Source organism: Spinacia oleracea, chromosome 1, assembly GCF_020520425.1.
Source record: "Spinacia oleracea cultivar Varoflay chromosome 1, BTI_SOV_V1, whole genome shotgun sequence".
NCBI lineage: Eukaryota > Viridiplantae > Streptophyta > Magnoliopsida > Caryophyllales > Amaranthaceae > Spinacia > Spinacia oleracea.
Window position 1 is genome coordinate 36,422,385 of NC_079487.1, and position 72,089 is coordinate 36,494,473.

The window sequence follows — 72,089 nt, forward strand, 5'->3', positions numbered from 1 at the left end:
TAGGAGAAGCACAGTACATATTGGGCATCAAGATTTACAGAGATAGATCTAAAAAGATGATTGGACTTAGTCAAAGCACTTATATCAATAAGGTGCTTGATATGTTCAAGATGGCGGACTCCAAGCGAGGCTACCTACCCATGTCTCATGGAATAACTCTAAGCAAGACTCAGTGCCCAAAAACACTTGATGAGCGTAGACGAATGAATGGGATTCCATATGCATCATTGATTGGTTAAATAATGTATGATATGATATGTACACGCCCGGATGTTGCGTACGCACTCAGTGCTACGAGCAGATACCAGTCAGACCCAGGAGAGGCGCATTGGACTGCTGCCAAGAATATTCTGAAGTACCTGAAAAGGCACAAAGATGACTTCCTGGTCTATGGTGGAGATGATGAATTAATTGTTAAAGGCTATACGGACGCAAGTTTCCAAACCGACAAAGATGATTTCAGATCACAGTCTGGGTTTGTCTTCTGCCTCAACGGGGGTGCAGTAAGCTGGAAAAGTGCTAAGCAAAGCACCATTGCGGATTCTACAACTGAACCGGAGTACATTGCTGCACATGAAGCAGCAAAGGAAGCTATATGGCTAAGGAAGTTCATATGTGAACTTGGTGTAGTCCCCTCCATTAAAGGACCAATAGCCCTGTATTGTGCTAATAACGGAGCTATCGCACAGGCAAAGGAGCCTAGACACCACCAGAGAGTCAAGCATGTACTTCGTAGATTTCACCTTCTACGAGAGTTCGTTGAAAGAAAAGAAGTCGAGATAAACAAGATTGGAACTGATGACAACATATCAGATCCATTAACTAAACCTCTGCCGCAGGCGAAGCACAACTCGCACACTGCAGCTATGGGAATCAAGCATATTGGAGAATGGCTTTGATGTCCCTGTTTAATGTTTTAAAGTTTTAGAGTTTAAATCTTTGTAAAACATTATTGGTTAATCATTCATAACAAATGAAAAGAATTCATTTTTCCATTTAATTTGTGGTTTATTAAATGATGAGTCCCTTCAATTTGACGATATATTCAAGATAGACTGTCAGGACCAGTCCTGTGACTAAGAAATGTCTATCAAGTGAACTTGAATGTCAAAAGTTGAAAATGGTCCCTAGTCGGAGTTTTCTATAAAATTGGACGCATAGAAAACGTTAGACGATTAGAATGCAAGATGACTAGTAGTTCTGTTTCTTGAACTATGTGGACATGGCAATGTCATAATCATTTGCATAGATGCTTACTTTGGGAAGACTAGTATCGGACAAGACCTATGAAACTTTACTGTAAGAGATGAAAATCTGTCATAAGTAAATTTCATTAAAATTATTAGACATTAAATCCTCAATACCTGAGTGATTTGAGATTACTTGTTTGAGAACTGGTTGCTTTGACGTTGACCAACCGTCGCACCGTAAAAGGAGGCTATAAAGGCAACGCTCAGGTAATCACCTATCAAACGAAGTCTAATCTCAAGATCGCAAGATTGGGATTGTCCTCCCATAAATCAGGATGAGATGCTTAAAAGTTGTACAAGGCCACTCGGAGAGCTAGAAACTGTGAAATGCATGGCCGTGCTCGGATGAATCATAGGCTATGATTATCTGTTTATTTGATCAGTTGAACTCTGAAACCGAGGAACACCTCTGGACATAATAAGGATGACAACTCTTACCTTATGTTCAAGAGCAAGCATCGAGCGACAAAGGAATTAGGAAATGCACACTTGTCCCTAAGGACAAGTGGAAGACTGAAGGAAATAATGCCCTTGGTCCAAGTATGCATTCTATGTTAAGTCTGATAAATGCGGTTCAGTATTAATTAACAAGTTAATAATTCAGTGAGATCAAGTGAGCTGAATGCCTAGCTAGAGGCCGCTTCAGTTCAAGTGGAATTAATGATATTAATCCACAACTTACTCTTGACTGAACCCGTAGGGTCACACAAATAGTACGTAAACGGATCAATGGCATTAAATACTCCATCTATGGATATTCGGAATCGACGGATCTTGGTTTCAGTGGGAGCTGAGATCGTCAAAGGCAAGAAATGAATGCTCCGGAAACGATGATATTGCCGGAAACGGAAATATGGATCGTATCGGAATTATAAATATTATCCAAGTCGTAGATGTTGCCGGAAACGGAAACATGGTACGTATCGTTAAATATTATCGGAAATGGAAATATTGCCGGAATCGGAAATATTTCCGGAAACGGAAATATTGTCAGAATCGGAAATATTGCCGGAATCGGAAAATAATTCCGGAAACGGAAATATTAAATATTTGTTCGAAACGGAAATTAATTCCGGAATCGGAAATATTAAATATTGTTCGTATCGGAAATGAATTCCGGAATCGGGAAATTAATCGGAAGCGTATCGTACGAATTAGCATCGGACGAGGCCTGCCAGACGAAGGCCCAGCACGAAGCCGGGCCATCGCCCAGCAAGCCAGCGCGCCACAACGCACCAGCCAAGGCTGCGCCAGGCCCACCGCAAGGCAGGCCCAGCGCGCGCCAACGCTGCGGCAGCGTGTGGGCCTCGCAGCAATGGGCTGCGAGCTCGCGGGCTGCGCGCGCGCGCATGGCGCCCCTCGTGGGCTGCTGTGCGTGCGTGTGTGTTGGTGTGCTATACGAATCCTAAAGCTATCAGGTTTCGACTAATGATTAAATTCCTAAAACCTAAAAGGATGAATTAATTAAATAAGAATTCTATTAGGATTCTAATTTAATTAATTCGTATCCTAATAGGATTACGATTCCCTTTCCATGCCTCTATAAATAAAGGCCTAGGGTCATTATTTTGGACAGAGATTTAAATTATTCAAAGTGATTTTTGAGAGCAAAAATTCAGTCATACAATTGCCTATATGTGCCGAAAATTCTAAGTACCTTAAGGGCGATCCTAGTTGGTCAAGCTTAAGGCGGATCCGGACGTGCTGTGGACTATCTACGGAGGGACGACACTTGGAGTCCTAAAGACTTGTTCTTGTTCGGTTCGGGCGCAGCTAGGGAAGGCACGCAACAAAGTGTATGCATCTAAACTATGCTAAATGATTATGTGTAAATAATATGCTTTCCTGGCTTTATGGTTTTTCCGCATGATTTATGAATTGTCATATGTATCATAACCTAACACTCTTTACTGAAACTTGGCCCGGGTATGCTCTCATTGACACCACCCCTCAGGAGCCCGAGGTCGACAACCTCACCCGATCCGGAAGAATATACCAACCGGATATTCGCCCACATCCTATGGACGACATCCCAGTTAGGCAAACTCCTGAGAATGGACGGCACGCCACCGTCGCAGAAGTCATTGAAAATCCTCTCTTGAAACAACTAAAAAGAACCAAGGCCGAGATTACCATCTGGGATCTCATGTGTACTTCAAAGGAACATCGCGAAAAGCTTATTCGCTCACTCGACCTCATCTCAGTACCTACAGATATCACACCTGACTCACTGGTTAGCCATGTCACGAGAGATGCCGGAGAAAAGGCCATAGTTTTCACTGACAAAGACTTGCGCAAAGAGGGGGGTGCTCACAACAAAGCCCTTTATCTAGTGGTTGGATGCAAAGGACAAAACATCCCCCTAGCGCTCGTAGATAACGGTTCGGCGGTCAATGTTTGCCCATTGCGAACCGCCCATTGCTTGGGGCTAGGAAATGATGACTTCCAAACCTCCACGCAAGGGGTACGAGCTTATGATAACTCCCGAAGGCCTGTGTTGGGAAAAATCAACCTCACCATACAAACCGGGCATGTGGCACGCACCACGGAGTTTCAAATAATTGACATCAAGCCCACTTTTAACCTCCTCTTGGGGCGACCTTGGCTCCATGACTTAGGAGGTGTGGCTTCTACCTTGCACCAAATGGTTAAACTTAACCATAACGGGGTAATACTAGAAATCCGCGCCCCTCCTCTCGACGTCAGTTGTACTATGGTTGGAACGGTCGAAACTGCAGACGACCTTTACGGGTTTCAAATGGAAGAAACAATCCAGTTCATCGAAGATTATGATCCAGCATTCCTAGACCCGCATGCATCCCGAGTCATCCCTAGAATGCTGTTAGCTCAAGGTTATTTCCCTGGAACCCCATTGGGCATAAGGAAGAAGGAATGCACATTCCATCCTTTACCCAACAAATCTACTCCCTTTGGCTTAGGCTATGAACCAACGGAGGAAGATATTGCTGACCTCCTGTCTGGGCTACGCCTTAACAAGACCAAACAAACCACCCTCCTTCCCCCATATCAAAGAACCCTTAACAGGATGTTCGTTCGGGAAGGAGAAGGACACCCATGCTGTGATTTCCCTGAACCCTTCGTTCAGGATGGCTTGCTAAAACCAGGATTTGAAATCTTCCATGACTGCCACACCTTGGATGAGGCACCCCACCTCACCAAGACTAAAACAGCTGAAATATTGGACGACCAGGCTCTATGGACATTGTTTAACGAATCAAGGCCTATGGAGGACGAGACTGTGACGACTACCCTAGCTTTACAAGATGAAGGTTTCGATCCAACCCGGTTAATCGCTCCTGCATCAACACTAGAAGAGATCGAGAACGGATGGGTGACGACATATCAGTGGGTCAATGCAAAAGGAATAGAATTCAAGATGAGTACCGGTGAAGGACCAAAGTTTTACGAGAATAAACCCAAGGCTTGAGCCACATAGAGCATCGTAGTAAAAAGCGCCTAGTAGGTCTTTAGATTGGTAGACCCCTTAGAATATAGGTCAAGTTTGTTTCAGTGTGTTTTCCTTACTTTCCAAATTAATAAAGGCGTAATATTTCTCCTAAAATTTTATTCTAACACTAAGTAAACACCAAATGTACTTGCAAAATACAAAAATAAAGAGGCGGTCCACTCTAGGCCCAACAAACGAGGCCCATTCGGTCTTGAAATAATGCCATGGGAACCAGTTCCCGAAAACCCACAAAATAAACCGCACCATCCCATTCATATCCCCAAAACCTAAAAAGTCAACCAGTGTCATCATAAAAGTCAATCCATGCAACCTAAAGAAATCAAAGGAAATCAAAATCCAAAACAATGCAAATGTTACCAAAAAAAACAGATTTATAAAACATAATTCCATCATACCCTTCACTAACAACGCGCACCTCAATCCACCCAAAAAGCCTACACAAAGATCTTCATATCTTCCACACCCTAACTCCATTTTCAAAGCCGTTTCGAGTCACGGATAGAAAAAATTAATCCGGACAAAAATGCATCTCACGCTAACAGTAAAAAAAAAGCCTCCAAATTAGCCTCAAAATTGATTTTAAATACGAGAAAAATCAAAGCACTAAAAAAAAGAGAAAAAAGAAATAAATGCAAGAACACGTGAAGCAAAGCGTCAAAAACGACCGCCAGAAATCATTTTCAGCGCCCAGGGCTGGGCGCCGAAATCTTTGACGCCCCAGCCTGGGCGTTGAAACTCTCTGCCTGCCAAAATTTTTTAGAAGTGCTCGTCATTTTATCCGCACGTAACGGAAAAATAACGAACACTTGGGGGGTACAGCACGTATCCAAATAGGCTCACCAAAAAATATAGCCATACAAAAAGTAGTCGAATTTCATTTTTTACGCGACTTACGGCAAACAAAAAAGGGCAGACGAAAATAATAATAATACTTCACTCATTTGACCGATTAAGTAATATGCTACCACCTCAGGGCATATCTATTAAAATCTGGCATCCTAGAACTTATTCTAGCCAGAACTACGCGCGACCTGATTCTGACAAGATACGTAGGCAATCCTTACCAAGGATTCGGTCCAATCAAAAAAAACAAACAAACATACATTGTGCAAAAAGTGTTAGACATATAAAAATATAAAAAGGAGGAGAAACAAAAAATAAAATGAAAAAATAAAATACGCCTTTATTGAAAAATAATAAGAAGGAAAACAAAGTGCTAAGAAATGAAAAAACAAACACAACTGAAATAAATAAAGGGCACCTATACCCTAGCAAGAACTACACTACTCTAGTTCTTCCGGATCATCAAATAAAGTCTTGTAGAGGGCAATGTTCGCAGGATCCACCCCCACAGTCTTCTGCGCTGCCCCAATATCAATCTCCATAAGAACCGGCTCCTGGACACTAACTTCCAAAGATGCCAAGGCTTCAGAAACATTCTCAGTTATAGCCTGCTCAGCCTCAAGGGCACATACAATGGTGGGAGAAGGATTATTATCATCAACTAGACTAGTCGCTGTTTCTACAGGCGGCTGAGCCTTCCTAACCCATACATTGTTCCGGCGACGATCTCCGCGAGAGCTTGCATTTCTTTTAACAACAGCAGGCCCCTTCATGTTAGGCATCTTTTTAGGCCTGAAACTGGAACGTGGAGGAACTTCCTTTCGCTTTCGATCAGGACGAGCTTTCACAGTCTTAATACCATGGGTACGAGGTTTGGCAGAATCAGGACCCTCATACTTAACACGAATACGAGGTATCAAAAGCTCAGCCGGCTCCCCATTTCGAGCCTCGGTCCTCACGGCTTTATCATCGGAGCTCATCCACAACTTGTAGTTTTCAGAAAGACCCACAAAGCCATTTGTAGCTACGGCCCAACTCGGGAGACCATCATAATACTTAGCCCACGCTAGAACCCGTGCTTGTGAAAAGGTCGCTACCTTAGGTGGTACCGTATCAGAAAAGGGGATAGTCTGCCTTAAACCATATTGACGCATGACTCGGTAAGGGAAAATATAAATGGGCCGAGATAGCCCCAATAAAGAAACATAAACCGATACATCAGAACCCCCCATCATAGTAGTCAAACCCCACCATGGTACCACCCACTTAATAGAACAGATGCCATAAGTAAAAAAGGAGGCCCATTCGGCCTCGTCCTGGCCTTGGTGCAAGTATTTTCGGTTACCCAAGGCTATAGGGCGATAATGTTTAGGATCGGCAGGAGCTTCCAAGAGCCTAAGCCGTTCCACGAGCCAAATCTGCAAAAAACGGGTACGATCAAAAATAATAATAAAAGAAAACGGTTCCTGGGGCGCAGTTTCAACGCCCAAGACCAGGCGCCGAAAATTCCAGCGCCCAGCCCTGGGCGCTGAAACTCAGCCCCAAGGCAGGACGAATAAAAATATATATGAAAAAAAAAACGTATACGTGCGCAAAAAAAAAATCGATTACCTGCAGTAATAGGGGGCTTCCCTTAAAATATTCAGATTTGGCGTCCTTCTTCAGCTCATCCGCACTCAGCAAAGTCTCGGCAACAACCAACGGCATAATAGAATAGCAACTTTCCATCTGGCTAATCAAGGGGATCAACCTTATGTCACCGAACTCACCATTGTTATTCGACAGCAAATAATTATTCAACAAGCAAAAAACAAGGGCTCGAATATTCAATTTCTGTTCGGTCATATTCTTACTAGGCCTAAAGTGGTGTTTTACAAGTTTTGCCAAATTAACCTCATCACCTACAACAACTTCAGCAAGCATGTTAGCATCTAGTCCTAGGAAAGCCCCTATGGTTGTTTTACTCTCTTCAATAGTCCCAGGAGTGGCAGGGGTAGCATTAGTAGGATAGCCAAGGATCGCAGCAAATTCATCTGGCAAAGGACATATTTCGTTGCCCCGAAAGACAAAAACATGATGATCGGAATCCCAAAAGCTTAGGGCTGCGTGCAGAATGTTAGGTTATGATACATATGACATTACATAGATCATGCGGAAACAACCATTAACCCAGGACAACATATTATTTACACATAATCATATAGCATAATTTAGATGCATACTCTTTGTTGCGTGCCCTCCCTAGCTGCGCCCGAACCGAACAAGAACAAGTCTTTAGGACTCCAAGTGTCGTCCCTCCGTAGATAGTCCACAGCACGTCCGGATCCGCCTTAAGATTGACCAACTAGAATCGCCCTTAAGGTACTAGAAAATTTCGGCACTTTATGAGCAAGATGTGTGTTTTAATTTTCTCTCAAAAAACTCACTTTTGAATACTTTGAAACTTGTGTATAAATTATGACCCCTAGGCCTTTATTTATAGAGTTATGGAAAAGGAATCGTAATCCTAGTAGGATACGAATTAATTGAAATTAGAATCCTACATGAATTCTATTTAATTAATTTATCCAATTAGGAATAGAAATTTAATCATACACTGACTCTTGCAGATTCAGGAATCACGCATGAGCACAAACTCACACACACACGGCAGCCACAAGGGCTGCCCATGCGCGTGCGAGCAGCAGCCCACGCAGCACGGCCCACGCATCCGTGGCCCTTGGCGCGCGCTGGGCCTGCCTTGCGGTAGGCCTGGGCGCTGCCTTGGCTGGGCTTGTGGCGCGCATGCTTGCTGGGCGATGGCCCCGGCTTCGTGCTGGGCCTTTGTCCGGCAAGCCTCGTCCGATGCTAATTCGTACGGTACGCTTCCGATTAAATTTCCATTTCCGGAATCTATTTCCGATTACGAACAATATTTAATATTTCCGATTCCGGAATTAATTTCCGTTTCGAACAAATATTTAATATTTCCGTTTCCGGAATTATTTTCCGATTCCGGTAATATTTCCGATTCTGACAATATTTCCGTTTCCGGCAATATTTCCGATTCTGGTAATATTTCCATTTCCAATAATATTTTCCGATACGTACCATGTTTCCGTTTCCGGCAACATCTACGACTTGGATAATATTCATATTTCCGATACGATCCATATTTCCGTTTCCGGCAATATCATCGTTTCCGGAGTATTCATTTCTTGCCTGTGACGATCTTAGCTCCTACTGAAACCAAGATCCGTCGGTTCCGAATATTCATAGATGGAGTATTTAATGCCATTAAATACTTGATCCGTTTACGTACTATTTGTGTGACCCTACGGGTTCAGTCAAGAGTAAGCTGTGGATTAATATCATTAATTCCACTTGAACTGAAGCGGCCTCTAGCTAGGCATTCAGCTCACTTGATCTCACTGAATTATTAACTTGTTAATTAATACTGAACCGCATTTATTAGACTTAATCATAGAATGCATACTTGGACCAAGGGCATTATTTCCTTCAGTCTCCCACTTGTCCTTAGGGACAAGTGTGCATTTCCTAATTCCTTTGTCGCTCGATGCTTGCTCTTGAACATAAGGTAAGAGTTGTCATCCTTATTATGTCCAGAGGTGTTCCTCGGTTTCAGAGTTCAACTGATCAAATAAACAGATAATCATAGCCTATGATTCATCCGAGCACGGCCATGCATTTCACAGTTTCTAGCTCTCCGAGTGGCCTTGTACAACTTTTAAGCATCTCTTCCCGATTTATGGGAGGACAATCCCAATCTTGCGATCTTGAGATTAGACTTCGTTTGATAGGTGATTACCTGAGCGTTGCCTTTATAGCCTCCTTTTACGGTGCGACGGTTGGTCAACGTCAAAGCAACCAGTTCTCAAACAAGTAATCTCAAATCACTCAGGTATTGAGGATTTAATGTCTAATAATTTTAATGAAATTTACTTATGACAGATTTTCATCTCTTACAGTAAAGTTTCATAGGTCTTGTCCGATACTAGTCTTCCCAAAGTAAGCATCTATGCAAATGATTATGACATTGCCATGTCCACATAGTTCAAGAAACAGAACTACTAGTCATCTTGCATTCTAATCGTCTAACGTTTTCTATGCGTCCAATTTTATAGAAAACTCCGACTAGGGACCATTTTCAACTTTTGACATTCAAGTTCACTTGATAGACATTTCTTAGTCACAGGACTGGTCCTGACAGTCTATCTTGAATATATCGTCAAATTGAAGGGACTCATCATTTAATAAACCACAAATTAAATGGAAAAATGAATTCTTTTCATTTGTTGTGAATGATTAACCAATAATGTTTTACAAAGATTTAAACTCTAAAACTTTAAAACATTAAACAGGGACATCAAAGCCATTCTCCAATATGCTTGATTCCCATAGCTGCAGTGTGCGAGTTGTGCTTCGCTTGCGGCAGAGGTTTAGTTAATGGATCTGATATGTTGTCATCAGTTCCAATTTTGCTTATCTCGACTTCTTTTCTTTCAACGAACTCTCGTAGAAGGTGAAATCTACGAAGTACATGCTTGACTTTCTGGTGGTGTCTAGGCTCTTTTGCCTGTGCAATAGCTCCGTTATTATCACAATACAGGGCTATTGGTCCTTTAATGGAGGGGACTACACCAAGTTCTCCTATGAACTTCCTTAGCCATATAGCTTCCTTTGCTGCTTCATGTGCAGCAATGTACTCCGCTTCAGTTGTAGAATCCGCAATGGTGCTTTGCTTAGCACTTTTCCAGCTTACTGCTCCTCCGTTGAGGCAGAAGACAAACCCAGACTGTGATCTGAAATCATCTTTGTCGGTTTGGAAACTTGCGTCCGTATAGCCTTTAACAATTAATTCATCATCTCCACCATAGACTAGGAAGTCATCTTTGTGCCTTTTCAGGTACTTCAGAATGTTCTTGGCAGCAGTCCAATGCGCCTCTCCTGGGTCTGACTGGTATCTGCTCGTAGCACTGAGTGCGTACGCAACATCCGGGCGTGTACATATCATAGCATACATTATTGAACCAATCAATGATGCATATGGAATCCCATTCATTCGTCTACGCTCATCAAGTGTTTTTGGGCACTGAGTCTTGCTTAGAGTCATTCCATGAGACATGGGTAGGTAGCCTCGCTTGGAGTCCGCCATCTTGAACCTATCAAGCACCTTATTGATATAAGTGCTTTGACTAAGTCCAATCATCTTTTTAGATCTATCTCTGTAAATCTTGATGCCCAATATGTACTGTGCTTCTCCTAGATCCTTCATCGAAAAACATTTCCCAAGCCAAATCTTGACAGAGTTCAACATAGGAATGTCATTTCCGATAAGCAATATGTCGTCGACATATAATACTAGGAAAGCAATTTTGCTCCCACTGACCTTCTTGTATACACAAGATTCGTCCGCGTTCTTGATGAAACCAAAGTCACTGACTGCTTCATCAAAACGTATATTCCAGCTCCTGGATGCCTGCTTCAATCCGTAGATTGACTTCTTTAGCTTGCATACCTTTTTAGCATTCTTTGGATCCTCAAAACCTTCAGGCTGTGTCATAAACACAGTTTCTGTTAAAATGCCGTTTAAGAAAGCAGTTTTGACATCCATCTGCCATATTTCGTAATCGTAATATGCAGCGATTGCTAACATTATTCGAATAGACTTTAGCATTGCAACTGGTGAAAAGGTTTCATCGTAATCCACACCGTGGACTTGCCTGTAACCTTTTGCAACCAATCTAGCTTTGAAAACTTCAAGTTTCCCATCCTTGTCCTTTTTCAGTTTGAAAACCCATTTGCTTCCAATGGCTTGGTAGCCATCTGGCAAATCGACCAAATCCCATACTTGGTTTTCAGACATGGAGTCTAATTCAGATTGCATGGCTTCTTGCCACTGCTTGGAGCTAGGGCTCGTCATAGCTTGCTTGTAAGTCGCAGGTTCATCACTTTCAAGTAATAGAACGTCATAGCTCTCGTTCGTCAAAATACCTAAGTACCTTTCCGGTTGAGATCTATATCTTTGCGATCTACGCGGGGTAACATTTCTAGATTGACCATGATTCTCACCAGATTCTTCTAAAGATCTCTGAGTTTCATCCTGAATGTCATCTTGAGCATTCTCTAGAGTTTGTTGTTCGACTCGAATTTCTTCGAGGTCTACTTTTCTCCCACTTGTCATTTTGGAAATGTGATCCTTCTCCAAAAAGACACCATCTCGAGCAACAAACACTTTGTTCTCAGATGTATTGTAGAAGTAATACCCCTTTGTTTCCTTTGGATAGCCCACAAGGATACATTTGTCAGATTTTGGATGAAGTTTGTCTGAAATTAATCGTTTGACGTATACTTCACATCCCCAAATCTTAAGAAAAGACACATTTGGAGGCTTTCCAAACCATAATTCGTATGGAGTCTTTTCGACAGCTTTAGACGGAGCTCTATTTATAGTGAGTGCAGCTGTATTTAGTGCATGTCCCCAAAATTCTAATGGAAGTTCGGCCTGACCCATCATTGACCTGACCATGTCTAGCAAGGTTCTGTTCCTCCGTTCTGACACACCGTTCCATTATGGTGTTCCAGGAGGAGTCAATTCTGATAGAATTCCACATTCTTTCAGATGGTCATCAAATTCATAGCTCAGATATTCACCGCCTCTATCAGACCGCAGTGCCTTAATCTTCTTGCCTAATTGATTCTCTACTTCACTCCGAAATTCCTTGAATTTGTCAAAGGATTCAGACTTATGCTTCATTAGGTAGACATAACCATACCTACTGAAGTCATCAGTGAAAGTGATAAAGTAGCTGAAACCACCTCTAGCATTTGTACTCATTGGTCCACATACATCTGTATGGATTAAACCCAATAGTTCATTTGCTCTTTCTCCAACTTTGGAGAAAGGTTGCTTTGTCATTTTGCCAAGTAAACATGATTCGCATTTACCATAATCCTCTAAGTCAAATGGTTCTAGAATTCCTTCCCTTTGAAGTCTTTCTAAGCGGTTCAAGTTTATATGGCCTAATCGACAATGCCACAGATAGGTGAGATCTGAATCATCCTTTTTGGCCTTTTTGGTATTTATGTTATATACTTGTTTGTCGTGATCTAATAAATAAAGTCCATTGACTAATCTAGCAGATCCATAAAACATCTCTTTAAAATAAAACGAACAACTATTGTCTTTTATTATAAAGGAAAATCCCTTAGCATCTAAGCAAGAAACTGAAATGATGTTTTTAGTAAGACTTGGAACATGGAAACATTCTTCCAGTTCCAAAACTAGCCCGGAGGGCAACGACAAATAGTAAGTTCCTACGGCTAATGCAGCAATCCGTGCTCCATTTCCCACTCGTAGGTCGACTTCACCCTTGCTTAACTTTCTACTTCTTCTTAGTCCCTGTGGATTGGAACATAAGTGTGAGCCACAACCTGTATCTAATACCCAAGAAGTTGAATTAGCAAGTATACAGTCTATAACGAAAATACCTGAAGATGGAACGACTGTTCCGTTCTTCTGATCTTCCTTTAGCTTCAAGCAATCTCTCTTCCAATGCCCCTTCTTCTTGCAGTAGAAGCATTCGGATTCAGAAGTGGGTTGACTGACCTTCCTCTTTGCAGATTTGGCGCCAGTTTGCTTAGTTGGGCTGGCCTTGTTGCCACCTTTCTTAGCATTCCTCTTCTTTCCAGATTTCTTGAACTTGCCCCCACGCACCATAAGCACATCCTGCTTATCACTTTTGAGCGTCTTTTCAGCGGTCTTCAGCATACCGTGAAGCTCAGTGAGCGTTTTGTCCAGACTATTCATACTGTAGTTCAGTTTGAACTGATCATACCGGCTATGAAGAGAATGGAGGATGGTGTCTATAGCCATTTCCTGAGAAAATTGCTGATCCAGCCGACTCATATTCTCAATGAGTCCAATCATTTTGAGAACATGTGGACTTACGGGCTCGCCTTTCTTAAGCTTGGTCTCAAGAATTTGCCTATGAGTCTCGAATCTTTCGACTCGAGCCAGATCTTGGAACATGTTCTTCAACTCACTGATGATTGTGAAAGCATCTGAGTTGATGAACGTTTTCTGCAGATCCGCACTCATGGTGGCGAGCATTAGACATTTCACATCCTTGTTGGCATCAATCCAACGATTGAGGGCTGCCTGAGTGACCCCGTCGCCTGCAGCTTCGGGCATCGCCTCATCTAGGACATACTCCTTTTCTTCCTGCATAAGAACTATTTGCAAGTTCCTTTGCCAGTCAAGGAAGTTTTTCCCGTTCAACTTCTCCTTTTCGAGAATTGATCGAATGTTGAATGAATTGTTGTTTGCCATATTAAAAAAAACTACAATTGAAAAGAATAAACAAATAAATAACCATTCACAGTTTCTCTTAATAAACTTAAATTCTAGCATACATGCATAATTCAATGTTTATTAAGCATTTTATTCAAATTATGTGTTCCGGCAGGTGTGAATAAAATGATTCCAAGATCCTAAAATCATTGAAGAACTAAGCACAGTTTGTCGACTTAATCCTAGAACATCTTAGGTAAGAAAAAGCCTTTTGCTAATAGTCTAGAAACTATTCTTGGTTGATAGGTACGTCTAAGAACTTATTAGGTAAACCTATCGAATTTGCCACGACATAAAAGGACTCCTTACTTATATCGTTGAGTTTCACCAAAACTAACATGTACTCACAATTATTTGTGTACCTTGCCCCTTTAGGACCAATAAGTAACACCTCGCTGAGCGAAAACTATTACTAGATTGATGTAAAGGATATCCAAGCAAGTGTATATTTTGGCATGGCACCTTTTAACTCAATTTTTAAGTTTGGAACTTAAGGCTCTTACTATGTTGGTTAGATTTTAAGTGAACTAAAATCCTTAATCATGCAACATAATCAAGCTTTTGATCTCATGCATTTTAAGACATATTTAAAGCAATAAATAACTTAAAACATGCATAAGATATTTGTGATCTAGTATGGCCCGACTTCATCTTGAAGCTTTGACTTCAAAGTCCGTCTTGAAAATCTCCGTGGGAGGCACCATTTTCTTCAAATAGGATAAGCTATAACTAATTACAACTATTTGATGGTTCGCAGACCATATTTGAATTGAAAAATAACTTTGGTACTTTAGACCAATTACATTCAAATTAATGGTACGCAGACCATATTTTCTATCCTATTTGGGCCATACTAGTCACTTCATAACCTGCAAAACAGTACATATACAATATATACCATTCACCCATTCATTATCATGAATGGCCCACATAGCTGGTTAGTAAAACACATTATGCATCACGTAAACATTTGCAGCAATTAATCAAGGGCACCAATAATCTACCAATTATTCAGTCCTTATTAATTCTAATCAAGTTGTTTTAACCTTAAGGATTTGTAGACCTAATCAAGAGTTTATGACTAAAAAGCGCTCCCACTTAAACCAATAAATTCATATGCTTTACCAATTTTAAACATAAAAATGTATTTCTAGTCCAACCGGAAACATACAGATTTAATTAAAATTTAAAGCTCATATCAATTTATAATTGAATCCAAAAATTTAATTTAATTTCAGTCGTATTTAAATTAATTCATGATTTTAATTTTAGTAAAATAATTAGAATAAATAACATTTATTATAATTATAATATTCAAAATTAAAATCCAAGAAAATAATTCAAATTATTAATTTTAAAATTAATTAAAATTACGTGACCTGAAATTTTCAAATTAAACATTCAAAACGATCTAATCGTAACGCAAACACCCTACGCGTTGCACGCCCATGGGCCGTACGCACACAGCCATTGCTGGCCATGTGCGCGCAGCCCATGCGCTCGTCGCATAGCTGCTGCTGTCCTATCGCAAGCCTCCGCACAGCGCCCCATCGCACGCGAGCTATCGCTCGCAGTGCGCGCGCGCGAGATCGCTCGCTGGGCGCGCTGGCTCGCTCGCTGTGCGCGCGAGCCATCGCTCGCTGGGGCGCGACATCGCTCGCTGGGCGGGCGACATCGCGCGCTGTGCGCGCGAGCCATCGCTCGCTGGAGCGCGAGCCATCGCTCGCTGGTGCGCGACATCGCTCGCTGGGCGCGCGACATCGCGCGCTGTGCGCGCGAGTGATGCTGGGCGCAGCGCTCGTGGCACGCGAGCTTGCGCTCGCTGCGCGCGAGGCTGCGCGCTCTTGTGCGAGGCAGCGCGCGCTGTGGCGCAGCTCGCTTGCTGCCCACACGCGACTGCCTTGGCTCGCCCCTCGCCCATGCCCATTCGTTCATTGCTCGTGGCACACGACACAAGGCAGGGCTGCTGCCTTGTGCTCGTGCACTACGCCCTTGCTCATTGCATTCGTGCCGCACGGGCGACGAGCTCCCTTGCTCGTCGTCGCATGCCCGCATTATACAACACCCCTTAAGGGTAACACGAAGCGTCCTTTGCTTCGTGCGTGCAAGTTATTTGAACGAATCGCATAAAAATTTAAAATTTATATTTAAAATTAATGACAAATTAATAAAAAATATTAATTTCATAATTTTAGGGCGAAAAAATCGAAAATTTATTATCCAATTGATTTCCGATTGTTATGGATTCAAGTCTAGGTCATAAAAATTTAAAATTTATCGTAAATTTACAATTTTTATGGTGGTTTTTAATCATAGGTTTCTAATTAAATTACAATTAATTATGAAAATCAAATTAATTCTAAATTATTCTAATTTTCAACAAATTAATCATAATTACAAATTAGATTGCATAATTAACAAGACTAGGCATTCAAACTTGTTAAACATATGCAGTAGGTCAATCAAAAATTCAAGATTTATCAACAAGAATCGCAAATATTTAATTTAACATCTTAAATTTACGAAATTTTGCATTCGAAAAACTAAAACCTTCGAAAAGTCATAGTTAGGCTTCGAATTTGAGAATTCTGGGTTCGGCAGAAAAATAGTAATTTTGTCAAAATTTTAGAATGCCTTTTACATGCGGAATTGACACAAAATTCACTCAATTCGGATGAGTAACGAAGAAACTGCCGAAAAACTGCGTACGTATAATTAAATAAACGCAATTTGCAATTAATTAACAATTACGAAAATTAATCACCCCTTTTAATTCTTGCAAATTTGTAATATTTAACCATGTTCATGCAATTTAGATTATGAAAATAATAAGGGGCTCGTGATACCACTGTTAGGTTATGATACATATGACATTACATAGATCATGCGGAAACAACCATTAACCCAGGACAACATATTATTTACACATAATCATATAGCATAATTTAGATGCATACTCTTTGTTGCGTGCCCTCCCTAGCTGCGCCCGAACCGAACAAGAACAAGTCTTTAGGACTCCAAGTGTCGTCCCTCCGTAGATAGTCCACAGCACGTCCGGATCCGCCTTAAGATTGACCAACTAGAATCGCCCTTAAGGTACTAGAAAATTTCGGCACTTTATGAGCAAGATGTGTGTTTTAATTTTCTCTCAAAAAACTCACTTTTGAATACTTTGAAACTTGTGTATAAATTATGACCCCTAGGCCTTTATTTATAGAGTTATGGAAAAGGAATCGTAATCCTAGTAGGATACGAATTAATTGAAATTAGAATCCTACATGAATTCTATTTAATTAATTTATCCAATTAGGAATAGAAATTTAATCATACACTGACTCTTGCAGATTCAGGAATCACGCATGAGCACAAACTCACACACACACGGCAGCCACAAGGGCTGCCCATGCGCGTGCGAGCAGCAGCCCACGCAGCACGGCCCACGCATCCGTGGCCCTTGGCGCGCGCTGGGCCTGCCTTGCGGTAGGCCTGGGCGCTGCCTTGGCTGGGCTTGTGGCGCGCATGCTTGCTGGGCGATGGCCCCGGCTTCGTGCTGGGCCTTCGTCCGGCAAGCCTCGTCCGATGCTAATTCGTACGATACGCTTCCGATTAAATTTCCATTTCCGGAATCTATTTCCGATTACGAACAATATTTAATATTTCCGATTCCGGAATTAATTTCCGTTTCGAACAAATATTTAATATTTCCGTTTCCGGAATTATTTTCCGATTCCGGTAATATTTCCGATTCTGACAATATTTCCGTTTCCGGCAATATTTCCGATTCTGGTAATATTTCCATTTCCAATAATATTTTCCGATACGTACCATGTTTCCGTTTCCGGCAACATCTACGACTTGGATAATATTCATATTTCCGATACGATCCATATTTCCGTTTCCGGCAATATCATCGTTTCCGGAGTATTCATTTCTTGCCTGTGACGATCTTAGCTCCTACTGAAACCAAGATCCGTCGGTTCCGAATATTCATAGATGGAGTATTTAATGCCATTAAATACTTGATCCGTTTACGTACTATTTGTGTGACCCTACGGGTTCAGTCAAGAGTAAGCTGTGGATTAATATCATTAATTCCACTTGAACTGAAGCGGCCTCTAGCTAGGCATTCAGCTCACTTGATCTCACTGAATTATTAACTTGTTAATTAATACTGAACCGCATTTATTAGACTTAATCATAGAATGCATACTTGGACCAAGGGCATTATTTCCTTCACAGAAAATTATAGTCAATGTTAATTTGTTGTAAGCCTAAGAGTGCCTCTAAGTGGTATTCTTTCAATAAAGCCTTTTCTGTAGGATTAAGGGCCCGTAGCCAACGCCTAACAGCCCGTTGGAGTGAGAAAGTGGGAATCGACATGACGAAAGCAAGGAGTAATTAAAACACAGCAAAGAAAGAAGGAAATTGAGAGTGATGGAAAATAAGGGACGTATCTAGCCCCTATATATAGCTGAACGCATCAAGTGACATCCTGATCCCATTCGGAAACGCATTAAGAAATCCGAAAGTCAAAATTCGCCAGGAAAGGACTTTCAGCGCCCGAAGCTGGGCGCCGAAATATTTAACGCCCAGCCTTGGGCGCCGAAAATGCAGCCCAAGGCCCAGATTTCACAAAACGCGGAGCGGGAAAAGACTTAAAACCGTGTTGCTAGACACGAGGCCCTATGTACAATTAAGATCAAGCCCAAAAGCACCTTTAAGCTCCCAAATAGCAAAAATGAATGGTAAAACTTGGTCGAAACTTAGACTCGTCTCAAGAAACATGTATATACACTTTTCAAAACAAAAAAAATATATCAAGGTCATTCTTCGAAACACCAAAAAACGTTGTTAAGTCATTGGTTTCTCAAATAAAAAATGTTTGTCTGTCAAAGGATTAAATCGGGCCAAGCTAAACCGAATGATATTAAACCTTGTCGCCCGAAGACTGAAGTCGCACCCCATGACTTCGCCAAAGTAGCACACCACTATGAAAGGTCGCTCGCACATACGAGCTCGACCCCAAACATGATTAAAAGACGTTATGAAGTATGCGAAAAATGACCACCAAGGCCCGAGTGCTTGGGGGCTCGCGAAAAGTATTCTCCAACAAAAAGTGCGCAATCGAAATCACATTCCCGGACTACGCTATACGCCGTCCCATGTTTGGATGATCTCAAAAGAACAGGTTCGACCTCAGAAAAGGGTCGTCATTGATACTTGTACGTGGTCCTCTGATCAAAGACCAAGTAGTGGCAAAAATCGAGCCGTAAAGACTAGCTCAAAACCACGAAGGCAGACGATCGCAAGACAAAGGTCCGTCTAAATCCGTTGTCAACCCACGTTCAGGTTACAACTAAATCCGAGCATCCCTCGGAAGAATTCGCTCCTACGAAGAATGGATAAAGAGGAAATCTCAAAAGAAATCACAATGAACAAAAAAAAGAGACTTGCCCACCTCGATCAGGCAAGATCGCGTCACGAACCACGCGAGTTCCAAATCAAGAAAAAACGAATTCAGGGATGTCCACCCTTAGCGGACAGGGCTCGTCCACCCTCAGCGGGCGGGGTCTGCGTCACTAGCCGCGCAGGTCCTCAGTTTTCGAAAAATGAAACTTTCAAAATTCAAAATGAAACAGGCTCGCCATCTTCAGCCGGCGGGGTCTACGGCGCAAACCACGTAGGTCCTTATTTTCAAAAAATAAACACAAAACAAATTTCAAAATAGATTCGTCCACTTCTATCAGATGGGGTGTCCACCCTTAGCGGACAGGTTCGCCATCTTTAGCCGGCGGGGTCTACGTCACAAGCCGCGTAGGTCCTTATTTTCAAATTTCAAAAATAGATTCGTCCACTTCTATCGGACGGGGTGTCCACCCATAGCGGACAGGCTCGCCATCTTTAGCCGGCGGGGTCTGCGTCACAAGCCGCGCAGGTCCTTAGTCGCTGCAGCGATAACTTTTTCTGGTTTTCCCTTTTCCAAAAAATTAAAAGGATTGGTTTTCCATTTTTTCCAAAAAAAAGAGCGATGTGCTGGATTTTCCTTCGTTTTACGTCCCATAAAAACAAGGGGGTTTTCTCGTTTAGCTAGCCCTGAAAATGAGAATCTTTAAAAACACTTTTTACCTTGTGATTGGGCTTGGCCAGGCCCAATTAAACTTTATAGCTTTGATTTCGAGAACATCTATAGCTACTCCCAATGACAAAGTGAGGGAGTTTCTGCGCACCTTTAGATCCTTCCAATGACAAAGTGAGGAAGTTTCTATACTATCCGTTGACAAATCCCAATGACACGTGAGGGATATGTCGACACTTCAAGTGATGACCCTTAAGTCAAATGTTATCACTCGGGGGCTCGTGAGACCCTCGCCAAAACAGGTCACCATGGCTTGTGCGACGCACTCCGTCTGATACTTTGACCATCGTCTTACTCCAAGACTCAGTCAAAGTGGGGGCTAACTGTAGACACCTACTTTTGTCCCCATTCCCGAAAGGGAAGGTTCGATGATGAAAGCATAAATCTCCACTTGACAACGCATCTCCTATAAAATAACGAATCTCAATTCCCCTTTTCATTTCACCCGAAACCTGCTATTTATGGAAACCTGCTAAAAATAGTAACTTCCGTAATGGGTAGTTGTTAAAAGTGGCAAGTCATAAAAGATAGAAACCTGTCAGAATTAGGTGTTGCACTCCAACATAAATCCTAAATGAGATAGGAATTGCGAGAGAATCCTATTCCTAATATGATTCGAAAGTAAGAGTCACGTATTAATTGAAATCCTAACGAGCCTAGAGTTCGTAACGGGCCCAGACGCATCCCGTCACAAGGTTAATACGCACTAAAAGACTCAATTAAATCTCAAATACTCCGGATTCTAGGAATCCGAATCTGACTAAGAAAAACAGCCCAGATCCTATTTTCAACGCCTGGCTCTGGGCGCCGAAATCTTCGGCGCCCAGGCCTGGGCGCTGAAAATACCTGGTACGTGTTTTTTCCTAATTCCTCGTGGATTAGAGTTCTGCAATTCTATCTTTCCACGAACTCTTTTCTATAAATAGGGCCTTAAGTTCGACGTGAAAAGGACACAACAACACACAATTATATTTCTGAGTATTAACTCTGAACCCCTAAGCCTAAGCCTCACGCTGCAAAACCGATCACGCGTTCTGTCGCAATCGATCCATAAATCGAACAGAACGTATCTTGTCCCATAATTTGTGATTCGTTAAATAAAAGGAGAAATAGCAAAGTCAAAGTGGTTAGTTTTCTGAGAACCGTGACGCACCTCTCAAGGGTGCGTCGTAATGTGTCCCTTTTCCATGGTTTAATTGCTTTCCTCGCCCTTTTATGAACTGTTAAACTAACTAAATCTGATTGTTCGATCACGCTTAATAAATAAGATATTTTTGGGAAATTGGATTATCATGCTAGGTCCCTTAAAACAATCTAAATCAGATGATCGTGTTCGATCTAGTACTATATGTTGCATATTGTTAAAATCAACTTAGATTAGTTTAATAGTTAACGCATGTCCCTTCAATTATTTATGCTGAGCTAGTAAGGATATCCTGCCTCTGGAGTTATCGAAGAGCGAGTACTCCTCTCGGTAGTTACAGTCCCCCGAACCCTCAATCTCTACCCTGCGGGTGTACGTTGAGCGATCCTCACCACCAGGGATCACAAGGGAACCTACGGCCGTCGTGGTCAAACATAATTGCACTCCCTTTATGTCACGATAACCGGATTTTGTCAGTTTTTCTCATTGTCGTTAAAAACTGAATGGCGACTCCTATATTACTAGTCAATTGGGTGTAAACTCACAGGAAATCCAATTACACTTGATTTGACAAAAAGAAGCGTCACACCCACGAGGGACGAGGTCACGCATTAGCCTCGTGCTTTTTCGACCCCCTCACAACCAATGGTTAACAACTTAATATCTTTGTCCAATTAATTCTCGAATGAGTCTAGTCCCTAAACATTAGAATAAATCGATGCTTAGAGAACTTTAGAAGCTTCTGGTAAGATCATGTAGTTGAAGAAAAATATTCAACATAAATAAAATGGTAAGAAATTTGTTGGAGTGACATTGGACATGTCTAACAAAGTATTAAAAGTCAACTTTAGAGAAGTCAATTCTTAAGACTATAAGAAAGGGTACAAGAAATAGGAAAACAAGGAACAAGTGAAAGGAATTTACAATTTTGTTTCTACCTAAAAGTTAATGTTTAAAGAAAAGTAACCTAGCAATCAAACTTCCTAGGTATCATATACCACTTGAGGTTCTTACTTCGGTAATAACTCAAATTATGGAAGCTAGGATACACTAATGACCTACAAGTGGGAAATGAAGCATGGCATTGCTACATTAATTGTAGGGTCATCTAGTTTGTTTTAAGTCCTTTCAAGGCTGGAACTTAATGGCTATTTTGTTCCATAATCGGCATACCTAAATTTCTGTTTCAAAAACAGAAAGACTCACATTCAAAAACAATTTTTGTTTGTTTGTTTGAATGAAAATGGTCATTTTGGATTGAGTCATGTATGCTTGATTAAAAATAACAACTCTTAACCATAAAAACCTTGCTAGGTTCAAATCAATCCCTTGATTTGAGTTCCACTCATCTTTGGCATTGTTGCTTAGACTATATCAACACAGTAACATTCAAAAGCTCTATTTTATGGACTTTTGAAAGTTGATTGATTTCTAGATCATTCAAGACAAGTTAGTTTTACTTGTTGAAAGTAACAAAAGAAATGAACTATTGTTAGAACACCTAGAAAATAGAGTTCAAAGCTAAAGAAAGATTTTATGACTTAATTATTTCACCTGAATTTGAGCGAATATGGGTTATTTACTCAAAGTGATATAAGTTTGAATCTGTTTGGCTAGTTCAAAGATTCAGAAGTATAAAATACACTTGGCAGGAAATCATAAAGATCTAGGTTAGATCATGACGATGATTACTTAAGACCAAGAATGATCATCAATGATTGAGTGTTGTAATTTCACTATCGAGCTTCATAAGATATGGTATATCTAAATTGGAATGATCGAAGTCAATTGGTACTTGATTCGATCAATGATGAATCATAAAGAATTTTCCTATAATTTCTAAACAAAATGCTCAACTACCACCAAACTAAACCAAATTCGTCAAAGCTATTAAGAAGTAATTTCATAATATCTTTTCAATAATATATCTAAAGAGTTCTTAGACTCAGTGGGAGCTTAGTGTTTGTTATCCAACAAACTAAAGGGTATTGTTTCTACCACGAATTTTTGAGAACATAATGTTTGTTTGCTCGAAATAGTTTCCTTTTGGAGATTCGTTTCCAAAATGACAAGTGGGAGAAAGTAGACCTAGAAAGTCTTCGAGGCGAACAACAAACATAAACGGACGTTCCAGAGGCTTTTCGAAGTTCTTCAGAAAATCCGAACGCTTATTCTTTAAGGACTTTAGAAGTGGCTCTAAAGAATAGACATTTCTTAGAAGACTTTACAAGTGCTTCAAGGAGAATAGATATTCAAAGGACTTTCAAGTGGCTATTGATATTCTATTGTTTGATGTTATATACCCATGTAGGCATAGAGTTCAGGTCACTGAAACTATGAGATTCTTCTATTAGATAGTGGAGAAACCTACAACTTGTAGTCAAACTATTATCATGAAGATAAATGGGTTTGTGACTTATAAGAAAGCTATGACGAAATTCCCTTAAATGGTTAAAGGCCATGTATAGACTCAATGTTTGGATGGTTAAAGGCCACGAAACAGAATCAATGTCTTGATGACAAAATTGAAATTTTGTTGATTTGCAAGAATAGTTTAACACCTATTTGTTGCAAATTGGTTTTAAGGATAAAAACCATCAAACATGGAATTGTGTTTACACACAAAGCTAGATTAGTTGCTAAAGGTTACAAGTGATTCCACGGCGTGGATTGTGTTGAAACCTCATGCATAATCGTAATGCTCAAGTCTATAAATCAAGCAATGATTGCATATTGGTACATATGGCAATTGGATGGCAAAAAATCTTCCTCAATCAAATGTTGGAAGAAACTATGTACATGGCATGTCATAAGATTTGCGGATCCAAACAAATTCTTGAAAATTAATGCTAGCTTATGAAATCCAAGTATGGATTTAGGCAAGCAATTGGGAATTGTAATTGTATTTTAGTGAAGCTAATAATTATTTTAGCTTCATAAAATGTACATGAATCTTATAGATGTATAAGAAGTTTAGTGGGAGTAAATCTCAATTGGTCCTATCTGTATCACACACATATCTCTCTGTTGTGAAATAACATTCAAATGCTAATGACATAAATTTGAAATTATTCATCAATGATGGACCAAGGCGAAACTTAGTACATATTGAGTATTAATATCTATTTACAAATATCTTAGAATATTTTTTTGGATTAAGTAATGGAATTTACTAAATCAAACACGAAAGACTCTGTAGGAGATATATATTCGACCCATATGAATAAATCTGAGTAGTGAATGTTTGAACTATGTATAAGCATTTACTAAGTTAAACATCAAAGAATCTAATGAGATTCTTCACCTATATTATATGTCAAAGAATTTAGCTGGATTCAGTATCTACTGAAACTAGATAAGCAAAAGTCACATGAATAGAATTCAATTGGGAATTATTCTGCAAAAGAAGTTATCATATGTAATATAATATGAGGATCGCCAAAAATTAATCATATGGCTTTAGCCATAACGAACATATACCAATCTATATTGATCTAAGTAAAGGAAAACTAGATTGAGATCAAGAAAAACTTATGGTACTTGAAAAAGTACATAGGAAAAGTTCATGATTCAAGGAAATAAAGATATGCTAAATATTGATGCTATGCGCATAAACACTGGCAAAGGATCAAGCAAGATCCCTTTGGAGTTAACCATTTGCAAGGACGAGCTACTCTGCTTCGTGTTTTAAAATGGAAACATGGATTGAAGACCATGAGTTGTTGCGTGGGAAATTAACATTATCTTCTCTGTTCTGAGTTACAGATGGAAAGTCTTCCACATATAAGTGAACTGCTTGAATAAGTAAATCCAAACAAAGCATCACTAGCAACCTATACAATTTAAGTAAAAGTAATTATTTCCTAAGAAGCAATGAAACAGAGTTGTTTATGTTAAAGAGTTCTTCACTGAACTTTGTGGATCACATGTCTGCTGAATTGATGGTTCTTCATTGCAAAATGCGTAGAACTACTCTTGAAGCAAGAAAGACTAGACCACAAAATAAACATACTCAAAAGATCTTATCATCCTATCTCGAAAGGCACTCGATGAAAGGGATATTAAGATTAGCAAAGCATGATAACTAAACCTATGAAACAAGTGAGAAGCAACACTCACATTGTGCCACTGGAAATCAAGCATAGCTTTGAATTCCATTAATTGTTTTAAAGTTGGGTTAAAGACCCATGGTTGTAAAACATTGGGGTTTAACATTTATCATATATGAAATGTATTTTCATATTCCACTTAATCTTGGTTTAGTATTAAATGGCGAGTCCTTTCAATTTGACAATATATTCAAGATAGACTATCAAGACCAGTCCTGCGACTAAGAAATGTCTATCAAGTGAACTTGAATGTCAAAAATTGAAAATGTTCCCTAGTCGGAAGTTTTCTATAAAGGTGGACGCATAGAAAACACTAGACGACTAGAATGCAAGATGACTAGTAGTTCTATTTCTTGAACTATGTGGACATGGCAATATCGCAATCATTTGCATAGATACTTACTTGATAAGATTAGTATCGGACAGACCTATGAAACTTTACTGTAAGAGATGAAAATCTGTCATAAGTAAATTTCATTATATTATTAGACACTAATCCTCAATACCTGAGTGATTTGAGATTATTTGTTTGAGAACTGGTTACTTTGACGTTATCAAGCGTCGCACCGTAAAAGGACACTATAACGGCAACGCTCAGGTAATCACCTATTAAACGAAGTCTAACCTCAAGATCACAAGATTGGGATTTTCCTCCCATAAATCGGGATGAGATGCCGAAAGTTGTACAAAGGCCACTCGGAGAGCTAGAAACTGTAAAATGCATGGTCGTGCTCAGATGAATCATAGGCTATGATTATCTGTTTATTTGATCAGTTGAACTCTGACACCGAGAAACACCTATGGACAAAATAAGGATGACTACTCTTACCCGTATGTTCATAAGCAGGCATCGAGCGACAAAGGAATTAGGAAATGCACACTTGACCCTAAGGATAAGTGGGAGACTGAAGGAAATAATACCCTTGGTCCGAGTTTGCATTTATGAATTTAGTGCTAAGTCGAATAAATGCGGTTCAGTATTAATTAAACAAGTTAACAATTCAGTGAGATCAAGTGAACTGAATGTCTAGCTAGAGGCCGCTTCAGTTCAAGTGGAATTAATCATATTAATCCACAGCTTACTCTTGACTGAACCCGTAGGGCCACACAAATAGTACGTGAACGGATCAAGTGTTCAAGTGAATATATTATTCATGAAAGTACTATATTTATGATCTTTCGGAAATGACGGATCTCGGTTCCAGTGGGAGCTGAAATCGTCAAAAGGCAAAGTAAAGAATGTTCCGGAAATGAAGATGTTGTCGGAAACGGAAATATGGTTCATGACGGAAATATAAATATTATCCAAGTCGTAGACGTTGCCGGAAACGGAAACATGGTTTGTATCGGAAAATATTATCGGAAATATAAATATTGCCAAAATCGGAAATATTGCTGGAAACGGAAATATTACCGGAATCGGAAATATTACCGGAATAGGAAATTATTACGGAATCGGAAATATTAACGGAAACATAAATATTGTTCGAAATGCAAATAAATTCCTGAATCGGAAAACGAATCAGATGCACGACGAGCGACAGGCCGGAAAGGGAGTCGGCCCATCACTCGACGAGGAAGGGCCGTACGCGCAGCGCTGGGCACAAGGCCCAGCGCTAACGCCAAGCACAAAGGCCCAGCATCAGCGATGGATTGTGCGCCAGCTGAGTGCTAGGCATTGCGCGATGGGCCAGGCAAGCAGTGGGCCGCGACAAGCCAAGGCAAGCAGCAGCGCCAAAGGCCAAGGCCAACAGCAGTGCGCGCGTTGGACCATAGGCCGGCAGTGTTTGCGGTTGGGCCTGGCCAGGCGCGCACGCCAGCGTGGGCCCTTGTGGCTGCGTTGGTTGCGTTCGTCTTATGCTTCAAGCCTTGTCCGATTACTTAGTCGCCAAGTAAACTTTGGCTTTAAGTATAGTTTTCCTACTTCTACTAGAATTAGATAGTTGGGATTAGATTCAAATTTCACTAGTGTTTAATTAATCCTATGATTCTAACTAATTATAATCCTAATAAGATTAGTAATTAGTTTCCTAGTAGAATTCTGATTCTCTATTTTCTACTCTATAATATGTGATTAGCATTCACAATTTATATGACATAATCATTAACATATACTTTACATAGATTGTGTTCAAGGGAGAACATAATTAATATCCTAACCCGAATACATAAAACCTTAGTGAATATCCTAGTTGGTTGAACCTAAGGCGGATCCGGACGTGCAGTGGACTATCTATGGAGGGACGGCATTTGGAGTCTTGTACTTGTTCTTGTTCGGTTCGGGAGCAGCTAGGGAAGGCACGCATCACATCGTATGTACCCTAAATGATGCTAATTGACTATGTGGCAATTAATTTGGATTCCTAGCTTTATGGTTTTTCCGCATGAATTATATTGTTTATATTGTTCATAACCTAACATATGTTTCCAACAGCTGAAGCTACATACCTTCCCGAAGGTTAATTTGATCATTGTCCTATGGTGTTGCAGTGAAATAATGTTCCTGCTCAAAAGAGACCCTTTATTTTCTTCAATATGTGGATTAAGTCAGCAAAGTTCATACCAAATAGTTGAAACTAATTGGAACAAGCATGTTACTGGCTGCTGCATGTTCAGTGTTACTCAAAAGCTGAAAATTATCAAGCATGACCTGATATTGCTAAACAAAGAGGGGTTTAACTCCATTGAGGCTGAAAGTGTCAGACTTCACGAGACTTTACTTTCAACACAACAAGAGATGCATAGTCATCCTGGTAAAACTGCTTTGGCCTTTGCTGAAAAGGAAGCAAACATTGCCTATAGAGAAGCTCATGATAGTTTCTTTGTTTCTTGCAACAGAGAGCTAAAATTCAGTGGTTATAATTGGGGGATGAAAATAGTAGGGTCTTTTGTCAGAGTATCAAACAAAGAAGGAAGACCAATCAAATCCATTCAATTCACAACCGTGCAGGGGTATGGGTGCCACCTGCTGATGAGGTTCAACAGGCCTTCACTCACTTTTATGATGTCGTATTTGGGACGGCTATGCCCAACAGGAGGTCTATTCTTCCACTAATATTTGATCAAGGGGAGAGACTGACTGATACTCACAGGCAAATGCTTCACTGCTCTTTTAGTGAGGATGATATTAAGAGGGTGCTAAATTCCATACCTAACAATAAGGCTCCTAGTTTGGATGGGTTTAGTAGCCAATTTTTTAAATCTACATGGTCCATTGTACGCAAAGATATCCATGCTGCCATTTCAGACTTTTTCATAACTGGCAAAATTCTCAAAGAAGTCAATGTTACCTCCATTACCCTTGTTCCTAAAATTACAGTAGGAGACTTCAGGCCAATAGCTTGTTGTTCTGTCCTTTACAAATTCATCTCCAAACTCCAGTGTAGCAAGTTGAGTTTGGTGCTTCCTGATATTATCACTCACACACAGGGTGCCTTTGTCTCTATGAGGTTTATTCTCCACAATGTCTTGATTTGTCAAGATATAATCAAGCACTATGGTAGGGGGGGGGGGGTCTCTCAACCATGTTGCATGATGAAATTGGATCTGAAAAAGGCCTATGATACAGTAGAATGGGCCTTCATTGAGGAAGCAATGACAGATTTGGCTTCCCTAGCAATTTTGTCAAGTTGATCATGACCTGTTTAACCACTACCCAATACTCTCTCATGAGTAATGGGGTGCCTTCCCCCCTTATCCTTTCTAAAAGAGGATTAAGACAGGGAGACCCTATTTCTCCCCTCTTGTTCACCATTTGTATGGAGTACTTCTCCAGATCAATGAAGTTGATTGGTCAACACCCTGATTTTTATTTTCACTCTAGATGCAAGTCTATGGGGATGAACCACTTATGCTTTGCTGATGACCTTCTATTGTTCTGCAAAGAGGATATTACCTCTATTTAGTTAATGTTGGATGGGTTTAAGATGTTTTCTAATGCCACAGGGCTACAGGTCAACTCAACTAAGTCTTCCATTTATTGTTGTGGAATGGATGCTACAACAAAGTCAAGAATTTAGAGGATCCCTGGTTTTAAACTAGGGGAGTTACCTTTTAGATATTTAGGTGTTCGGTGTTCCTATCCGTTCTAGGAAGCTACAGGCTGGGGACTGTGAGATCTTAGTGAGAAAGTGGTTTTCAAAACTATGATTTGGGGCACTAGACACCTCTCCTTTGCTGGAAGAATGCAACTGGTTGATTCAGTTCTGATGAGTATATGTGTGTACTGGGGACAAAATTTCCTTCTTCCCAAAAAGATAACACAAAAAATCTTTGCTATTTGCATGTCCTATTTATGGTATGGGGTGTATGATGATTACAGACCTGGAAGTATTAGTTGGGACAATCTCTGCAACCAAAAAGATCAAGGGGGATTGGGTTTCAGGAATATATACTTGTGGAATCAGGTTGTTGTGGGTAAACTGGCATGGGCTAAGCCAAAAGCAAGGTAACTTGTGGGTTAAATGGGTCCACACACTCTATGTGAAAGACAAGTGTTGGCAGCAGTATAACCCATCTCTTGCTGCCAGTTGGGCACTGAGGTACATTTGCAAAGTCAACGCAGCTATCTCCAATACTCTTCATTCTTCACAGTGGCTCATTGCTCCTAAGTTCTCTATTAGGGACACTTACAGGGGGGGTTACGTGCTCAGAAACCAAGAGTTCATTGGTATAGGTTTGTGTGGAATAGGTACACTATGCCAAAGCATAGATTCACCTTATGGTTGGCTCTTCTTGACAGGCTGAAAACTAGAGCAAGATTGTTCAGCATTGGTGTGAGCGACAGTGATGCTTGTGCCATATGTGATACAGCTAGAGAAACCAGCTCCCATCTCTTCTTTGAATGCCAGTATAGCACTGATTGCCTACTCACAGTTCTCTCATAGCTTGGTTTTCAACAGTCCAGGAACAAGCTTTCCCAACTTCTCCAATGGGTAAGAAGGTACTGTAAAAAGGACTTTAGAAGAAAAGTTATTTTAGCAACTCTGGCAGGTGTGGTGTATCAAATTTGGAGAGACAAAAATGATGTTGTGTGGGATCTTCAGGTTCCAGCTAAACAGTTCCTTGTGAAGACAGTTCAGAATGAGACTAAGATTAGGATTCAGAACTTAATCAGTAGGAAAGTCAACAGAGTAGATCATGACTGGTTTAATGCTTTGTAATGCACATTGTTGTTTCAGCTCGGTTTGGAGAGCTTTAGTTGTTGCAGATTTGGCGCTTAGGGTTTCCTCCCTTTGTTCCTTCTTGGCTAGGGGGTATTCTCCCTCTTTGTTGGTAATATATTTCTCACTTGCTTGTCAAAAAATGATTACTTTTTATTGTTACGGTTACTCTTATAGTTATGCCCAATTTTTTTTGTTATATGTACTCATTTTAATAGTTATTCTAAAAACAGAACATACTATGCGAATAAATAAGGTCAATATATATTTAGTAACATTACTATATTATTTAAAGAATGACTATATGAAAATATGTGAGTCGTAGGAGGAGAGAGAAAATGTATGAGCAAGAAGAGAAATGGGCCAAGCGTTTTTCCTAATTTCACGTGATATGACAAGTAGTTAGTTATATTTTAACTTAGTCCACATTAATTTTAGTATGAACATGGTCCGCACAAGTTGTTTTGTATAATAATTATCTTCGGTGGACAATTATTTTAACAGTATTTACATATATTTATCATAGAATTCCACTTCCGCAAAATCTATAGCAAATTACGATTTACACCATGATTTTACGAAATGATTACGACACTCATAACTTGCTCTTATATATTATATAACTATATCAGTGCCTTATCAGCCTTCCTACCAAATGCCCCTAATAAACTCACTCACTTGGCTGCCAACCTATGGTAGCCAACGTTGTAACATGACTAGCAAGATGAGCAAAATTGCCTTATATTTCGAGTATTTACGTGACCCCGTATCGGGTATTAACAAACTTACGATATCAACTAACAATATACACAAGGATTAACCCCCAAAACTTGAAAAGTACCAAAAAAAAAAAAAAAAACTGCATTCTCGCTACCAAGTAAGACATGCTTTTGCTCATGTCACTTCTATATATGCACATATTTTGGTATTAAAAAGCCAATCAAGATTAGTTGGATAAATAACCAAATCATGCGTGCTCAAAGTAAACTAGCCATAAGATCGCCAATGGAGAGAAAAATGAGAAACAAGTAACACGGGGTAATAAACTACAAATGGAGTACAATTTTGACCAATAGTAATAATAATACTGCAAAAGGTTAAAAAAAGCAATAAAGAGATTGAAAAATATATATATATATATAAAAATAAAAATAAATAAAAAGGAAAATCTCAACACAAAGTCTGGTATGACAAACATACTCAAATCACCAATCATTATTAAGAGTACCCCCCACACAGTTACAAACGCCATAACGCGATTGCACACCTGGGTTTATTTTAATCTTTCAGCTTCAAAAAAAAGAAATGAAACTATGTAGAAACTGGCTGCCCAAAATCAATCGCCCAGATACCACCACCACATAAATCAGCTTCCTCGACTGATCTTACTGGTGGTTTTTGCAGCGCCTACTAACATCCCATATTTTCGTATCATCGATTCAAGGCCTAGTAGAGTAAGCTAACACTTATTCAGCATCATAAGCCGCTCCAACCACATCCAGATCTAAAAGAGACAGACCCCCATCCATTCAGCCAGACTAGCACTAACCCTTGAATATTTGCAATGATATCTTTCTAGTTGTCCATTGACTCCATCCATCCCATCCTGGATACCTCGGCACCTGTTGGGACGATTATGAGTACACATACTTGATACAGTACAATCAAACATATTATCCACATCAATGTATATTCATCAACAGTCAATTCCAAAATGTTGAACAAGATCAGCAGTTTATGATGTTTGCTAATTTTGTATTTAATGTATCATCCCATGAAAGTAGGTAGCTGTATGTGAAGTCAGACTGAAAACAGATGCCGACAGAAAAAGGAACTAATAATTTAAGCAAATAGATATTTTGCAGATCTGAGCGCTCAACATCTTATTCATCTAAAATAATCAGCAAGGAAATACTTTTTTTCCCCATCACATTTAGCGGTAGATGGACTAAATCAAAATGGCTCTTAAAACCTTTTCGCTTCCTTTCCATGATGTAGAAGATGCTCGTCCCGTTGTCGGCCCGTTATCGCTTTTGGGTCAATTGGAAACAACCTCTCTGCATTTGCAGGGGTAAGGTTGCGTACACCCAACCCCCCCTTACCCCGCTTCTTGCGGGGCCTTTTTGAGGCAATGGGGTAATGATAATGATGAATAATGACATTTAGCGGTAGATAGACAAAGGCCACCTAAAAACAATACTTATTCAGAAAAATCAATATATTTGTAACCCCGCCTTGCATCAAATAAATGTTTCAGCAGTAACAAAGAGGCGAAGAGCGTCTAAATATTACTTAGATAGTTGCCCAAATTTCCCAAAAACATGACTTATTCTCACCCGTCAAATATCATACTACTTGGACTCAAACATACACAACAGACGCATCCATGAATGTGCACATCCGCGTGTTCTATCTTTAGGTAACAAGATTAAGATAAAAGGGACTTAATAATAAATATGTGTGGTTGGGGTGGGAGGAGATATTGGAGGATTGTATCCCAACCTGGAGGTTGTTAGACATGACAGCTAATAGTCGATCAAATGATCCAAGGTCAGTCAAAGGAATAGTTTATACTTTATTGAAACATACTGCTTCGTTTTTATTAGTTGCTCCACTAGGACTGGCACACATTTGAAGAACAAAAATATAGGAGGGTATTCAGAGGGATAGAACCCCCATGTGATGAGGCAAAAGGTAAGAGAGAGAAGGAACGGTTTAGGGTACCCTTGGTCAATTTAAAGATGAAATTTACCAAAGGAAAAGTGAAAAGAATATTTTATAACCACCAAAAATAGAGTCAGTCGGTTGGGGACATACAAGACAGAGAAAGAAAGTTCTTATTCCATTTATAAGTGCTTAGTTCATTATTTTTCAATTTCCCCTTTTACCCTTTCTGTGCTATCTAGGTGCTTTATCCCGAAATCTGACTTTCTGATTCCTCTCACCCCTCAATCAAACAGCCACAAAGACCGTTGACGTACACCTTGTCAAACCTTCAACAAAGCACTATGGTGGAAGAGAAGAAAGAAAAACTGGAGTCTGGAGGTCCTCAGAGCAGCACCTATAAAATGAGAGGAGGGAGACCAGAACCATGTAGCTGAGAGCACCAAAGGTCACCACCAAGACCGTTGACGTACACCTTGTCAAACCTTCAACAAACCACTATGATGGAACTTGGAAGAGAAGAAAGAAAAACTGGAGTCTGGAGGTCCTCAGAGAAGCACCTATACAATGAGAGGAGGGAGACCAGAACCATGTAGCTGATAGCACCAAAGGTCAAGCTTAGGCCTTAGCACAGTCGTGATAGAATCTATAGTACGCAGTCCCGCACTTAGACAAACTCCAACTTCGCCACGGGTGAGCTTGGATTTAAGCCATACCATAGATGACCGCGATTGGTTTGTGTGGGGGTGGAGCAAGAACAGCGATGTTGCTAGTTCATGATGATGCCGGGGAAAGTAAAGATTGGGGATATTAATTGTAAAAAAATGTATGGAGAGAGTTCTCATTGAACACCTATTTGATATTATGAGCAAAGCAATTTTAAAAGAAGGCATATAAGTTGAACAAACCAACAACAACAACAACAACAAAGCCTTAGTCCCAAAATGATTTGGGGTCCGCTAACATCAATCTCATAGGAGATCGTCATTGTGACCAATCAAACCAGAAAGGAGCGGGAAGTTAAAAGAATAAACAAGAGGGAGAAAGTGGATAAGTTGAACAAACCAAATCCCTTTCCTTGATTAATTTAACCCTTAATCCCCTTTCTATATACCCTTTTATTCTACCAAGTGAAAAAAAGATGTTAAACGGTCTTGCCTCCTAAATTAATTTAAACCTGAACATCCAAATAAACTCCCTCGGGCACTCACACAATTGAGTTAACATCTTCCAATTTTGGGATGTCCCACAATCAAATTAACATTTAGGTTCCAAAAAACTTTCCTCCCTGCCGTTCAAGAAAGTTGGATCCCACACCCCCAATCCCCACCCATCTTTTCTCTGGACTTTTCTTATCTACGTGCAAAAAAGTAGATGCAACTTAATTGTGAAAAGTATAACTTGATTGTGGAAAGGGTAGTGTGCAACAATGAAGCAATAAAAAACATGTTCAGATCATAAACATACCCAATATCTTATCAGCATGCATTAAAATGTCTTACCAACAGCATTAGGGTTCAATCTTTTCACCTGAAATTATCTAAATGTATTATCCCTAAATTTGTTGCGCTATAGTTGTGTATTGTCCTTATATGCAAAGTAAACCAGACGAAATCCCAGAGAGGGGGATCCAGGAGTAGATCTATTAGACAGACCAAAGTGTTTAAATCCATTCCTAACCTCTAAAATCAAAGGAAAAATATAGTTATACGCAACAACACAGAGCCATGAATTCTGCAGCAACTGGGGCTGGGCAGAGTCCAGATGCAACACCAATTTGGGCCGGGCAAATGCAGATAGCATGTAACTAATGAAAAGCAAACACTCTAACAAATATGATGATGATGACATAGAAGAGATCTTAGATTCCACACCCAAGCCTTCAACCATTAATTAAACTACTCCCACAACAAGAGAGTTTTTGAGTTACTAAATCCCATGCTACAGGCCTTATAAAGTTCATCAACATAGTCATTAGAAAGGTGTTAACATAACTTGGCATGCTTGACATAAATACTCAATTATATGCTTCCTCCATTCTTTTTTAGTTGACACGGTTCGATTATTGACACTATTAATTAATCTACTTTGACTATCGATTGTGATTTATATTTAAGAAAAAATATAGTCATGCGTGATCTTGTTATAATTGTATGGATTTATAATATCAACTTTTTATAAATTTTACCCATTGATAATAAAATATATCAACGATTGAAATATTGAAATAATTGCACTGGCAAACGTGATAAAAGAAATGTGTCAATTAAAAAAGAATGGAGGAAGTCTATAAATGCACATGATTTAGAAATAAAGGGTAGCAGATACATACCTGTTCCAAAAGCAGGGGCCTGCAACACTCCCAAGATCACTCAAGCTTCAACAAAACTTAATATCAATGCAGGACCGAAGCAGGATGCAGAAACTGTAGCATCTGCTTGCGGTTAATCACCTCAGTAGATTCTTCTTCACAAAAGGGAGAATAGTCAGTGAACAATTACCTACAAAGGTTAATCAACTCGAAATCTAGGAGATAGAATAACAAACCTCCAAAAATCTTTGACATGGGTTTCACACCTGAAAACGACCTTCCCACAAAGATTGACCTTGAAACTGCTGTAAAAATGGCATTGCCTGCTGATTTCCTTTCTGCTGCTGCTGCTCACAGAAATTAAGACCATCAGGAAACTGGTAGTCTTGCCAAAGTGCATTGTTCTCAACTGGGGCTCGGATAGCTGAAACCTGTTTTCCAGGAAAAGGAAAGCTTATTGACCCTGGTGTGTCATTCCACTTGCCAACGTGGTTATACAAAGCTCCGTTGAGATTGGTGCAGATGTCAAACCCCATGTCTTGCTTTGTTGAGGACGGCATCTTATATCCATCTAGCCAACTATAATCATCCATCATTGGGTTTTCATCCTTCACACCAGGCTCAATCTGAGGATCATCAGCGCATTTAGGAGTAGCAGGTGTAAAACCTGGAGGAGGGCCTACACGTCTGATGGGCCGACTGACAGGATTTTTTCGAGAACCAACTGGGAAGACTGAATGAGACTTGATAGTGGAAACGTTCAAATCAGGACCAGATGATATAATAAAGTCAGTCTTAGATGGCATGCTAGCTTCTGAAATCTGCACTGGATATCCATTACTAGTATTGAGATTGACAGCATGCGTGAACGGAAGCGATAAGGCAGTAGATTGCAAAGGAGTAAAATTCTCAGAAGGCATTTGGTTCATCAGAAGGCCATTATCCATCAGGTTCAAATTCCTAAACCCACTCATCACAGAAGCCTGCTGCTCCGACAGCCAACCAGAAGTAGGGAGTTGAATAGGTTGCATATGTTGGGAGGAAGCATTAGAAACAGAAATAGAAGGTCTCAATGTTGCGGTATGAGTCTCGTGACCATTCTGAAGGATTCCATTTGGGAAAACTCCATTGAAAAGGTTTCCATTTGGTGATACTGACACAGGCCGGTCATAAAGTCCCAGATCTCCACCAGACATATTAGCAACAAGCCCAAGATCCTCACAAGAAGTTAAAGCTTGAAACCCAGTATCAAATTGTTTATCTGCAGCTGAGGGCTTAAAAACAATAACTTCTTCCTCATCCTCTAACTCGACCATCTTCACTGGTCCAAGAACTCTCGGACTCGATTTCTTATCACTTGACATTTCTTGACCCGTGACTTTTGACATCAGTGTTTCAGGTGAGGCTTCAGGACATAATTGTGCCTCAACCCCAAGAACAAATTTCTTCAAGTCAGAATCAAAATGAACACCCTGCTGCCCGATCCCAACAACACCAGTAAAGATCTTGCCAGCAGCTATTATCCGCAGGACGCGAGTTGTTTTCTCCCTAACTCCGCCATTATTTCCATTTCCAAAAGTATGCTTCCTAGAGAAGTCTAGGATTTGGTGTGCAGCGTGTAGAGGCAGAAATCCCCTCAACTCAAAGTCCTCCCATAGAGCCAGACGATTGGAAGTTTCACCTTCTTCATACTTGCTCATGTTGGAAAAGCATGACTCATCTTCATCATTAGAAAAGAACCCACTTGACAACAGCTTGTTAAAGAAAGTGATACAGGAATTCCAAAAGAAAATTCTAGCACTAGATTGCTTTTCCCCTGCTTCACTGCAAGTCGCAACATCTGGATGGCAAGCTAACCATTCTACAAACACTAAAACTCCAGGCACTAGATAACTTGACAAAGGTTCATGTAACTGCAGGCATCGCTTAACAATATGTCCCATGAACTCAAAAATTGCAGTATATGCATTTTGGAGAAGGACCGAACGCTGCAAGATCTCTGCATATGACTGACTCTCAGATTCTCTTTTCACATTGTGCACTGTAAATATGAGAATGGCCACCAGCCTGACGATAACATGTCCACATTCAGTAGCATCTGACCCAAAACTGTATTGCTCTTCCAACCCAGATGAAAGAAGCACCAAAAAATCATTCTTGGCCATCGACAACACATCAGCAAAGGTTTCCAGACTGAACACATAAGAAGCAAAGATTAATGCCTATCATCAATGCATAGAAGAATCACATCAAACAAATAAATATAATACCTTGTACGGGTAAACAATATGCCATTTACTCTGACAAACTTAATGCAAAATGCTTTAAAAGTTTCTGGGATGCTAGGTGCCTTTTCTTTACTTGGACTAGATTGACATCTGTTTTCTTTTACAAAAGACCTTGCTTCGCCTCTTCCTTTCCCTTTCCCGGACACCCGTGATATAGCTGCCTTAGTTGTCGAAGTTTTAGAATCCTCTAGTAGTTGTGAATAATTCTGACGATTCTGCCATAGAAGAATAAGACCATGTTACGGTTTAATATACGCCTTACATATCATACTAAGATCATACACTTCCAGGTAGAAACAATTTCCTCATTCCATATAAAAACAACAATAACAAAAAGTACAAATAAATAAATGCAACATGCGTCATCTGTGTTCAAGGAGATAACACAAAATTTTGGACCATATGCAACCATAGAACTATCTATAATGCTTAATCTTAGTTTAAAAGGAACACGGCATCGAAGAGATCTAAGACATTAGCATGTGGAAGCCATATGAACACCCAAAAAATCATGTAGGAAACTCCCACAGATTACTCATTCTGCAAAACAGTCATCATGGGATTCATGACGAACAAGACAATATTAATTACCAACAATTCTCTATGCTACTTAACAGATCAAGTAAACAGTTTCTTTTGTTCAGGACAAAGTAGTCGCTGTTTATTGAAATTTCCTATATTCAAGTTCATCACAATAGAAATGCCAATGTCAGTTTCACACCATCGCTTCACGTTTTTCTCCTGCCTCCCATGCTCTAAAATATTCCATATGAACACAAACTTTTGCAATAATTCAATAACAAGTATACTGCCTACCTCACCTGCAAAATTTTGAGACCACTAAACTACTTCTATACTCAATGTCCAACAAATTAGTCCCCCACAGAAACTAGACTTTCCTTCCCCTGTTTCAAATATAAGGCACCCACACACTCCAACAGACTCCAAAGTCAAACTTTGGTGTTAATTTCATAAGTTAAAATATTACAAATCACTATATAAAGTTAATAAACAACAATATTTTCAAGTATGATTAATATAATTTGAGAAAAACAACCATCAAAACTTGACCTCGAAAAACTATGGATACCCTGTATACAAATTTTAAAATAAAATGAATGACTTTTACCAGATAAATTGGAGAAATAATTAAACCATTTTCACACGCAATTCAATCAACATGGTTTTTCAAATCTTGGTTCCCTCTCTCAGGTAACAATTGCTATTTCAAGTATGAGGTAATAATAACGGGATATGGCCATGAAAAGAAAGTCTAACAAGATGATGTGCAAATACATGGGTCAAGAACTAGAACACCCAAGTGTCAGCATTAAGCACTATAAAACGTTGCTGCGACTGTCAAGGAGAGGAAATATCCAACATAAAAACTACTATAATCATGTCACAAGTGATCATGATCATTGTCAAGTTTCATCAGTTTCCATGTTCACTATGAGGTCAGACATAAGGATAAAGGGTCTACCATGTGTAAGCAATACTTCTTCTCTTTTCCTTTACATATGATAAAGGTCCTGCTTTTCTATATCATGCATCAAGTTAATGCTCCATAAAGCCAAAGGTAAGGTTTTCACAGTTTAGAATTTCCTTCACCACTAAGAAGCATTGTTACACCCATCCACAGTCGGACAAACAGCAAATGGTAAAGGAAAAAGGAATATGAAAGTTAGATTGGTTCAAGTACATCAAAAATTCACAAAATTGTAACATATGTTGACAAACCACCACCCTCTCCCAAAAAATCAAGCAAGAGAAGATAAAGAAAAAAGCTGCAAGAAGAATGTGACTCAAGTCTCAGTAATTCACATTACTTACCCTCTCAAATGCAATGATAAGATTATCCCTTGCCGTTGTAAAAGGACTTTCAACAGCCAAACTACGAAAATAACGATAGGTTGCAGCCAATTCATCACCATGATACGCAGCCACTATAGCAAGCTACAAAATACAAAATCCAAGGTCATATGATAGACAAAGGGCCATTTAAAATATCTCATATACAGCAATAAATTCGGCCTACACCAATAAGAAATACCTGATGGTGTGGATTACCACCAGATGGCCACATTAAAGATGCTTGCACATAATAACTAGAGGCTGCAGCAAAATCTCGACTTTTGGATTCACCATCCCCATATAGACCTTTATAGCGAGCAAGATCACCAAGGTAAATCAAGCAGCGGTGGCAAGATATCAAGCTATTCTTCATATCAGTGATTCTTTGCCCATCTTCCGAAAGCAAAATCTGATTATCTGGATCATCTGAGAAATAATCAAGAGATAGCCCATACTTTGCCCTAATTTTCAACATGAGCTCGTGATAGAATCCTGTCGCCTCAGAAAGAAAGGTCTTAAACTGAGAGCGTATTCTCGCAAGCCGATCAGGACGTGCAGGAGCAGCATTTCCATTTCGGGTTGCAGAAGAGACATTCGAAGAAAGAGTTGCATTATAAAGCGCCCGCAGTTCTTCTATTCGCCTGTAATGCAACTGCCATAAAGCAAGCTCGATTTCATGCTGCTCAGAGAAGGAAAGATCTTCAAGTATTATGGCTTCATAGTTCTCTCGAAGTTGTTGCCATACATTAGGATCTGAAGGAATTCTGGCTTGCGCAGACTTACGTCGGGTATTTTCCAGCTCGACATTCTGCACATGAACACAATTAAATAAAATCCATAGCTGAGATACTGATATGTGGATAAGATATTAAAAATAAGAAACAAAACAAAAATCCACATACAAAAACTATCAGAATTACTCAGATGAACAGTAAGCAAAATGCTGATTATTTAAGGCAAAAAGGTAAGCAAAATGTTGATGGGGGCACAGGCTTCATTATTTAAGGGAAAGGAGGCAAATGTAGCAATGGGAGGCTCAGACTTAAAGGGCCAAAACTGCACACCAAACTATTTAGTAGCACTAGGCTCAGTGACACATCAAGAGAGTACGTATAAGTATAAATTAAATGATTCATCGTTGTCCCTTTCATTTAAACAAGTATGCACCACCCAAAACTCCAAAGTTCTGAACACATGACCATATACTCAACCAAATGACATCCCACAAAGATGACAGAAAAGTCAAATCTTCTGATAGCAATAAAGAATAAACCATAACGCAATTACAAGGCTCAACTACAATATTACTACCATAATACTTCTAACAAGGCTCTCATCTAGTTTCGTGGTAAACAGGGTCATAAGTACGCCCCCTACCCTTAGAATAACAAAAGAAAATGGTTCTTTTTGCCTTACCCTAATATTACATAGGGATTGATCCATTAACAGAATCTCACAACATCATTTTTTAAAAAACGAATGCCTAAGAAATCTTAGCAGAGTGAACTAATTTTCTATTCAATATCACTGAAACATTCAGGAAGAGCCGACCGGATAAAAAATTGTGTGGTTGACAACTGAGGACCTTACCTTGTTGTAAAGACGCTGAGCACGCTCCCTAGGAGAAATTTCTGAAGGTATATCCATCTGAACAGCCATTTTCCATCAACTGCAAGCAAGAAAACTGCACTTTATCACAAGGAGAAATACAAATCATCTAAAAAAATCCAAGAAACTGCGCCCAGCGAAAAATATGATCATATATCATTACGAATTTCGCGTCGGAAGAAACCAATCAGCGCAATTTACATAATTTCATGCATATTCAAATGAATTTATTTCAAAAAAAATCAGCGTAAGTAAGACACCTAGGGTATATGCGAAGAAGCGAAACCCTAGATCTGCGAATTGAGTGTAAAATTGAATGTGAAAAATATACTTACATAATCTCAAAGAAAGGGATCAAGAAATTAGGGCTTTTGGTGAGGAATTTCTGCAACGATTGAGGAATTTGTGAATGAATCTCATGGAATCAAGAATTAACAAAGGTTGTTAATTTTGGTACGATTGTTTTCGCCAATAGTTTGAGAGAGACAGAGAGGAGAGAGAAAATTGGGGACGGAAAGCCGAGGAGTTCGCACGAAATAGAGGAGAGGGCAGAGCAGAGGGGGGAGAAAGGCGTATAAAAGAGATGCAACTCGTATTTACTTCGTTTATTTGTCTATGCATAAATCTACATTAATCTACATTAATTTGCTCAAATAGCACCCATAAAAAAAACATTAATTTGCTTAACTAATGACAATATGACATGAACTTCTTTAATGGACTTCTTCTTCTAGAACTAAGGATCTGTTTGGTAACTCATTTCAGGTAACGTAAATAATCAGTTGCCTGAAATTTTTGCAACTTTATTACTTAAGAGGTGTTTGTTATGCAACCAAAACTAAATTTCACGTGCTAAACTAGACTAAAATTCGGACGTTACTCCAAGTAACGTCTGAAAATTAGTCCACAAATTTCAGCACTATTTTTCATTATTATCAAATTAGTACGAGTAATCTGCAAACAATATTTTGTTGGTTCTAGGATTGCTACATGCTCAGCCTCAACACCCTCCGCTACGCAACTCTCGCATCGCCGCATCGTTTTTAATTCATCAAATCTCATATCAATTTCTCCAATAACTTTGGGTGTTTCCCTTCCCATACAATTATGCTAATTTATATTCCTTCTACTTATTTTATTAAAATGAACCAATTCGATTATCCAAAAGAACTATTCACTATGTTTGTGATCTTGACTATAATGAAGAAATTAAATGAGGAGAGAATGGAGGCAGAAGAAACAATAAAGAAGGAGAACACCATTGTTAAGAAGATAGGCGAAAGAAAGCAAGAAAGGAGGGCGGAAAAAACAAGAAATCTGATACTTGTATATGATGACTAGTTTAATATATACAAAGTACTTCATACATCAAATACCGTGTATTATTATTTTTTATTAATTATTTTTTACATAGGGATATATAAAATACTATGTACTAACTAAAAAACATAATAACTTAAATCATCAGTTTTACCAAACAGTTCATCTAATTAATCAGCTACCTTATCAGTTTCAGTTGTTAACTTATCAGTTTCAGCTAACTTATCAGTTTCAGCTAACTTATCAGTTTCAGCTTCACTTCAGCTAGTTTTTCCAAACAGAGCATAATATCTTTGTCTCATTTTACCCTTGAACGATTTACCAAAGTAAGGCGATTTTACAACTTATTTCTCATTCTGCATCGGAATGAAACGTATTTACCAAACTCCGTCCATGTAGGCAAAGGCAAAGTTGCTCTATTTTTTTTCCCAGTAGTAAAACCGTTATCTCAGATAGCGGTTTTACCTCTATAACCGCTGTTGGAGGTAGCGGTTTTGATCATAAAACGCTATGTTGGACAGTTGTTTTAATCGTTATTCGGGATAGTGGTTTTGGTCTACAAACATGGAAACACCTGCGCTATGCTACTACAACCTATATTTTTGCATATGCTCGGCTACTGCATTCCAGATATATCAGCATGTACAATATCAGAAATATTCTATCTAAAGGAGTTCCAAACCAACTCCAATCAAACATTTACAAATTTCACCAACCAACTAAAATTCAAATCGCTTAACCAATTAAAATAGTTATAAGTACACTGTAAGCTAAAAAGTTCACCAACATAAGTGTCGTTACAATTGTTCCAAAGTACCCAAAAGAAAAGGTTCAAATTTTCTCCAAAATCACAAAAGAAAAAAAAAACGTCTATGTGGATGCCACCTTATCTGCAAAAGAATAGAGAACATCTAGTCAAGAGCTTTCTGGAATGAAAGGACTTGAAAATGGAAGCAATTTGACAAGAATTGGACATGCTCCATATCTTAGTAATACAAAATGAGCCTTTTAAATCAATGTCTGAAACCTGCAAATAAGGAAGACATTAATCTTGAGCTTAGTCAAATAGTCTTATTATGTAAGCAAAGTAACTTAACAAAGATCATCAGACAAGCTAGGTTTAACACAATATGGAGCATCAGACTATTATAATTCCGCATAAAGTTCAATTTAATAATGTAAGAATTGCTTATTGTTTCAACATCAGGTTAAAGGGGCTATAAATCCTACATTTTCGCAAAAATATTCCAATTGCAAAACGCATTGCCATCAATCATCATTCATCACCATAGGCAAACCCTCAGTAAGGCAACAAGGCAGAACCTACATCGTATTTTCATATAACCAATGGTATAATTTCCAGGTTGCTGAAACTAATCCGATTAAACAATGACATAAATCTAAGTTCTATTTCATCCACAAATAGCCGGATTGAAACCCTTCATTAATTTAGGAAACTCAATCACACAATCATCAAAAACACGGAATCATCATTCGCATAATTCCAAAACATATGTCAAAACTCAAACACATATGTTTTGATTATACAACTCAGGTGTTCTTCATTATTACTCAAAAAAATGCTTAAAAAAGGCTGAAAAGAGAGCACATTGTATGTCAATAGAATGTCTGCAAATGTCATAACTAAAATTTTACCCATAACAAAATTTTACCTAAGAAGAGAAGTGTCAACTGGCCCAGGTCTGATCACCGGCTCCATGAGGCCTGAAGTATATATAATGTATAACATTAGACTACAAGATAGAAAAAATAAAAGGTGAAAAAAAACACTATTAAACACTGTAAACTTAGGGGAAAAAATGCAACATTTAAGTCTAATACTCCGATGATCCAACACTACTCTTAGAAGGACAAGTACGTGCATTATGACCTCTTTGCCGACATATACTACCAGAAGTTTTGTTCTTGGTACGTGCACCTTCATCCATTCAATTTATTATCCTAGTAGATACAGGTCGTCCGACTTTTCCTCGTTTTTTGCTCTCGTTAGCAATAATTCTTGGACCCACAACAGGAGACCAATATGCATCACCAGGAAGAGGATTGAAGCTTTTCATGTATGTCTGCCTATACTCACCTGTACTGAAAAATGAATCAATAAAAGAAGCGTATGACAAGTTTCTATCTCGACAAACCGCTAGAACATGAGAACATGACAACTTGTATATGTGTGTTTCTCACAGGTGCATGTTTTTTGAACCAAATCCACGTTATGTTTCTTACCTCCCTTTCTGGGAGCGCGATTCCCAAAGCCAGTGGTAACTTGGGAAAGACCCTTCTCATAATCAAATGATCGTACTTCATGAGATGCTGATTTTTGCATATTTTTCTCAATTTCAGTGTATGTTTTTTCACTATAATCATGACCTTTTTCAACTCTCTTCTTACCCCACACCCACCGAGTTACAAAGTATGAATTCACTCGAAAAAATTTCATCTCAACAAGAGCTTTGATAGGTAGACAACGAGCTCCCTTCAACACTCCATTGAAACATTCTGACATGTTAGTTGTTCGAATGCCAGATCTAAAACCACCATGATGATGTATTGAACATAAATGCAAAGGGATGCAATCTAAGTATTTATGAGCCTCATTGTCTAACTCTCCAATTCTATTGAACCAAAATTCGAACTTTTTCTTTTGACGTTCATCGGTAGCTCGACCAAAGAGGTTCTTCATGTGAGTTTTATAATGTTTACCCACATTTGATGCAAGATGTCGAATGCAGTATCTATGATGTGCATATGGCTCCTCCCATCCACTCCCCTCCTTATTCATTGCATCCAATATCCCTACATGTCTATCATATATAACACATAAACCTGCTCTTTTGGTAACCGATTGCCTAAGAAATTTCATGAACCATGACCAAGTATCAATATATTCTTTTTCAACGATGGAAAATGCAAGAGGAAAAAGTTGAAAGTTTGCATCAGTTGCCATTGTTATAAGTAAGGTACCCTTGTAGTTCCCATACAAATGAGTCCCATCTATAGTGATTAGAGGCCTACAATGCCGAAATCCATCAATAGATGGCTTAAACACCTAGAAAACTCTCTTAAACACGTGAATAGAAGGATCACAAGTCTCCTCTGTGCACCCATGAACCACAGTTCCCTCATTGGCCTCTTGCAAAGCTTTCATGTACATTAGCAAATCTTCATAAGATTTCTCCTAATCACCGAATATAATGGTAATTGCTTTCTGTTTTGCTCGCCATGACCTGCTATATGTGATGGTGAAAAGGAATTTATCCTTAACAACTTGTATAATAACACAAATTTTAAGAGAAGAATCGGCTCGCCATGTCCTGCTATTAGTTATCTAGTATGCACTATAATGCTTTGAACTATGAAAATGTCTACTACTTAAAATGAAAATGGGGTAGGATTTTTACGCAGTTCAACGATTTGCCCACATTACATTATGTATTTTTTCCAGCACTACATCAGAAGAAGTTTGGTTCCTTATTGTATTGAAACCTTGAAATACAGACAAAATTGTATACAATTCAATCAAATTCATTATGACTAATCTGTTTGTTACCCAAAATCAGGTTTCAGACACCAAAAGCCAACACCCAAAGCTTGGCATAAAGCAATGCATTAATCCACAAGTAAAGCTTTCTCTTATTTGAACATACATGTTAAAAGTGCACACAAACAACTAAGGGAAATACCTTGAAATACCCCTATTGGTGTTGAACCTTAAATATTAAATGAGCATTTGATTTCATAATCATTTTGGCCCTACTACAAAAAGACAAGCACTCGAAAACTAGATATCTTGCTACATAAATTCTTTTACTAACAATAATTAACAAAAAGAACCACATTCAAAATGTAAAAGTAAGAGTATCCAAAGGATTAAAATACTAATCTGAAGGATGTTCCCTCTATGACTGCTTAGTTTTTTTGTCGACATGCTTCTGACTCTTCTACATGCAACATTATAACCTAGGGTTCTACGAAATCCCAGCCCCATAGCAAAAGACCAATATTTAAAACATGTTCTTATCAAAGAGATGATACCAAAGGAATACAATGATACATTAAGTTGTTTATTGAGCCACAAAATATTCCAATTAAACTTACACCAATTTGGGAACAAGTTGATTAATAAATTATAATTACATGATTTCCCAATAAAGTTAATCTTTTCATTCCTATAATTAAACTAACTACATTTGGTGGCCCTAAATTCGTTTCTCTTTTCTAAATTGTATTTTTTGTTGATAAATTGATGCCCCCGGAATGTAGTTAGTTTAATTATAGGAATGAAAAGATTAACTTTACTGGAAAATCATGTAATTATAATTTATTAATCAACTTGTTCCCTCAAATTGGTCAAAACGATAGCGTAAACTGGTGCACCTTAGTCAAAACGATAAGCTAAGTCGGAACGAGGTTTTAGAAAAGAACTAATCGACTAAAACTAATTAAACTAAACTAAGAAATCAAAAGTAACTAGATTAGGGAATGGGGTCAAACAACAACAAATCATGGAATGGAGATAAGAGAATTAAAAACGGGGAAGATTCACAAGCACTACATGAATAAGCGTTGAATTCACAATTAGCTCCAACCATCTCCCGACGCGCAAACAATTTCCCTAAGCATCAAGGATGAACTCCCGTTCTACCCTATCATACCCGAGGTAAATCAAAGTCCTCATTCAACTAAATAATCAAGTTTAGGTCTTTAATCCCTTTCCAACCCAACTAGACAACTCCAAACAATCATGAAACACTTAATTGATCAAGTTAAATGCAACATGTATTAAAAATGCTCAAACATATAATAATTTAATCATGAAAATCCCTAATTTCCAATTACAAACACCCAAACCAATCAATGTTGGGTTTTCATCCAAACCCTAACCAATAACTACTCAATCAACATAAAAATAGGATATTTATAGAAATTAACAACTAAAAACATAATTCTAAACAGTAATAAACATAAATCATTAAACTAAGAAAAAATAATTAAACTAAATAAAACAAAATAAATCAACCAATAAATGAAGACATAAATGAAGAGAGAGTAAGAAATTGCTCATTGATTGATGATGAAAATCCTCAAGCTAAGTTGTCACGTTGTACATTAAATCCCCAAATCCCTCTTTGATTTCTCACTTTCTCTCTCAAAAACTAAGAAAAACCCTAAAATTTAATCTAATTATTTACATGGGGTTTTTTTTGTAATGAGTCAAAAAATGGTATTTATACTACCTTCTAATTATGAAAGAAAATAAAATGCAAATAATTTAGAAGAAAAGAAAAGGAATTAAAGAAAAAGAGAAAAAAAGAAAAAGGGAAAAGAAAACAAAAATAAACAAAATGAAACCCAAAACTCAATCAGCCCCGTGTTTTCCCTTTCCTCCTTCAAAAAAAATTCCAATCAGACCCTCCTCCATATTTTAAAAAAAAGTTAAGGTTGAGAGTTTTTCAATGAAGCTTCAATCCAAGGCTTGAGGAGAATCCCCAAAATACAAGGGCAATAAACGAGAATGTTTTTCTCTCTCTAAAACTTCAAAAAATTCTTAAAAATGTAAAAAAATTAGACCCCCAAACAATTGGGGGAAAAGGGGTATTTATACTCCTTCCTAAAAAAGGCAAAATAAAATAAGGAAAAATAGAAGCTGGACTGTGGTGCGGGCGCACCAAAGAGGTGCGCGCGCACAAATGTGGGTCTTCGAGGGCGCACCAAAATCGGGTGGGCGCTCACAGATGAGTGAGAGAATCAAAATCCCATAGTTTACAATGAGGGTGCGGGCGCACCAAAGGGGTGCAGGCACGCGCCTCTAAGGCGTTGAAGCGCAGTGAGGCTCAATGGCAAAACAAAACTCAGCTACGGAGGCCGGTGCGGGCGCACCGCTCTAGAACTCCAAAAACGCCACAAACAGAATGCCTTGAACATTTTGCTACAAAGTGGTTTCCCATCTAGTGCGGGGCACCCAATATCGGTGCGCGCGCACCGCTCTAGAAAGTTGAATTTCCATAATTGTAAAAGTTCCTGCAACTTTTCTAAGTTTGGTGCGCGCGCACCAAACTTGGGTGCGGGCGCACCCTTCTGCAAGTGTCGAAATTTCTGGAATCTCCTTATGCTAGCTTGTGTAGGCGCTCTCAACTAGGTGCAGGCGCACCACATACTCGAACTTTATTTTCCCTTTTCAACTCCATCCAAAATCCTACAAATCAAAGTAAACGAATAAAAAAAAAAACTAAGGAAAAACGATCTAAACTAACAATCATTAAGAATTCAACAAAAACTAAAATATGAATGAAATCATGAAGTAAAAGAAGAAATAACAACAAAAACTAGAAGAAAATGATAAAGAAATAAAGGTTTACAGCGACATAAATCTCGCTCATCAGTTATTAAGCTAACCGGCCAAAGGCACAAAGCCTTCAACGGGCCAGAAAGCCCACACACACAACACAGCCACCCGCGCATGGGCTTTGGGCCGCGCATGGTGTGCGCTGATGATGATGCTTTTATGCGCGCCCATCCGCAAGGCCATGGCCCTGCTCTACACATGCTGGCAGCGTTGTGGCCTGCGTGCCTTGCGCGCTTGGCTCGTTGGCCGCAACGTTGCTCGTCCCTTCTCGTGTTTTGCGTTTAATGCCTTACGGCCATTTTTTTTATCGTATAGTACTTGATGATCCAATGTCGTACGATACGATTATTTGTTTCGCCTAGCTTACGAATAGACCCAACACGATATACGATTCCGATACAACGTCTTATCGTATATTTATGTTTTCCGAACAAATTTCCCGAAAAGACATTAAATGAATTTCCGATTCATTTAATTCGGTGATATGTTTTATGTCATTGGTGTGACCTTGTAGGTTAAGTCAAGAGTAAGTTGTGAGCCTAATAAGGATTAGAACTCACTGATCGGAAACATTGCTCCATCTAGCTGTTCCGATCACTTGATCTTACTGATTAATTATTCGTAATTAATCTGAACCTTGGTATTAGACTAATGCACCTTGGGTGAAGGACACATTTCGTTCAAGGCATACCATGTATCTCTTGAAGAAAAAAATTTGGGTATTCACAAACGATAGGTATGTCAGTGTTGGATGATGTAGAAGTATTTAGGTCCTCACAAATATAACCGGAAAAACCACTCTCAATGAGCTTCCAAAGCAGAGACAATTTGAATAATTGGTTTTCTCACTAACTTTTGGAATGAGATCCTATCCCCATTTGGAGTTTTACGGGTCACACTCTACCTTAAACCATTAATGTTAGTTTCATACTTAGTCAACTAATTCATTTCCATAATTACATAAAATTCAGATAGGTCCAAAAGCTATTAAGTCAGCTAAAAACTCGATCAACTTTCACTATTACAATAGGACAATTTTTATATGTGGTTCTACATATCACGGTTCTCAACTAGGAAAGGCAACACTCATAGCCATCTACATGGACATAATCCTTGTGGCTATTATATCGTTGGCAAGTATGACATGGTGGAACTTCTTCCACGATGGGCCGGTGTCCATAAAACATAGTGCCTGGGCCCGGAAACATGAGAGCCTTGGCTCAATGGGAAGGTGCCCCATGGGTACATGCATGACCAAGAATTGTAACATGTGAACATATACTGCCAAACGGACTAGGTCTTTCACTTTCATTTATCATCTTGCATTCAATTTTACTTTTCTTAGCCTTTGTACTTCAGTTGAAATAGCATAATTCTTTTAGTTCATAAGATCAAATAAAACATAATTTCTTAATTTCATGGTTTCTCGTACATCATAATATAAGAATAATTCAATCAAATCATATTTCATTCCCGCAATCATAAAACATGTCAAAAAATTATAAAAATTCAATCGTAACGTCATAATTTCATAATCTCATTTTGAAGGGATTGCAGGTACTAGCAATAGTCGTTACCTCAATTCCGCGATTTGCTAAGCGTTTTCCTTGGTTCGTTCCTTCCGAGCTCCGAGTTCGATATCTTTGAAAAGGTTATACATTATTGAATTAGTATTAAAATGATAAACACCTTAAAATCAATATTTTCTAAATAATATTTCCTAAATCAATTGACATGAAATACTATTTAAATTCCATTTTTTTATTAAGTCAAGCTAGTAACTTATTTTAGTAAAATCAATAAGTAAATACCTTTCTTTCTTGAAAATAGTAAACAATTTATTATAAACGAATAATTTGACTATCAAATTTTATTTATTAAAATTTGTGTATTAGTACGAAGGAAATAGGTGTAAAAAATCTGAACATTTAATTCATAACAACTTACCCAAAGCCCAAATATTTATAATTGGGCCAGCTTTTAATATGGATTGGAAATTAAAGTTCTAATTTAGAACTTGGTTTCTAGGAAGTGAGAACACGAGCAGGGGAAGCAACGAAGGAGCAGGGGAGGCGAACGAAGAGGAAAGAGAGGAGGAAGGGAGACGGCAGGGGCCTAGGCGACACGACGGCCCAGGAGCGTGCCGATAGGGAGACAATGGTGGTGGCCGTAGGGCGACGCGACAACAGGGAGAGTATGCAAAAACTAGAGACGGAGCATGGGATTTGTGAGTTGGGAGGTTAACTCAATGGTGAGAGATTATGGCGGTTCCTGGGTAGGTATGGCAGCGGTGCTGCTAGTGGGGCAGCGCTGAGGTGAAGAGAGAGAAAAGACAGGGAGGAGGGCGAGAGAGAAAGAAGAGGAGGAGGGGGAGAAGCAGGGGTGGTTCGGCAACGTACGGTCGGCTGGGAAGGAGAAGAAGCAGGGTGGGGTCGATGTTTTTGGTGGTGGATGGGCGGTGGTTATAGGTGATAGTTTTTTGTGGTGGTTAGAGTTTAAAAGGGGCGACAACAATGGTGGATTTCTATCACCAAAATGAATTGAAAGAGAAGGAGAAATGCTCAATTTAATTATGGTTATGAAACTGATTTGTTATGGTTAATGAAACATAATGTTTCTCTATTTATAGAGTAATGAAGGCTCACATGATATCATCCATGAGCTCATGGTGGAAGTAGAGTGAAGAAGAAGGAGAAGATCTTGGAGACCAAGGAATGCATATGGACTGAAATTAGGGAAGAAGGGGAGTCTTAAAGTGGGATTGCTTGGAAAGCTCCATGCTTGCCAAGTGTGTTGGCTCATACGACAAAGAGGAAGAAGAGAAAGTGAATTTTTCTTATTTGTGGTGTTAGGGCCATTTTCGTAATTAGGAATGTTGAGCAATTTCCAGAAATTTTATTGCTATTTTTGGATGTTAAACAAATAAATTAATGACTTTGAGTAGAAAGAAACTTCTATAAATATTATTTTATAAAGTGCATAATAAATTTAGTTTTCGAGTAAACATTTTCGTTATTAAGAACATTTTGAAATTATTAAATTGTAAATTACAAAATAGGATTTAAAATATTGCTAAGCTCGTAAATACGAAATTAAATTATAAATATGATGAAAAATAATAGGCCGTGTAAAAATATTAAAATGCATAAGTTAAATAAAACTTTAGTTAATCAAATTCGAAATTAGAATTTAAAAAGATTTAAGCTAATAAAAATTATTAAGCATAATAAATCGAGTTTTAAAAATTCGGGGTATTACAGTTCCTCAATGTCAAATAAAACTAATTAATATCAACCAACAAACACTATCAAAGCTAAAACCAGTCCTACACGTATAGGTACTACTATCAAACATAGCTCATAGAACTGTTTTTTACACCTTATAGTTATATGTAGTTACCTTTATTAGTGATATAGTGCATCACAAAAGTAATAAACTATAAAAAAATCCAAAATTAAACAAGTTATAGGTTTCTGGTTTATAAATTGGAGTAGTTACCAATTGTATAGTGCATAGAAAATTATTCAAAAGATAATCCCCCAAAAGCCAACGTCACAAGATTCACCAAAATTAATTGAATCAAATATCACCATCACCATAATCAAGGAAAATGATTCACAATATTCAAATATAATTTATTTGAACAAATTGAATTGAAAAAATCACAAATTATGAATTGAATCCAGGTAGAAACTGAATAACAATCAATAAATCAAATTAAGCATGAGAAATAAAGGAACATAGAGATTATACCTGGAGATCGAAGAATCGGGAATGAAGGTTAAGGGTCGAAGAATATTTTCATAATATTCTACCATGATTTCTTAAGTTTGATTTACCTATTGATTTGTTGAGTTTGATCGACCATCTGCTTCGCAGAATTTGGATGAAGATTTTCATTCACAGTCATGAGAGATAATGACTGATAGGCGAGAAAATTGAGGAGAGAGAGGTATTTTAGTGCAGGCTGTGATTTACTCTGTAAGAGTTGCTTTTGGCACGTGTGGGCTTTCGGTCCATACTAATATTAGTGTGGACTAAGTCCACACAAAAATTTTCATAAATCGCGTGCATGATACCAAACTTAAAGAACGATTTATCAAAGTAAGGTTATTTCAAAACTTATTTCTCATTTTGCATCAGAATGAAACTTATTTACCAAACTATCGTCCACGTAGTATCGGGATTACGTTCGTTTTTTTATTTGTTCAGAGATAAACCGCTATCTAAAATAGCAGTTTGACCCCGAAAAACCGCTACTTCAGATAACGGTTTATATTAATTCGCAAATTGGAATAGTTTTCCTTCAACATACCACCCCTCAACTTTACCAGGTTATAATTCGTTATTTCTCTGTAAAAAAAACCATATTTTTCCCTAACCCCATCACTCCATCGCCGAACCACCACTCCGCTATTGCCGCATCGCCTCACCAGATACCTCCCTGCACCGGCGGACTTCCCAATCGCACTGTTGCGCCCATGCCATCTTCATCCCCAATTTCCTGTAATTGAATTAAGGTAAAAACCCTAAAATTTTCTCTTATCTAAATTGTATTTTTTGTTGATAAATTGATAGTCCTAAATTGATAACACGAATGAGAAATGTAGTTTTGTAAACAAGTTTCTAAATTGATGGCCCTAAATTCGCTTCTCTTTTCTAAATTGTATTTTTTGTTGATAAATTGATGCCCTCGGAATGTAGTTAGTTTAATTATAGGAATGAAAAGATTAACTTTACTTGGAAAATATGTAATTATAATTTATTAATCAAGTTGTTCCCTCAAATTGGTCAAAACCATAGCGTAAACTAGTGCACCTTAGTCAAAATGATAAGCTAGGTCGGAACGAGGTTTTAGAAAAGAACTAATCGACTAAAACTAATTAAACTAAATTAAGAAATCAAAATTAAACTAGATTAGGGAATGGGGTCATACAACAAAAAATCATGGAATGGACATAAGAGAATTGAAAACGGGGAAGATTCACAAGCACTACATGAATAAGCGTTGAATTCACAATTGGCTCCAACCATCCCCCGATGCGCGAACAATTTCCCTAAGCATCAAGGACCGGTCGACCCTATCATACCCGAGGTAAATCAAAGTCTTAATTTAACCAAATAATCAAGTTTAGGTCGTTAATACCTTTCCATCCCAACTAGACTACTCCAAACAATAATGAAACACTTAATTGATCAAGTTAAATGCAATATGTATTGGAAATGCTCAAACATATAATAATTTAATCATGAAAATCCCTAATTTCCAATCACAAATACCCAAACCAATCAATGTTGGTTTTCACCCAAACCTTAACCAATATCTACTCAATCAACATAAAAATAGGAAATTTATAGAAAATAACAACTAAAAATATAATAATAGCAACTAATCTAAACATAAATCATTAAACTAAGCAAAAATAATTAAACTAAATAAAACAAAATAAATCAAGCAATAAACGAAGAAATAAATGAGGAGAGAGTAAGAAATTGCTCATTGATTGATGATGGAAATCCTCAAGCCAAGTTGTCACCTTGTACATTAAATCCCAAAATCCCTCTTTGATTTCTCACATTCTCTCTCAAAAACTAAGAAAACCCCTAAAATTTAATCTAATTATTTACATGGTTTTTTTTGTAATGAGTCAAAAAATGGTATTTATACTACCTTCTAATAATGAAAGAAAATAAAAAGCAAATAATTTAGAAGAAAAGAAAAGGAATTAAAGAAAAAAGGAGAAAAAAAGAAAAAGGGAAAAGAAAACAAAAATAAACAAAATGAAACCGCCAAAACTCAATCAACCCCGCGTTTTTCCCTTTCCTCCTTCAAAAAATCCAATCAGATCCTCCTACACCTTTTTGTCTTCGTCTTTTGTTTCGCTGATACTTCAATCCACCATCCGCCGTTCATCATCCCCCCACCACCATCAATCATCATCATCCTCTTATCACAATCAATCATCACCCTCAGTTCGATCATCATCAACCGCAACCTATATCACCTTCGGCCCATCATCCACATCAACGGCCATCACCGCCGTCCATCACCATCAACAATCTATGCTCGAAATCTCTCAACCACAAGCGCATCCACATGACTTCATTAATTCCGTACACCGAACCGGTGCGGGGACACCTTTTTGAAGTGCGGGCGCACATCTCTGGAAATGTCAAAATGGACGAGATTAGAAGCATTTTTACAGGTGATTTCCGTGAGGGTGCGGACGCGCTAATAGTTTGTGCGGGCACGCTAATTTGCTCTGTTTTTTCTCTCTCTTTTATGCGATTTTGGTCTTCTGATTTGGTCTTGTTGATGGGCATATGATGGTGGTGTAGGGTGTTGCAGTGGTCGAGCAGGTGTGGTTGCTGGACGCATGTGGTATAACTGCGTGTTAGTGTTGTTTGCGGTGGTATACAAGGAGTTGTTGTGGCGTGGAGTGGATGTGGAAATGGAGGGAGGAAGCTATTTGTTTGGTGGTGTGTGGTGTAGGATAATGGATAGTGGAGTGTAGGATAGGAGTGGTTCTCAAGCTAGGCTCAAAGTTGACTTTACTTGACCGATTTAAACACTTGATTTGAAACTTTGAACCTTGAATAATCACCTACACAAAATTAACAAAAATAAGGGAGAATCGAAAAATGCATAAATAAAATAATTAATAAAAACAGGAGTGACTAAAAAGAAAATAGAAATAGAAAATTAAATACGAAACTAAATTAAAACGACAAATTAAATTATTTATTCAAGAAAACAAATTAAATACGAAAATAAAGCCTAGAAACTAATAAAAATCACCAATTATACTAAACTAAGATATAAATAATTAAAATGATAAATTAAGAAAAATAAAGACAAAAATGGTAAAAGTAGAATAAAACGACTCGAATATTTGCCTAATCACTACCCTATGAGCGACATAAATGTCACTCATCAATAACCTAAAGGGTTATTTCCCTACCTCTCACTTTTTGTTTTCCAACTAACCTAAGTCATACACTAAACCCTAGCACACCTTGAGATTCTCAATTCTCTCTCTATGCCTTCATAGTGTGTTCATCCCCAAAGACTAAACCCTTGACTAGAGATCTAAGCTACCAATACTCAAGGCGGATCTGGACGTGCCGATGGACGTTTGTAGAGGAACTACGTTTGGAGTCCTCGTTCTTGTTCGTAGACTAATTCGGGAGTACACACTACAAAAGTATGTATTTCTTAAACTATACTTTTTACATGATCCTGGATTCGCGATTATTCCGCTTATTAGTTAATTAGATTGACTGTAAATCCTGATGTGGGCTTGAATATCTCCACCACAAAGCCCAAAGAGGATACAACGATCAATACCGGCCAGCTGGGCTCAAACCTAGTAAGAAGGCCCAAACCTTGGTACCCAAACGAAATAAGAGTAGAACCCCATTTTGGAAGGCCCATCCTCTCTAAGAAGGCAGGTCCAAATGGTAAAAGGTTCATCATTGCGGGCCGAATGCCACGTGTCCTAAATCCCCATGGGGCACACACCCCAAAACTAGGGTTGAGGGCACAGTCCCCAAGAAACCCTAACACTATAAATAGCTCAGATCCCAAGGTAAAAGGGCATTCAATTCATCCCCACCAACAAAAACTTATCTTTGCTCTGCCTTCTCTCTACAAATTACTTATCTCTCTAGCTTATACTTACTTAAGCATCGGAGGGAATATTCCTACGGGAATATTCTTGTTTTGCAGGTTGCCAGAAGTTCGTGCCAGGTCATACTTGATACCTCCGAGGAACGCGTGCCACGTCAGCACCGTAAAAGATCCCACAACATTTGGCGTCGTCTGTGGGGAGGTACAGTGTCATGGCTGAACTTCAAACTGACTGCGGAAAAACCAAGGGCAAAACAGAACTCCCAGCCAGAGAAGGGGTGTCTAAAGATGGGTCCAACACTCATTGTGACGCGACAGCTAGCAGGCCTGCTGCCATCATTTCTGTGCGGCCCTTGTGGGATGGTTCTCACGAAGTCAATCCTAAGCACGATAATGGCAGGATGGTAGAGTTTTTGTCAGAAGATCCCGACTCACCTATGAAGAGACGCACCCTGGAGGGAGAGAGTCGTCATGTCAAAGAGGAACGTCCAGGAAGATGGACGAAACGAACTTTACAGAAGAAAAATGAGGCCCAGGGCCATTACTCTCTAGAGGCTCCTAGAAGACAGCATGAGAGCGTCACCCGAAGGAAGAATGGCTGTGGCTCCGAGGGAAAAAGGGGGCGAAGGAGGTCGTCCTCTAGGGGTCCCTTTATGTTCAACACGGCTCTTGACGAAATCCTCCTTGCTGAAGGACCGAGTCTGGGAATAGAACCGTCTCCCCGACGATTGACCACCTCCTGCCCACAAGCCCCTTTCTGTGCTTTCCACAACGACGAAGGGCATGACACCCAAAGTTGTCGGATGTTGAGGAAGATATTAGCTGATCGCGCGGCTGAAGGACACCTCCTCCAGTACGTCCATCTAGAGGACGCACACAAAGAAGTGAGCCCCACCTCTAAGTATTCAAACGAAAGAGTTTTGGTAATATCAGGGGAATAGCTGCAGGAGAACCATGTAAGGAAGGACGGAAAAAAGGACCATCTCATCTTCACCCAGCACAGAAGAATCTACCCTCTGTAGAAATTTCCAAAGACGATTACAGAAGGGCGACAGCGCCATATGATGATGACCCTCTGGTTATAGAGATTAAGGTGGCTAATCTCAAGGTGAAGAGAGTACTGGTGGACACGGGGAGCTCGTCCGACATAATCAGTCTGCAATGTCTGCGGAAATTAAGACACAATCCTAAAGACATAGAAAAAGTGTACGGGCCCTTGGTAGGATTCGGAGGGAGCATCGTTCGTCCAATCGGCTCCATTTTGCTCCCGGCCTCTGTTGGAGTTCCCCCAGTGACCAAAGAAGCTGTCATCAGGTTTATAATTGTAGCAAACCTCACCACATTCAACATTATACTTGGCCGTCCAACGCTCAACGACCTAAAAGCTGTGATCGTTCCTCATTTACTGTTGGTCAAATTTGTCGGAAGTAACGGATGCGTTGGGTCTCTCTATGGAAATCAACAGTTGGCCAGGGATTGTTACTTATTGACATTGGAGCCGACGGCCTGGGGAGCCTCTCCGAAGGGAAAAGAGCAAGCTAAACCTCTGGCAAGCCGTCGTAAAACCCGGGAGACACCAACGGAGCACAATGCAGAAAGACGACCTGAGCCAGTGGGAGCACACTATGCTATAATTCTGGACTTAGCAGACCCGTCTCGAACGGCCCCCATTGGGGTCCACCCTGACGACCCCATGTCTGCAGCATTAGTGCAACTGCTTCGAGAATACAAGGAAATATTTGCCTTCACGGTAGAGGAGATGTCAGGCATAGACCCGGCGGTGGCCGTGCATAAGTTGAATGTGGACACCGCTGTAAAGCCAGTACGACAAAAGAAGAGGAATCATGGAGAAGCAAGAAATTTGGCCGCCGCTGCCGAGGTTAAGAAACTAATGGATGTAGGCTTCATACGTCCGTGTCAGTACCCAGACTGGGTAGCTAACGTAGTCCTGGTACCCAAGCCCAATGGGACGTGGAGGATGTGTGTTGATTACACCGATCTTAATAAAGCCTGCCCTAAGGACAGTTTCCCACTGCCAAAGATAGACCGACTCGTCGACTCAACAGCCGGACATGCCATGATGAGCTTCATGGACGCCTACTCCGGATTTTACCAGATCCCATTATGGCCCGAAGATCAGGAGAAGACATCATTCGTCACGGAACAAGGATTGTACTGCTACAAAGTAATGCCGTTCGGTTTAAAAAATGCTCCCGCCACCTTCCAACGGTTGGTGAACACAGTTTTTGCAAAGCAGCTGGGGAGGAATATAGAAGCCTATATCGACGACATGATTGTAAAAAGCAAGCAGAAGATGGATCACCTCGACGATTTGAGGGAAACCTTTGAGACCCTCAGGACATACCTTGGCTTCTTGATTGACGAAAGGGGCATTGAAGCAAATCCGGACAAAGTGCAGGCGGTCATCAATATGACGTCGCCAAGGACGGTCAAAGATGTGCAACGCCTAACTGGGTGTCTTGCCGCCTTGGGACTATTTTTATCTAGAGCTGGAGACAAGTGTCACTACTTTTTCAGTACCATAAAAAAGGGCACCCAGTTTGAGTGGACGTCGCAAGCTGAGGCTGCCTTCCTTCGCCTTAAAGAACATCTGCATACTTTGCCACGACTGGTCAGCCCTCTCTTAGGGGAAGTTTTGTATCTGTACCTTGCCATCTCAGAATACGCACTAAGTGTCGTCTTGCTTACAGAGAGGGATGGGACGCAACTACCTGTCTACTTTGTCAGGCACATGCTGCAGAATGCTGAACTCAAATATCCAACAGTCGAAAAGTTTGGCTTTGCTCTGTTCTTGGCTAGTAAGAAGCTTCGTCCATATTTCCTGGCTCATCGACTGGTAGTATACACGGATCAACCGCTAAAGCGGCCTTTCACCAATCTTGAAGCGTCCGGAAGAATGCTCAACTGGGCAATTGAGCTTAACGTGTTTGATATCTCGTATGAACCGCGGAAGGCAATAAAGGGACAGGCATTTGCTGACTTCATCGCGGAACTGACCAAGCCACCCTATTTGAAGAATGAGAAAACCCAGTGGATAGTACATGTGGACGGCTCTTGAAGGAAATAATGCCTTTGGTCCAAGTATGCATTCAATAATAAGTCTAATATATGCGGTTCAGTATTAATTAACAAGTTAATAATTCAGTGAGATCAAGTGAGCTGAATGCCTAGCTAGAGGCCGTTTCAGTTCAAGTGGAATTAATGATATTAATCCACAGCTTACTCTTGACTGAACCCGTAGGGTCACACAAATAGTACGTAAACGGATCAAGTATTTAATGGCATTAAATACTCCATCTATGGATATTCGGAATCGACAGATCTTGGTTTCAGTGGGAGCTGAGATCGTCACAAGCAAGAAATGAATACTCCGGAAACGATGATATTGCCGGAAACAGGAAATATGGATCGCATCGGAAATATAAATATTATCCAAGTCGTAGATGTTGCCGGAAACGGAAACATGGTACGTATCGGAAAATATTATAGGAAATGGAAATATTGCCGGAATCGGAAATATTGCCGGAAACGGAAATATTGTCAGAATCGGAAATATTATCGGAATCGGAAAATAATTCCGGAAACGGAAATATTAAATATTTGTTCGAAACGGAAATTAATTCCGGAATCGAAAATATTAAATATTGTTCGTATCGGAAATGAATTCCGGAATCAGGAATTTAATCGGAAGCGTATCGTACGAATTAGCATCGAACGAGGCCCGCTAGACGAAGGCCCAGCACGAAGCTAGGCCATCGCCCAACGAGCCACACGCACCATCGCACGCCAAGCCTCGACCAGGCCCAGCGCAAGGCCAGTCCCAGCCAAGGCCAAGGGCGCGCGCGCGAGAACACAGCATCAATGGGCCGAGCGCTGTACGCCTAGCGTGGGCCGCAAGGCTTGCGCGGGTGTACGGTGCTCGTGCAATGCTCGTGCGGGAATCCTAAAGCAATCGGGATTCGAAATATGATTAAATCCTAAAACTATTAGATAATGATTATTTAATAGAGTCCTAGCAGGATTCTAATTAAACTAATTAATATCCTAATAGGATTATAATTCCTTTTCCATACCTCTATAAATAAGTGCCTAGGGTCATAATTTATAGAAACAATTGAAGTATTCAAAGGGTAAGTTTTTGAAAGAAAAATCAGCCATACACTTGCAAACACAATAGCCGAAATTCCTAGTAACCTTAAGGGCGATTCTAGTTGGTCTAACTTGAGGCGGATCCGGACGTACTGTGGACTATCTACGGAGGGACGACATTTGGAGTCCTAAAGACTTGTTCTTGTTCGGTTCAGGCGCAGCTAGGGAGGGCACGCTACAAAGTGTATGCTCCTAAATTATGCTAAATGATTATGTGTAAATAATATGTTTCCTGGCATTAAGGTTTTTCCGCATGATTTATGTTTTGTCATATGTATCATAACCTATCAGCTCTGCCACTCAGAACGGGTCAGGAGCCGGCATTATCTGCGAATCACCAGAAGGGGATATATATGAATATGCAATGCGGTTTAACTTTCAGGCGTCAAACAACGAAGTTGAATACGAAGCCCTGATATGTGGAATTCAGATGAGCAGAGCCGCAGGGGCAACAGACGTCCTGGTTTTGTCTGGCTCGCAGTTAATCGTCAGTCAGGTCAAAGGAGAATATGAGGCCAAGGATGAGGCCATGATAAAATATCTGGAAAGAGTCCGTCAAGAAGTTCAACAGCTGTCTAACTTTGAAGTACAACACATACCCCGGTCTGAAAATAACAAGGCAGACGCTTTATCCAAACTGGCAAGCTCAGCATCCTGCGACACGCCACGTCATGTATTCTGGGAGGTAAAACAGTCCAAAAGCATTGACGCCTCGAGAACAGACATCTTAGACCGAAAAGCCACCTGGATGGATGATATTGTCAACTTCAAAATGAATGGAGTACTCCCTGATGACCCCAAGCAGGCAGAAACATTACAAAAGGAATGCACCTGGTTTGAGATAGGGAATGGAACTATATACAAAAAAGCCTTCTCACGGCCTCTTCTTCGCTGCCGAACTCAGAATTCTCAAATTCGAAGCCTAACTATGACTTTTCGAAGGTTTTAGTTTTTCGAACGCAAAAGTTTGTAAATTTAAGATGTTAAATTAAATATTTGCGATTCTTGTTGATAAATCTTGAATTTTTGATTGACCTACTGTATATGTTTAACAAGTTTGAATGCCTAGCCTTGTTAATTATGCAATCTAATTTGTAATTATGATTAATTTGTTGAAAATTGGAATAATTTAGAATTAATTTGATTTTCATAATTAATTAATAATTTAATTAGATACCTATGATTAAAAACCACCATAAAAATTGTAAATTTATGTTAAATTTTAAATTTTTATGACCTAGACTTGAATCCATGTTAATCGGAAATCAATTAATTAATAAATTTTCGATTTTTCGCCCTAAAATTATGAAATTAATATGATTTATTAATTTGTCATTAATTTTGAAAATAAAATTTTAATTTTTATGCGATTCGCTCATATAACTTGCACGCACAAAGCAATAGACGCTACGTGTTACCCTTAAGGGGTGTTGTATAGTGCGGGCATACGACGACGAGCAAGGGAGCTCGTCGCCCATGCGGTACGAATGCAGCGAGCAAGGCTATGGTGCACGAGCACAAGGCAGCAGCCCTGTCTTGTGTCGTGTGCTATGTGCGCTGGGCGAGTGGGCAAGGGCGAGAGAAAGGCATCGACAGTCGCGTGTGGGCAGCAGGCGAGCTGCGCCACGACGCAACTGCCTCGCGCAACGTGCGAAGCCTCACGCGCAGCGAGCGCAAGCTCGAGTTCGACGAGCGTTACGCCCAGCGACGAATGCTCGTGCGCAACGAGCGTTTGGTCGCAAGCTACGAGCACTGCCTCGAGCAGCGAGCGCAAGCTCGCGTGCGTCGAGGGCAGGCGCGCGCAGCGAGCCAGAGGCCAACAAACCTCGAGGCGCCTTGCGATTGTAACGCCCCGACCTCTAAATCACTTATTTAAGCATAATTAGCAGCGGAATTAACCTAATTTGGTCGGGACATTACCTGCCAAAATTTTCTCTTGGAAATTACAAGGCAACATCATACATAAGCCATAAATACCTCCAATTTAATATAATGATCCTCTATATTCTCAAAATAAAAGTACATAACTTACTAAAAGTGTTTAATTAAACTATTATAACTTTAAGCATAAACTAGGTGAATTTTATTAAAGTGAAATTCCTCGCCTCTACTCGTTTCCATCGATCCCCGCAGTACCTAAAATGGAAAACAAAACGGTGAGCCGAAGACTCAGTAACGACTACCCTAGCAACGTAAATTCATTTCAACTCATTTTATTTAATAACACAGGGAGAATAGAATAAATAAAACATTTAATAAAATATCATATTCAATTCATTCATAATCTTTTAATAAAAACATCATTCATAAACTTTTAATTAACATGCTAGTTGTCGGCAAGTACGAACCGTGAAGGAATTCTCCACTGGGCCTGGGCCCATAAGAGCCTGGGCTCATCGTAACATGGGGCCTGGGCCCTGAGCCTGGGCTCATAAACCATGGGAGCCTGGGCTCGTAATCCATGGGTGGACAGGTGTCCGTGGTGCATGCATGACCGGTAGATAGGAAGATGGTAGTTTATATACCGCCAGACAAACCAGGTCTTTCACTTTTATTTATCATGTTGTATGTATTTTTACCAAGCCTTGGCTTGTATTTCAGTTCAAATAACATAACTCATTTTATATCATAAAACATCATTTAGATCCTGGGATCCATAAAACATCATTTCATTCAACGCATCATATAAACATCATTTTATGAGAAAACTCAATCAAATCATATTATAAAGAATAATTCAACAAATCATAATTCATTCCCACAATTCATAAAACATGTCAAAACATTTAATTCATAAATCCAATCATAACGTCATAATTTCATAATACATTTATAAGGGGATTGCGGGTACTAGCAATAGCCGTTACCTCAACCGTCGTTTTATACTTCCCGTCTGATGGATCGTTCTTCCTGAGCTCCAAGTCCGATTTCTTTCAGAATATTAAATTTATTGAATTAATATTAAACGATAAATAATCTAAAATTAATATTTTATAAAATTGTAAATTTTATAAGTAATGAATTTATAAATAACGAATTTTAATAAAACATAATTTCAGAATTTAACGAAATATTATTATTAATCGAATCTTCGATCAAAATACATAAATTCCATAAATCAGGTTACATGCAAATATTAATTAAATTCCGTTTTTGATAAATAAAACTAGTAACTTATTTTCCTAAAATCGATAATAAAACCTGAAAAATAATAAACATTTTATTAGTAAATAATCAAAAATCAATAATTTATAAATAACGAATTTTAATTAAAGATATAATTTCATAATTTAACGAAAATATTATTAAACGAAATTTCAATCGAAATATTTATATATATTCCATAAATCGATTTTCATGAAAATAATATTTAAATTTCACTTTGTTAAATAAGGTAGTAATTAGTAGAATCGATATTCGATAATTAAACCTGAAAAAAATAGTAACAATTTAATTAGTAAATATTTATATTATAATAAAGGTTTAAAAAATAAAAATTAATAATTAGAAAATTCTGAAATTGACTCTTTAGTTTTCAACTTATCCAAAAGCCCAAATTGAAATGGCCCAACTCTATTATAGGTTTAAGGAAAACCAAAGTTTCAAAAGGAAACTTGGTTTGGTTTTCTGGAAAGAAAGGCGTCAAACAGGGGAGGGGGTGCTCGAGACAGAAGCGCAAGAAGAGGAGGAGAGGAGAGGAGGGAGGGCGGCTGATCTGGGCGGCGCAACCACGCAAACCTGCGCCAGAGGCGAAGGTGGTGGTGGTTGTTTGCGGCGACGCGAGGAGAAAGGGGAACGGGTGCGTGAACAGGGGAGGCACGAAGGGGAGGAGAGAGATAGGGGAGGAATAAGGTGGCTGGGTTGGGCGGCGCATCACCGCGAACCGCGCCTGGAGGCGACGGTGGTGGTGGTTCACGGCGTCAGAACACGAGGGAAGGGGAAAAGGATGGTCGAACCAAGGAGGGGAAAACAGGGGAGTTTGAGAGGCGGTTCTGGGCTGAGGCAGGGCGGCTCGCCGGGGTATTTTTGGGCGGAGGTTGGATTTGAGGGGTGGTGAGGTGATCGCGTTGTGGTGGTGGGATGGTGGTGGCTGCGATAGGGGAAGAGACCGAGTGAAATAGGGGAGGGCAGGGTGCTGCGACGGGGAAGGAGAGGGGAGCAGGGAGCTACGGTGGGTGCGGTGGTGGTCGGGTGGTGGTCGAGGGGTTGAGGTGGTCAGTCGTGGTATTGGTGATGGTGGTTTCGAGGGCGGCGGTCACTGCCAGTGGTGGTGGTGGTTCGAACAAGAAGAAAACAAGGAGGTGATTTCTAATTGTTAACTGATTTTTGGTTTGGGGAAATTGGTGCAATTATGTCTGATTATAGGGTGAAGAAGAGTGAAGAAGAAGGGAATTTGCTTGGGGTCCAAGGAGTGAATTTGGACAGAATTGAGGGAATGAGGGATGGAAGAAAATCCTTCACTCCATTTGTACGTGGAGAGCAAGGAGAAGAGGTGAAATGAGATTTTGGCTCTTCTGAGGGCATTTTGGTCATTTCCCAAAGTTAGGCAAAATTCAGAAAATCAATTTCTGTTTTTAGAAAATTAATTAGAATAGAAATGTTTAATTAAAACTAAGTCTCAAAATAATCTCTTATAAAAGTGTCGTTAACGAAAAATAAATTTCGTTTTCGAATAAAATAAGAACGTTAAATAATTACTTTAGTTTCCGAATAAAATAAATTTAGAAATCCGGAAAATAATTAAAATTTAAAAAATTCGTTAAGCTCGTAAATATGAAAATGAAATTATAAACTGAAAATATAAATCGTGTAGCAATATTAAAAATTCAAGCGAAATAAAACTTCGTTAATTAAAATAAAGTTCAAATTTAGGCTTTAAAACGATTTTAAGCTAAATAAAAATAATTAAGCATAATTAATCGAGTTTTAAAGATTCGGGGTATTACATTCTTACCCCCTTAGAAAAAGTTTCGTCCTCGAAACTTGAAAATTAGATTTATAAAATGTTTGTTGAAAATTGAAAACGCTCGAATAAAAAAAAGATGTTTTATTTTAAAACCAAGATCTCAAAATTTTATTTCAATCCCGACAATGTCTAGCCTTCATTCCGCCATCATCTTTTAGGACTCCGCTTCAACTCGAGACCTAGAATCGAAAAGTAAAGAATGCAAAAGGGGCAAAATTATATATTGATCCTTAATCGTCATTAAGGTCAGTTAAAAGGTGCCATGCCAAAATAACACTTACTTGGATATCCTTTACATCGATCTTAGCAATAGTTTTCCGTCATAGAGAGGTGTTATCGATACTAAAGGGGTAAGGTACACAAATAATTGTGAGTACATGTTAGTTTTGGTGAAACTCAACGATATAAGTAAGGAGTCCTTTTATGTCGTGGCAAAATCCATAGGTTTACCTAATAAGTTCTTAGACGTGCCTATCAACCAAGAATAGTTTCTAGACTATTAGCAAATGGCTTTTGCTTACCTAAAAGATTTTAGAATTGAGTCTAAATACATAATGTGCTTAATTCTTCAATGGATTTTAGGATCTTGGAATCATTTTATTCACACCTGCCGGAACACATAATTTGAATAAAATGCTTAATGAACATTGAATTATGCATGTATGCTAGAATTTAAGTTTATTAAGAGAAACTTTAAATGGTTATTTATTTGTTTATTCTTTTCAATTGTAGTTTTAATTATGGCAAACAACAATTCATTCAACATTCGATCAATTCTCGAAAAGGAGAAGTTGAGCGGGAAAAACTTCCTTGACTGGCAAATGAACTTGCAAATAGTTCTTATGCAGGAAGAAAAGGAGTATGTCCTGGAAGAGGCGATGCCCGAAGTCGCAGGCGAAGGGGTCACTCAGGCAACCCTCAATCGTTGGATTGATGCCAACAAAGATGTGAAATATCTAATGCTCGCCACCATGAGTGCAGATCTACAGAAAACGTTCATCAACTCAGATGCTTTCACAATCATCAGTGAGTTGAAGAACATGTTCCAAGATCTGGCTCGAGTCGAAAGATTCGAGACTAATAGGCAAATTCTTGCGACCAAGCTTAAGAAAGGCGAGCCCGTAAGTCCACATGTTCTCAAAATGATTGGACTCATTGAGAATATGAGTCGGCTGGATCAGCAATTCTCTCAAGAAATGGCTGTAGACACCATCCTCCATTCTCTTCATAACGGGTATGATCAGTTCAAACTGAACTACAGTATGAATAGTCTGGACAAAACTCTCACTGAGCTTCATGGTATGCTGAAGACCGCTGAAAAGACGCTCAAAAGTGATAAGCAAGATGTGCTTATGGTGCGTGGGGGCAAGTTCAAGAAATCTGGAAAGAAGAGGAAAGCTAAGAAAGGTGGCAACAAGGCCAGCCCAACTAAGCAAACTGGCGCCAAGTCTGAAAAGAGGAAGGTCAGTCAACCCACTTCTGAATCCGAATGCTTCTACTGCAAGAACAAGGGGCATTGGAAGAGAGATTGCTTGAAGCTAAAGGAAGATCAGAAGAACGGAACAGTCGTTCCATCTTCAGGTATTTTCGTTATAGACTGTATACTTGCTAATTCAACTTCTTGGGTATTAGATACAGGTTGTGGCTCACACTTATGTTCCAATTCACAGGGACTAAGAAGAAGTAGAAAGTTAAGCAAGGGTGAAGTCGACCTACAAGTGGGAAATGGAGCACGGATTGCTGCATTAGCTGTAGGAACTTATTATTTGTCGTTGCCCTCTGGGCTAGTTTTGGAACTGGAAGAGTGTTTCCATGTTCCAAGCCTTACTAAAAACATCATTTCAGTTTCTTGCTTAGATGCTAAGGGATTTTCCTTATTAATAAAAGACAATAGTTGTTCGTTTTATTTTAAAGAGATGTTTTATGGATCTGCTAGATTAGTCAATGGACTTTATTTATTAGATCACGACAAACAAGTTTATAACATAAATACCAAAAAGGCCAAAAAGGATGATTCAGATCTCACCTATCTGTGGCATTGTCGATTAGGCCATATTAACTTGAAACACATGGAAAGACTTCAAAAGGAAGGAATTCTAGAACCATTTGACTTAGAGGATTATGGTAAGTGCGAATCATGTTTACTTGGCAAAATGACAAAGCAACCTTTCTCTAAAGTTTGAGAAAGAGCAACTGAACTATTGGGTTTAATCCATACAGATGTATGTGGACCAATGAGTACAAATGCTAGAGGTGGTTTCAGCTACTTTATCACTTTCACTGATGACTTCAGTAGATATGGTTATGTCTACCTAATGAAGCATAAGTCTGAATCCTTTAATAAATTCAAGGAATTTCAGAGTGAAGTAGAGAATCAATTAGGCAAGAAGATTAAGGCACTGCGGTCTAATAGAGGCGGTGAATATCTGAGCTATGAATTTGATGACCATCTGAAAGAATGTGGAATTCTATCAGAATTGACTCCTCCTAGAACACCACAATGGAACGGTGTGTCGAAACGGAGGAACAGAACCTTGCTAGACATGGTCAGGTCAATGATGGGCCAGGCCGAACTTCCATTAGAATTTTGGGGACATGCACTAAATACAGCTGCACTCACTATAAATAGAGCTCCGTCTAAAGCTGTCGAAAAGACTCCATATGAGTTATGGTTTGGAAAGCCTCCAAAAGTGTCTTTTCTTAAGATTTGGGGATGTGAAGTATACGTCAAACGATTAATTTCAGACAAACTTCATCCAAAATCTGACAAATGTATCCTTGTGAGCTATCCAAAGGAAACAAAGGGGTATTACTTCTACAATACATCTGAGAACAAGGTGTTTGTTGCTCGAGATGGTGTCTTTTTGGAGAAAGATCACATTTCCAAAATGACAAGTGGGAGAAAAGTGGACCTCGAAGAAATTCGAGTCGAACAACAAACTCTAGAGAATGCTCAAGAAGACATTCAAGATGAAACTCAGAGATCTTTAGAAGAATCTGGTGAGGATCATGGTCAATCTAGAGATGTAACCCCGTGTAGATCGCAGAGATATAGATCTCAACCGGAAAGGTACTTAGGTATTTTGACGAACGAGAGCTATGACGTTCTATTACTTGAAAGTGATGAACCTGCGACTTACAAACAAGCTATGACGAACCCTAGCTCCAAGCAATGGCAAGAAGCCATGCAATCTGAATTAGACTCCATGTCTGAAAACCAAGTATGGGATTTGGTCGATTTTCCAGATGGCTACCAAGCCATTGGAAGCAAATGGGTTTTCAAACTGAAAAAGGACAAGGATGGGAAACTTGAAGTTTTCAAAGCTAGATTGGTTGCAAAAGGTTACAGGCAAGTCCACGGTGTGGATTACGATGAAACCTTTTCACCAGTTGCAATGCTAAAGTCTATTCGGATAATGTTAGCAATCGCTGCATATTACGATTACGAAATATGGCAGATGGATGTCAAAACCGCTTTCTTAAACGGCGTTTTAACAGAAACTGTGTTTATGACACAGCCTGAAGGTTTTGAGGATCCAAAGAATGCTAAAAAGGTATGCAAGCTAAAGAAATCAATCTACGGATTGAAGCAGGCATCCAGGAGCTGGAATATACGTTTTGGTGAAGCAGTCAGTGACTTTGGTTTCATCAAGAACGCAGACGAATCTTGTGTATACAAGAAGGTCAGTGGGAGCAAAATTTCTTTCCTAGTATTATATGTCGACGACATATTACTTATCGGAAATGACATTCCTATGTTGAACTCTGTCAAGATTTGGCTTGGGAAATGTTTTTCGATGAAGGATCTAGGAGAAGCACAGTACATATTGGGCATCAAGATTTACAGAGATAGATCTAAAAGGATGATTGGACTTAGTCAAAGCACTTATATCAATAAGGTGCTTGATAGGTTCAAGATGGCAGACTCCAAGCGAGGCTACCTACCCATGTCTCATGGAATAACTCTAAGCAAGACTCAGTGCCCAAAAACACTTGATGAGCGTAGACGAATGAATGGGATTCCGTATGCATCATTGATTGGTTCAATTATGTATGCTATGATATGTACACGCCCGGATGTTGCGTACGCACTCAGTGCTACGAGCAGATACCAGTCAGACCCAGGAGAGGCACATTGGACTGCTGCCAAGAACATTCTGAAGTACCTGAAAAGGCACAAAGATGACTTCCTGGTCTATGGTGGAGATGATGAATTAATTGTTAAAGGCTATACGGACGCAAGTTTCCAAACCGACAAAGATGATTTCAGATCACAGTCTGGGTTTGTCTTCTGCCTCAACGGAGGTGCAGTAAGCTGGAAAAGTGCTAAGCAAAGCACCATTGCGGATTCTACAACTGAAGCGGAGTACATTGCTGCACATGAAGCAGCAAAGGAAGCTATATGGCTAAGGAAGTTCATAGGTGAACTTGGTGTAGTCCCCTCCATGAAAGGACCAATAGCCCTGTATTGTGATAATAACGGAGCTATTGCACAGGCAAAGGAGCCTAGACACCACCAAAGAGTCAAGCATGTACTTCGTAGATTTCACCTTCTACGAGAGTTCGTTGAAAGAAAAGAAGTGGAGATAAGCAAGATTGGAACTGATGACAACATATCAGATCCATTGACTAAACCTCTGCCGCAGGCGAAGCACAACTCACACACTGCAGCTATAGGAATCAAGCATATTGGAGAATGGCTTTGATGTCCTTATTTAATGTTTTAAAAGTTTTAGAGTTTAATTCTTTGTAAAACATTATTGGTTAATCATTCACAATAAATGAATAGAATTCATTTTTCCATTTAATTTGTGGTTTATTAAATGATGAGTCCCTTCAATTTGACGATATATTCAAGATAGACTGTCAGGACCAGTCCCGTGACTAAGAAATGTCTATCAAGTGAACTTGAAAGTCAAAAGTTGAAAATGGTCCCTGGTCGGAGTTTTCTATAAAATTGGACGCATAGAAAAACGTTACACGACTAGAATGCAAGATGACTAGTAGTTCTGTTTCTTGAACTATGTAGACATGGAAATGTTATAATAATTTGCATAGATACTTACTTTGGGAAGACTAGTATCAGACAGACTTATGAAACTTTACTGTAAGAGATGAAAATCTGTCATAAGTAAATTTCATTAAAATTATTAGACACTTAATATTCAATACCTGAGTGATTTGAGATTACTTATTTGAAAACTGGTTGCTTTGACGTTGACCAACCGTCGCACCGTAAAAGGAGGCTATAAAGGCAACGCTCAGGTAATCACCTATCAAACGAAGTCTAATCTCAAGATTGCAAGATTGGGATTGTCCTCCAATAAATCGGGATGAGATGCTTAAAAGTTGTACAAGGCCACTCGGAGAGCTAGAAACTGTGAAATGCATGGCCGTGCTCGGATGAATCATAGGCTATGATTATCTGTTTATTTGATCAGTTGAACTCTGAAACCGAGAAACACCTATGGACATAATAAGGATGACAACTCTTACCTTATGTTCAAGAGCAAGCATCGAGCGACAAAGGAATTAGGAAATGCACACTTGTCCCTAAGGACAAGTGGGAGACTGAAGGAAATAATGCCCTTGGTCCAAGTATGCATTCAATAATAAGTCTAATAAATGCGGTTCAGTATTAATTAACAAGTTAATAATTCAGTGAGATCAAGTGAGCTGAATGCCTAGCTAGAGGCCGCTTCAGTTCAAGTGGAATTAATGATATTAATCCACAACTTACTCTTGACTGAACCCGTAGGGTCACACAAATAGTACGTAAACGGATCAAGTATTTAATGGCATTAAATACTCCATCTATGGATATTCGGAATCGACGGATCTTGGTTTCAGTGGGAGCTGAGATCGTCACAAGCAAGAAATGAATACTCCGGAAACGATGATATTGCCGGAAACAGGAAATATGGATCGCATCGGAAATATAAATATTATCCAAGTCGTAGATGTTGCCCGAAACGGAAACATGGTACGTATCGGAAAATATTATAGGAAATGGGAATATTGCCGGAATCGGAAATATTGCCGGAAACGGAAATATTGTCAGAATCGGAAATATTATCGGAATCGGAAAAATGAGGCTCAGGGCCATTACTCTCTAGAGGCTCCTAGAAGACATCATGAGAGCGTCACCCGAAGGAAGAATGGCTGTGGCTCCGAGGGAAAAAAGGGGGCGAAGGAGGTCGTCCTCTAGGGGTCCCTTTATGTTCAACACGGCTCTTGACGAGATCCTCCTTGCTGAAGGACCGAGTCTGGGAATAGAACCGTCTCCCCGACGATTGACCACCTCCTGCCCACAAGCCCCTTTCTGTGCTTTCCACAACGACGAAGGGCATGACACCCAAAGTTGTCGGATGTTGAGAAAGATATTAGCTGATCGCGCGGCTGAAGGACACCTCCTCCAGTACGTCCA

General features: G+C 39.3%; 1 protein-coding gene across 5 annotated transcripts; it reads right to left on the minus strand.

Annotated features, from left to right (window-relative positions):
* Nucleotides 1-31,605: 31,605 nt before the first annotated feature.
* LOC110778268 (nonsense-mediated mRNA decay factor SMG7) lies at nucleotides 31,606-41,803 on the minus strand. 5 transcript variants are annotated; one of them, XM_056835276.1, is made up of 9 exons: nucleotides 41,548-41,803; nucleotides 41,195-41,273; nucleotides 39,804-40,412; nucleotides 39,584-39,706; nucleotides 37,733-37,965; nucleotides 35,894-37,655; nucleotides 35,699-35,809; nucleotides 35,484-35,614; nucleotides 31,606-32,109 (listed from the first exon to the last, which is right to left on the minus strand). In XM_056835276.1, the coding sequence occupies exons 2-7, from the start codon at nucleotides 41,261-41,263 to the stop codon at nucleotides 35,723-35,725; spliced, it is 2,883 nt and encodes a 960-aa protein (XP_056691254.1). In that variant the 5' UTR covers nucleotides 41,264-41,273; nucleotides 41,548-41,803; the 3' UTR covers nucleotides 31,606-32,109; nucleotides 35,484-35,614; nucleotides 35,699-35,722. The 5 variants fall into 5 exon arrangements, with proteins under 5 accessions (XP_056691254.1, XP_056691255.1, XP_021838530.2 ...); XM_056835277.1 differs by having other exon boundaries at nucleotides 35,484-35,617; XM_021982838.2 differs by having other exon boundaries at nucleotides 35,484-35,617; nucleotides 35,699-37,655; nucleotides 41,548-41,802.
* Nucleotides 41,804-72,089: the final 30,286 nt, after the last annotated feature.

Bases quoted from the DNA above. Each gene is read 5' to 3' on its own strand.
- LOC110778268 (XM_021982838.2), bottom strand. From the start codon at position 41,263: ATGGCTGTTCAGATGGATATACCTTCAGAAATTTCTCCTAGGGAGCGT. The intron at 37,966-39,583 runs GTAAGTAATGTG...CTTCTATGGCAG, and splicing joins TTATCATTGCATTTGAGAGG to AATCGTCAGAATTATTCACA. The intron at 37,656-37,732 runs GTATTATATTTA...TTATGTGTTCAG, and splicing joins ATATTGTTTACCCGTACAAG to TCTGGAAACCTTTGCTGATG.